This window comes from Cibotium barometz, chromosome 5 (assembly GCF_041138505.1).
Source record: "Cibotium barometz isolate CiBa-2024 chromosome 5, ASM4113850v1, whole genome shotgun sequence".
In the NCBI taxonomy this organism is placed as follows: Eukaryota; Viridiplantae; Streptophyta; class Polypodiopsida; order Cyatheales; family Cibotiaceae; genus Cibotium; species Cibotium barometz.
In genome coordinates, this window is record NC_141050.1 from 24213783 (window position 1) to 24285871 (window position 72089).

Here is a 72089-nt window from a genome sequence, read left to right on the forward strand (position 1 = left end):
CGGACTGAACTAGTGGTTTAGTGCCAGAGCAAAAAACTGTCAAACTTCTCTCCAATTCAATCCTCACTTCCCTTTTGCATTGGCAATGTCTTAGACCTTATTTGAAGGCATGAATCTCATCACTTTGTAACTTGGCATCCATATGTAACCTCAAGTGCCTTGCATAAGTGCTTTGTAAAAATTTTGGCAGCACCTCCTTTGTTTTTGCAATCAAATCTCAATATGAAATCAAATCGAAATCAATTGCAATCCTTTGTTTTTGCAATCAAATCGAAATCAATTGCAATCAAATCGAAATCAATTGCAATATTGAATTGCCTGCTTGCCAAAGCCTTGCCCAATAAAATGTATCCACAATAGGCACTAGAAAGTCGATGTAGAGCGTTGAAGCTTGCCAATCTCATGGCCAAGCTCTTCCCACCCTTGTACCTAGGTCAAAACTAGGCACAAGTTGGGGCCATTTCTTCACCATTGGTACCTAATCCTCCACCTTACCGCTTTTCCAAGGCACTCACGGGGTGGCAAGGCAGATACAAGACATGCTCCCCTGGCTTCTCCTCCAAATGCCGAGGTACCCTCACACATCACTTGATTACTAGGAATTGAGATGTGAGTACAAGTGTGTGTGAGTTGTGAAACATGAACTTGAAGGTGTATGTGAATCCACTTACAATCGGCACTTATAGTTGCATGCCATGATTATCCAACATACAAAGTTAATGTTATAGACGAGGTTATTTGGGAATACAATTGAGCTTCTTGATGTCTTCAATCCCCATGGCTTCATGTGGAAACAAATCAATGCCAATTGCACAAAGAAACCCCAAAAGAGAAGGGTAATTTGACTTTAATGATCCATTTGTGGGTATATGCATTTCCCTCGATGAAATAAAGGGAATCAATGCATAACATGATCAATGAGGTCTATGAGCATGCAATTCCCTTGATGAAATCAATGCATAACATAATCAATGAGGTCATGGGCATGTGTCCATGCATGCATATTGAAGAGAAAACCCAAACAAACCCTAATTCTAGGGCACTTTCTCTAAAACCCTGTTTCTCCAATAAACCCTAATCCCCAATTGATTTTGATGCAAAAGTGATATAGGAGGATATAGGGAGGCTTAATGAAGATAATGAATTGAAATCTCTCACTAATGCACAAAATGATCACACATATGTATATAGCCAAGTATGAGTAAGAGGATTATTGAGAAACTTTCTGAAAATTTTGGTGGCAAACCCTAATTTCTCCATAAACTCTCTTGTATGCAAAAGAGGGGAAGAAATTGAATCATTCATGTGATAGAAACTTTGTTGAATGCTTAATCCCTCTTATGGCATGCTAATCCCCGTGTAACCCTTAATTTCTTACCATTGCAAGGTTTGTATGAACCAATCAATTGGAGCCATTTCAAGTAGAATCATTCACTTGAAGCTTGATGTAAAACCCTAGGACTTGAATTGATTCCAAGCGCTGCTTCTTTAGGGCTTCAATCGTGCATAGACGGACTGGATAGAAGCACCATTTTCGTTGGAAATCGCCATGAATAGGGAGTTTAAAGTCATTCTTAAGCTTGCCTAAGCTTAGACAAGGCTTAATCTACCTTAGGCATGGCTTCCAAACTTCACAACACCAAGGCACACTGGCGAAAACGCACGAAACTCTTACAATTCATTGAGGAAGAATCCGGCAGCGATTTTGAGGCAAAGGCTCAATAGAGAGCTTACAACATTGCTTAGGCTATGGAAAGAGCAATGGTGAAGATTTCAACTCCAAAGAGAGGCTCCATAGCCAACAAGAATCAAGCAAAAGGAGGCAACAGAGAATGAACATTTTGATTAAGGAAAGTAATCAAGATTAACACTAATCTTTCCCCCAATTTTGGTCCCCTCTTTCGAATTTTGGAGTGGCCGCCTCAGAATTTGGTCCTCATCCAATCCATGACCCCAAAACCTTGGAAATTAGCTCAAGAGATCAATTTCACCCAATCTAGATTACCAGTGCCCACTTCTTGATCAAGGACATCTAGAAAATCAAGAAAGTCCAAGCAAATCAAGAAAGTTCAAGAAAATCAAGAAATTTCAAGAAAACCAAGAAAATGCAAGAAATTAAGAAAAATTCAAAAAATCAGATCAAAGACATGGCTCTGATACCAATGAAAGAAAGTGGCAATCTAGATTTAGCCTCATTAGCCTAGGATTAAGAAAATCACGAAAGATTAGCCTAGGATTAGAACATGAAGAGAAAGCAAAGGCTTGTGTAATCTTGATTATCAAAAGGTATCAAAAGTATGGTATCTGTGACCTATATACATGACCCCCATTTCACACTATCATAAGTGTTGTCCATGGGCATGGTCAATTGGCCTTGGTGGGCCCATTATTCATATGAGACCATTCCACTTTGTTACATATAACTCATGTTTAGCCTTTACAGGTGCAAGTGCTGACACTATGCTGGCTTCACCACCATGAGAGAAGAGCACTCCTCCAAATGAGGTTTTGAGAGACTGCTTTAATTTCATAAGGGATTCATCGAATTCCTCACGTGCTTGTTTAACCACATAATTCATGCAATCTGCCTCTATTGACTCTTCTATAGAGAGTATGTCTTCCTCTTGAAAGGGGAAGCGATACTCCTCTGGTTCTTGTATTTTGGTTGCTTTTTTAGGATTGGCATTATTAGGTCCAATCACAATCGGTGATCCTATATAACACTCAACAATGCTAAGCATGCTCTCTTAAGCTTGCTTTTTGTGTTTCGTATATGTCATCTGATCATGATTTTCAATTTGGGGTGGTTGAGCGGGTTCTAGCTTCATGATTGGTCTATTAAGTGCATTGAGTGACAAATCGGAACTTGTTTCATCCTCACCACTAAGTGACAAGCACATTCAAGGGTACCATGGATAATTGCTCGTTTTACATACTTAAGATGTTAAGAGTTGTATTTTGTGAGATAGGTTGCAATGAAGCAACTCGCCTTGGGCAATCTTGGAATAGGTAATCGATGCCACATTGTTCACACATGGGTTGCAAGGTGTCAGTGAGGATCGTGGGCATGGAAGTATTCTAAACTATGCAGTTTGCCACCTTGTGCGGTCCACGACAATAGAAACACTGAAGTGTTTGCTTAACTACTTCCAGCAGTTTCTACCCTTTGGACTATTTCTGCTTAGTGCACAGGAGATGAAGGTTTTGAGTTGGGACATAGGGTTTTGTCATCATGACCAAAGGTTTTGTGATATATGCAGTACATAAAAACAGGTGCCTTGTATGCACAATGGGGATTGGGATGGTCATAGTGATTGCACTGAACACAAGGTATTTCTCTCGTCACTTGTAAAGGCATTAAGGATGGTTGGTTTTGAAGGAGATCATCCTCTTTTAGAGATGTCGGTTCAAAGCTTTTAAGCAAGGCTTTGTAGAGTTCGGTGAATGACAACTCTGAGATCACTTTTTCATTAGCCACTACTTCACTCAGTTTAGATGAGGAACATCTCCTATCATGAGCATCTTTCATCATATTGTCATTTAACCATATTGCTTCTTTACAACATTGATCGAATGTTTCTAGGTTGGATACAATGATCAAGTTGTGTAAGCTGTTATTCTTTAAGCCCATCAAGAAACATCTTTTCAATTGAGAATCGTTTAATTTTTCCCATGATTCACATCATGAGTCTAAGAGTTTTATCCAAAGGATAAAGTCTCTAATGGATTGTTTAGTTTACTCTCAATTGAATATAGTTTGCTTGATACACTCCATTGATTACCTTGTCTTGAAAATCCATGGATAAAGGCTGACTTCAAGGTTTTGAAGTTTTTCTTGATTGTCGGCATCAATGTGATAAACCATCGACTAGCCTTTCCCACTAAGCATAGGTTCAATGCATGTACCTTGGTGGGGTAGTTTGGATTTCCAAAGGTTTCACATCTCTGTTCAAATATTTGAATGAATTGAACATGATCAGTTGTTCCGTTGTATTTGGCCATAATTTTGGAAATCTACGATTGTATTTTTGTATGAGTCACTGAGGCCGTATGTGAGTACTCTTATTGGTAGGGACTCACTTAGTCCTTGGGCAACGACCCTTCCTACACTAGTCAATATGTCCAAGGTGTGGGCATCTAGGGGTTGGAAAGGGTTGGTACCTATAGGATTTGTGGAAATGTTAGGCAAAGGACCAAAGCCCCCGGTGGAATTAAAGTGATAGGGGGTGTAAAACCCAATGACACGCTTGTTGTGGGCATGGAAAATGGTATTGGGAGGTGCATTTGTGGCATGGATCTCAATGGCTTGAAGATGTCAACCATTGGGTTCAGTGAGGGTGTCGTCCCACGTAGTCCCTCTATTGTTGCCATGTTTGACGCTTCTAATTGCTCCTTAATGAGCAAGCACACGTGTGTTTTTTTTTTTTGGCTATTTAGATTTGTTCACAGTCTGTTTACAGCCTTAAGAAGCCTGGCATACTCTCCGTTTGCCCTAATTAGCTTAGATGCTACACGCACGTGAACGACCTCTTACATATATTTTTTCAGAAAAGGTGTACGCTAGTAGCTTCCCAGATGGAAGAGGAGGTTCTAAAACCTATTTTCCATCATTGTCTTATGACGAATTTTTTTTTTGTTTCGCAATCCGTTTCTAAAGGTGTTCCAAAAGGAATTTAAAAAAACTATGTATGAGAGAGTTGTAGTACTTTTGGAGTACTACAACTTTCTCTCTGTGAATCTTCGTGATTTTGTCATTTAGACACTCAAAAAGTAGCCCGAATATGCAGTCATTTTCATATTATTTTGGACCATTTTTAGTGCTTCAAGGACCGTTTTTTGCCTCAACTTTCGGCTGAAATTTTAAGCCCGCTGGTCGAAGACCAAAACGATCAATTTTGACGTGAAACAACCAAGACCAATTTCAAAGAGCTTTATGTCGGCTTTTCGATGAGCACTAGAGCGCCTTCATCGGATTCACAGTTTAGGATATATGAGCCTCCAAACAGGGCTGTTTTTTAGTTTTTTTTTTTGCCAATGGACCCCTTTCATGACGTGAACTAGCAGGGTGCAATTTATGGCGTGAAACGGACTTCAAGGATTTTATCAAAAAAAATTACACGAGGATAGTTTCACGTCGTGAAACAGTAGGGATTCACGACGTGAAACACTTAGGATGTGAACTCTCTTTTTTTTTGCGCGGGGACTGTTTCATGATGTGAAACAGTAGGGGTTCACGACGTGAAACATTTAGGACGATGTGAACTAATTTTCAAAAAAAAAATACGGCCAGACTATTTCACGATGTGAAACAGTAAGGGTTCACGGCGTGAAACGCTTGACATGAACTGATTTTCAAACTTTTTTTTTCGCGAGGACTGTTTCACGATGTGAAATAGTAGGGATTCACGGTGTGAAACGGTTACGACGTGAACCGATTTATTCATTTATTTTTGGCCACGTGAGGGCTTAACTTGTGAGACCCTTAAGGCATGAAACACTTAAGGCGTGAGTTGATTATATATATATATATATATATATATATATATATATATATATATATATTGGAGTCTAGTGGGAAATTCGAATTTCCTTGTTTGGAGGGGAATATTTTTTGAATTTTAAATTGAGATATGGGCATTTTTCCAAAAAGGCAAGTGGGAATAAAAAATGTCAACCTTTATCCTATGGTTGTGGAAGTACCGTGCTATAGAGTTTTACTTGTTGGCCTTCATTGTTGAGATTACATAATCGTGCTTCAGAGAGTGAGATAGATAGACGAAGAGTGAGAGAGAGAGAGAGATAGATAAAGCACAATGGAGAGAGATTGCATAACATAATGATAAATGCATAACACAATGATAAATGAATTATGATAATGCTTCCACCATACCTCCACCATGTACAATGTTTTTATAGGCATCAAGCGTCATCTTATATTCTCTTAATAAGAGGTGCTCACACCTATAGTATTCACACCACTCAACACACTACTAGACTCTGAAAATATCCAATATCCAATAGACTCCCCTTCGGAGTGAAGGAGTGTCGTCTAAGAGAGTGACCTTAATAGTATGATTATTTAGGCTCTTAGACTGCATACAAAAGAACGTAGGCCTGATACAAGAGCTCAACCATATATAATGCCTACATCAGCCTATCCATAAATAACTCCCCTTAGCTCAAAGTAAGGAAAGTAAGATAAAAGGAGCCGAGATTTTTATAGAAACAAAGATTACAAAAAGACATCCAAAATATTCACATTTTAGGGGACATCTCTAGAAGAGAACCCTTGACTCATACAGAAAAGAACTAGAAAGCCAAATCAAATCATAATCTTCCTCGTTAAGAGAAATATTTACCATGATAGTGGGAGCTTTATCTTCACAGTTGTTATAAATGCTTCAGCTTTATTTTCATCTTCGTGATCTTGCACCAAGTTTGCATGATCCTTTGATTTCTCTTTGGCCATCGTCTTAAAACACCTAGGTGTTTTCTAAGTGGCACCGCTGCCGGGGAATAGCCCCACCACATAACAATAATGCATTTTGAAAGCTTGTGAATGGTTAAATTTACAAGAAAGGAGTAGATAAGAAATCTCAAAACAACTTTGATTTTGCTAGATATTCTTGTTTTCGTTGCATTCTTTTGTTATTTTAGAAGAAAGGAGTGGCACCGCTGCTGGGGGAATAGCCCCACCACATAACAACAAAAGATAAGTGGCACCGTTGTCCTTTGATTTCTACAGCTCAAGTTTTTTGGTCAATTTCTATATTTTTTGTTTTCTGTTGTTTTGTAATTTTACGAATAAAAAAATAGTAAAGTGGGCTTTAAATTTAATGAATCGGGTCAAATAAACCTTGAAATTGTTTTATAGACGTAGGGTTTATTTTGACTCCTTTCACATAGAAATTGGGTTAAGAACAGCGATTTGGGGCAGGATTTGCAAACCAGATTGATTTCTGTGTTTTGCAAGTTTTCTACGATTTTGCATTAGTTTTAATAACATAAATTAACCTAAATTAATCCACTTATAATTTGGGCCACTAGTTGTAAGTCTTTTGGTTGGTCGCATTTAAATGTGTGCAAGCTTTTAGGCCTTAAGTCAAAAAGGGAAGCTTTAAAAAATTCAAAAACCTTAACCGCCCCTTTTCGATAGTTTGTGGTGAAACCGAAAACCACAAATGGGAAATCGTAGAAACCATAAAAGGAAAAAAAGAAAAAAGTTAAAAAGCAAAAAGAAAGAAAGAAGAGAAAAGGTAAAAGGAAAAAGGGAAAAGGGAAAAGGTAGAAGGCTAGGTGGGCAAAAAAAATATAGAAATTTATGAAAAGTGCACGCACAAGCTTACCTATTATAGGTTTTAGGTCATTGTGGTCATTTTTGCACAACCTATACAAAACCTACAATTTTCCATAGTTAAGGGACCCACCTTAACTATCGGAAACTATCTCGAGTTGGCGAAAAAGAGTGTATTATTTCTTTTCGTAGTAGTGTGTCTCATAGTGCTTAAAACCCACTTTGGACACATACTTCCACCAAAAACAAAAAATAATTATTTTTTTTTAAAAAAGAAAAAGAAAATTGTTTGAAACATCCCGTAGCCCTAAAACAGCCTGAAATGATATGCAGTTGTGATCTAGGCACATTTTAGAGACAGGTTTAGAGGAGACCGCGTCAACCTAATTAGGCTCTTATCAACCCACCTTTGTCTTGTAGGACCCTCTCCGGAACGAGATTCAGTGTAGTACAGGGAATGAGACTCTAAACAAGTAGCAACACGTCCTTCGATCTAGAATCAATGGAAGGAATACTAGACTAAGAGGGAGAAAACCCCACTCAAACAATAAACACTAGACCCGCTACTAGCTTGATAGGCTGCAAGACCAACTATTTCAGGGGTTCAACTTTGACTACAACCACTACACTTAACCAAGAAGCATATCAATTGGGGATGAGGGAGTTGAGGTTAGCTCCAAGGCCAACCTAGTGTGAGATGGAGACACCATCAATAAGCTATATTGATCCCACATATGTGGTGACACCTGGCTACACGATGGACCAAGGCCTGGTTGCTACTATTGTTCCTCAAGGTTACGGAGGATTCCAAGAATCTACTAGTAACCTTGATAGGCTGCATGACCAACTATTTCAGGGGTTCAGCTTTGACTACAGCCACTACACTTAACCAAGAAGCATATCAATTGGGGATGAGGGAGTTGAGGTTAGCTCCAAGGCCAACCTAGTGTGAGATGGAGACACCATCAATAAGCTATATTGATCCCAGATATGTGGTGACACCTGGCTACACGATGGACCAAGGCCTGGTTGCTACTATCGTTCCTCAAGGTTACGGAGGATTCCAAGAATCTACTAGTACGGGATTCATATTCCGAGAATATAGAAAGGTACCCACTTAAGATGCGGTGGTATTGGGTACTACACCACTCATAAAACGGCACCACCTGTGTGGCCAACCATGCAGCATTGCCCATTAGTGTCATGCCTTGGGTGACAACTATGGCAACCATGGTTGTAGCAATCCCTACAACAATGGCTCCAAGCCTAGTTGACATATACATATCATCTGCTAGGGCCAGAGAAGAAGGAACTTCACCCAAAATCCTCAATTCCTTGTGTCTCTCCCTCTACTTTTCCATACAACCTAGAGCAAAGGGGACATCCCCACAAATGACTAGACCAGTGGTGCCCTTGGCTCATATGTTATTGGCTATGGGAATTTCTACATGACCTCCCACCTATTGGACTCATGTTACTCCCCCCTAGGATCCATGCCATTATGCCCACAGGTAGCACCTTTCGTACCACGTGCTACCCCTGCTATACTAATATTTCCATCCCTCCTAACCGATCCAGCAGCCTTTGCACAAGCATTGGGGATAGTAGTGGCTGAAAGTATAGGGCCAATCATGAGAGATAACGAACGGAGTAGCTATGGAAAGGTTGCACAAATTGCGAAGCTCATGCACAAGTTCAATGGAGAGAGAAGTCATAGCAGACATCTTAAGGTCTTTGATCAAGTTTACAAGGCCTTAGGTGAGAGGAATGAGCTCGCAAAATACTAATGCCTTTAGCTTTACACTAAATGGCAAGGCTGGTGATTGGTAATGTCTAAACTTTACTAGGCTTTGACAGTTATTCCTAACGCAGTTTGTGTGTGAGGGAGCTTTGTGGAGTGTGGCTTCGCGGTTACACAAAGTTGATAGAGAAGAAGACGAGTCAATGAAAGATTTTATTAATTGTCTCAAGCATTTGAACTCTTGTTATGCTCTACATGAGTGCTTCTCTAACAATCAATTACTTGTTCGATTTATCCACGAGCTTAGACATAAAGATATCCATAATGCTTTGGTCGTTAAAGGTATCACCACTTGGGAGGATATCACAACTAATGCCATCCAACTCAAGGATAACCTAATGATAAGGGGAGTAAGTCTATTGCATCAACAGTAGCCAACGTTCGTAGTACCACCACTACGAAACCTATTGCTAAATATAATACCTTAACAAAAATGACTTAGATTGGGGAGTCAAAGCTTCAAATTCCAAGTTTGTTGCATCAACAGTAGCCAATGGTCGTAGCACTACCACTGCGAAACCTATAGCTAAAGGTAAGACCTTAATAGAAATGACTTAGATTGACTTCTCAAAATCTATCCAAGAGGTGGTAGAGAGGAAGGGATTTCCATCACCAGATTTCTTTGGCTTCATGGTGGTTGATGAGGCAAGTGCTGATTGAGGCTAATTGGAGGGTAGTATGAACTATGTACAATAATGGTCGTGACAATAGGATGGAGGGTACGGAACGTTCATACCTCTTCCATTTTGAGTAGAGCCTACACATACACACAATGCATTATGTTGTCAAGGATTTTCAAGATCCACAAGATTTTATGTAGAAGATGGAATCATGCATCAACTGAATATGATGCACTCAGATAAAACATGTAGAGCATGGTGGGGTAATGGTAAGGTTGTCGATGGAAATATTACTACACCTAGATTATGGGTCGAGTTGGTGGAATGTGAGATTTTCTTGTTAGAGGCATCACCTAGTTGGGATAAGCAATTTTTATTTTTTAAACCATTTACCAACATTCAATGATCAATGCATTAAAGCATTTGTTTTTTTATTTTACCTGTAGGAGTTTGACAAGAAATCCTTGGATGTGTTGCCTCATGAACTAACCTAGTAGAATCAAAGCATGCTAGCTAGCTGGTAGGTGAAGGATTTAAGGACACATTAACCTTATATGATGGAGCAATGAGACAGATCTCATGCACTCCTACAAAGCATAAAGAAGCATACATTCCAAGAAGGAAAGCACTGCAACTTGGGTTCTCGTATTGCAAAGCTCATAGAGAGGAACATGATCACCACTACATCTTCGTGTCCCACAACCACAAGAAAATTGGTCAAAGAAATAGTTGTAAGAACACCAATGCATCATATTTCCAATATAGTACAATGAAAATGCCATGCTTGATAAACCATCACTTTAAAGAGAGATGTAATTTTGCCATTAGAGATACAAGATATGATCTCACTATTGTAAAGCACCCTAGTTGCACTTGCCAGGACTTTCAAAATCAACGTAGCTAGGGGACATGTATTTGTAGCATGCAAGCACCAGTACTTCGTGTACCTTAAATTTTTTGGCCTAGATACACATAACAATATGTTCATACACCAACCCCACCTTTAAAAAAAGACCTTGTGAGGATATTATCTCGTCATATATCAAAGAATGTTTACGTTTGATAGTGTCAAGGATATACCACCAGTAAATGTCCAATTTTAGAAGCTCGTTTACAATGGTAACTATAGCTTTTGTGGGTGCTATGGTCACGAAGCCTGAGATTGCCAAACACACCTATAGGCTATTGCTAACACAACGAGACCATAGCTAGCCTTGTCGGTACCGCCACATAAACACCATTCCTAGGTTCTGTAACAAATCTTTCCTGCTATTCTTTCTAGCATGTGTTCCGTGAATGGTAGGGGATAGTGGTCCCTAATGGTGGTGGCATTAACCACTGGAACAAGGATCTTCCCCTTCTTTGTGCTGACTTTCCTTTCCCCAAACTCAAACGATCTCTTCTTGCCCTAACCTATGGTGGCTGGTTCCTATGTCTTTCCGGACAACTTAGATATTTCAAATTCTGGAGGGGCATGGTCATTTGTGCCTTCCTCCTTTTCCCTCTCTGCTTCTGGTTGTACTTTGCCTTGAACAGGGAGTCAAGGTACAGCCCGATTTTGGATTTTGTGTTTAGCTTGGTGAGCTTTCTAATCTGCTCTTTGAGGTTGTAATAGAGGACCTCCGCCCATGCCACCCATGTGCCTGGCTTTGCAACTTTCACCATCCCATATGTTTTCCTAGACATACAGTAGGATTTATGTGTGAGGTTTATCATTTTGACCACAAACCTCATCTGCATCTGCATGTCCTGCATCCTTCCCAATTATTTTGTACTCCTTTGCCTTTCCTTCCAGCGGGCCAAACTCTGCAATGAGATTATCATCTTCTGCTAGCTTGATTTTGACTTCCCCCTTTGCTAGCAAGCTGAACACCTCTAATACGTACATGGGTGTGAGCTCCTTCTTCTCTCCTGAGGGCAACGTGGTGACATTGGGGCGCTGAAACTGCTCCAGCTGCTCTCCTAGCTTGAAATTATGTTGGAGCTCTTCCCAAGGTAGCTTTGTAAATTCTTTCAAGCCCATCTTCTCGAGCCACTTTGCATGCTTGTCTGCTTCTTTGTACAAGGTGGATGACAAGTACTCAAACTCAACCATCCTGCTAAATAACATGTAGCTAGAGGAGGGTGAAAGAGAGTAGATATCACAGTGAAGTTTAGTAAAGATAGGGCAAGGAACACAACGTAGCTTAGTGAAGAGAGCGCAAGGAACACAATTATTGCACAAGAGAGAGATGCAAGCCAAGGAGGGTGGGCGTTTGAGTGAGAAACTTCACTTCACCCTGACGGTTGTCGTGGCACACATCCCCCTTGGTACGACCATAATTACTTGATGTTTTTATGAATTTCCAAATTTCTTTTCAAATATTGTTTCTTAGTGCTTATTGCATAGGCCACAAGGTTGTTTATGACCGAGTCGTGGTGGGGAAAATTTGATGTGACACCTTTCCCCTTCCATCCATGCACTCTTTTACAGGGTGCCACCATCGATTTTCTCGCCATCTCCATGCAATTGACAGCTGGCTCTTCGCTTTCTATACATGTCGCAATTACATTTACATCGACAGTTTATAATTTTAGATCTTGTGCTTCTCCCTTTTTGCTCTTTCCAGAATCTAGTCTCAATCCCAATTCCTGATCTTGACTGGATTTAGATTCTTCTCCCTGGATCCTTTCCGGTTCTTGCTATGCTTGTCTTGGTTGTGTCCCTTCTCGTTGTGGCATCCTTCCGTGTGATAAGTCTTTAGCCTATATCCGTTCACCAACTTCTTTAACCTTTCTCCATCCAAGTTGGTCAATTCAAAAGTTCTTGTCCCCATTTTCTTGATGATTCTGTATGGGCCTGTCCATCTTATTTTTAGTTTTCCTGGGTGAGGTCCCATTCTTGAGGAAAAATTATAGCCCAAAACTAGATGAGCTTCTATTCACACCCCAAAACTACATGAGCTTCTAACAAAGCTACACTTCCGATGCCACCTCCAAAGCTACACTTCCGATACCACCTCCAAAGCTTAACTAGGAATGGAGAGTAGTGGCACCTCAATTTATGAGCTAACACCACCTAGGTGGACACCAATAATTAAGAGGTAACACCACGCCCATGTGTAGTGGCCACCATGAAAAGAGAGCCACCCACGGGTGCCAAACCCCCAAGAAAGTTATACACCAACTTTTGTGGCACTGCCAAGCAGCAACCCCAAGCAACCCTAAGGCTGTGCAAGGGATCACTAAGGTCCCATAACACCCATGCCTATGCCATGCTACAAAACCAACTCACAAGTGGGAAGGCCAAAGCTAATTCATTGCACTAAAGCCAACAATAGTTGCAAGCCTTTAACATAGATGGGCAAGCAATTTTTACCTTTGCTCACTAAGTTCACAAGGTAGCATAGCAACCCTAGTTAATTATATATAAACATTTATACTTAGGTAATAAACACACCCCTCCCCTATCCCCCATGCATCTATATGTCACATGCACACATGCGCGCGCACACACACACACACACACACAGCCTTTAAATACACTTGCACACACACACACACACACACACACACACACACACACGGTAGCTTTATGTTGAGTTGTAACCACACATATTTTGGCTGTATGGTTGGTGGCCTTCACAAGAATTCTATATTTGGGTCTGCTTGGTTGCCTTTGAAAACTACGACCTCTGCTATGAGGAATTTTTTCTCTCCTACACTGTCTTTTTATTTTGGGTCTAGTCGACCATGAGGTAGATGACCTCTGCTTCGGGGATTTACTACTGCGAACATGCATTTGCATGGAGGAAGGACCATATCTACTATGGCACATCTCTCCTGTATTCAGGTAACAGGACCTACCATCTCAATGCTTTCTAGTTTTATCAAAATGCTTTTATTGTGGTTCATTAAAGATACTTTATGATGAGACTTTTCATCGTGTACTTGCAAAACATGATTTATGTAACTCTACAGGTGTTTCATGGGTCATGTAAATATATTATTTGAATCAAGGTGGTAGTGTTTTTCGAGTAGATGTTTCTATTCGATTGTGGATTATTATATTATGTTTAATACACACACACACACACACACACACACACACACACACACACACACACACACACACACACAAATATACACTCATGGTTCCTAATTGAAAAGAGGCAGGGGGGAAGAGAGCTTGAGCTCTTGCAAGCACACACACACACACTCACAAAACCCTAATAGAGAACACACAAGGTGAGAGGCTGAAATCTTCTTCTTCTCTACTCAACACTCAACACACCATATACAAGATAAGAGTACACATAATATGAAAGGTACTCAACCAATACATACACGGGTTCTCTATAGTGTGAACCCGACTAAATGAGCTGGCGCTATAACTATGCCAGTCTCTAAAATGGCTGTCACACAGCCTGTCATCCCACTGGCTGCATATCACCCAAGATCTCACCAACCATGCCAGTGGTGTAAGTGTGGGGCCTATCCCCCAGGCGGGTCATCAGTGTCCATCGCCTCACTAGATGAGCTCGATATCTCAACACTCCCCCTCGAGCTCAACTCCATCTCATGTACACCAAGCGAAGCCCTGAATCTGCGGAGCTTCTCTGTACCCAATGCTTTGGTGAAAATGTCAGTTACCTGATCCTCTGTGCTGACATAAACAAGGTCAAGATCTCCTGCCAAGACCTTCTCTCTGACGAAGTGGTAGTGGACCTCTATGTGCTTTGTACGAGCATGAAAGACTGGGTTCCTGGCCAACTGTACACTGCTAATGTTGTCACAGAAAATGACAACTTGTCTATCCACTGATAGACCCAAATCTGCAAGTAGCTTTCTCAACCAAGCTACCTCACATGCTGCCATAGCAGCTCCTCTGTACTCGACCTCTGTACTCGATAGAGCAACCGTAGGCTGCTTCTTGCTGCTCCAAGTCACAGCAGCACTCCCCAAAGAAAACATGAATCCACTGGTAGATCTTCTATCTGAGATACTACCAGCCCAATCAGCATCTGTGTACCCATGTACACATATCTCTGTCCCAGTCTCATAGAATAGTCCACAATGCAAAGTAGACTTCACATACCTTAGTATGCGTCTCACTGCACCCAAATGCGGTTTCCGTGGAACTTGCATAAACTGACTCACCAACCCAACAGCATAGCTCAAATCTGGTCTGGTGATCGTCATGTAGATCAAACTTCCTACTATGCTCCTGTACATAGTAGGATCCTCCAAGATCTCTCCTGAATCTGCACTCAACTTGCCATTCTGATCCAATGGCACAGAAATAGGCTTACAACCTGTCATACCATACTTGGACAACATGTCCAAGCCATACTGTCTCTGCAGTAATCCAATACCATGTGGTGACCTAATCACCTCAATGCCCAAGAAATATCTGAGCTCCCCCAGATCCTTCATCTCAAACTTTTGTCTAAGCAAGATCTTTACATCAAAGATCTCTACATCATGGTCCCCCATAATGATCAAGTCATCTACATAGATGACAACAAGCACAACTCCTCTATCACCATGTCTCACATACAATGAGAAATCTGCATTGGCTACATGAAAGCCAATAGTGACAAGATATTCAAAAATCTTGTCAGACCATGCTCTTGGTGCTTGCTTTAAGCCATACAAGGCTTTCTTCAACCTGCAAACATGCTCGGGGTGACCCTCATCCTCATAACCAGGTGGCTGCAACATATACACCTCTTCTTGCAAATCCCCATGCAAGAATGCATTCTTTACATCCATCTGATGTAAAGACCATTGCTTTGACGCAGCCACTGCTATCACAACTCTCACCGTTGCCATCTTGGCAACTGGGCTAAAAGTTTCCTCATAATCAATGCCATATGTCTGCGCATATCCTTTGGCTACCAATCTAGCCTTGTACCTGTTTATGCTTCCATCACTGTTATGTTTAACTTTGTACACCCACTTGCATCCAATGGCTTTCTTGCCTTCAGGCAATTGCACTAAATCCCAAGTCTCATTTCCATATAGTGCATCCATCTCCTAGTCCATAGCTTTCTCCCGACACATATTTCCAACAGCCTCATCAATGCATGTGGGCTCAATAACCTGCACAACCTTTGCCATATATGCATAGTGATGTGCCACATAACCATCATAGGTAAATCTCTGCACAGGATTTCTCACTCTCCCAGATCTTCGCAGCTTTTCATTCATGGCTTCCATAGCCTTCTTTACACTAGGTGTTCTCATAGCTGGGATCCCAAGCTCCTCATCAAGGCTCATATCTGAGCCACTAGACTCTCCATCAACATGAGAATGCCCTGCAGAAATGTCAGGCATACCAAGGGGCTCAACCACTTTCTCTTTTCCTTTACGTGATGTAGTAATCACATTTGCAGGACTGGTATTATGACGCAGCCTGCCACTCCATGGTCTATCAACAGACCCACTAGATGAGGACTCTCCTGGTCCACTCAAAGACTGTGATTGCTGACCTGCATTCTGTGCAACCACACTTCCACTCACATCAGCCGCAACAGCTTCTTTTTCTGCAACATACCAGCTGCTCATCTCATCAAACACAACATCCCTGCTTACCCTCAGCTCACGTGTAGCAGGGTTATAACACCTGTATCCCTTTTGCTCAAGGGAATATCCAATAAACACACATTTTTCAGCTTTCGGGTCCAGCTTAGTTCTCAGCTCATCTGGCACATGCACATATGCAATGCATCCAAAGACTTTCAGATGAGACAAATTTGGTTTTCTGCCAGTAAACCTCTCCTCTGGAGTTACATCATGTATGGCTGCAGTTGGAGTCCTGTTCATGATGTATACTACTGTAGAAACAGCCTCAGCCCAATAGCAATGCGGCATATTCTTCTCTTCCATCAATGCTCGCGCAATCTCAGCAATGTGCCTGTTTTTTCGCTCAGCAACTCCATTTTGCTGCAGAGTGTATCTGCATCATGTGAACTGTCTCCGAATACCATTCTTCTTCAAAAATTCAGAGAACTCATTGGAGAAGTATTCTCCCCCTCCATCTGACCTTAGGCACTTGACATATTTCCCTGTTTGCTTTTCAGCCAAAACTCTGAAATTCTGAAAGTGAGTGAACACCTCACTCTTCTCTTTCATGAAATATACCCACACTTTCCTTGTGTGGTCATCAATGAAAGTCACATAATACCTGCAGCCTCCCATAGATATGGTCTTCGTAGGACCCCATACATCTGAATGCACAACATCTAGTGCATTTCTGCTCACATATCTGTTACGTGGAAACACATGCTTTGTTTGCTTCCCAAATTGGCATGCTTCACAGATTTTATGCATACCTTCCACTTTAAATTTTGGCACCCCTGTCACAATTCCTTTTGTCTGCATAGATTTCAATCTCTGCACATTCACATGTCCAATTCTTTTATGCCATATGTCTGTGTCTGCAACAATTCCTGAACCATTTGCAAACATCGCAGCACTCATTTCAGGCATGTCTACATTCAACGTAAACATTCTGCCCACTCTGTTGCCTTTTGCAACCAACCTGCACTTGTCTTTGAAATCTTCAACATAACACCCATCAGGGTTAAACCGAACCTGCAAACCTTGCTCAATCATCTGGCCAACTGAAACCAGATTCTTTGTTATGTTCGGTACATGAAGCACATCTGCAAGGTACTTCACTTTGCCATCCTGCACATCTCCAACATGGGCAATTGGATGAGCAGTGTCATCCCCTGTTTCCACAAAACGTGGTCTTTCCGGGTTTTTCATCTCCTTGAACCACTCCCCATGACTCGTCATGTGGTTCGAAGCGCCTGAATCCACATACCATACATTATCTTTTTGTGCTGCATCAACATTTTCAGACATGGCATTCACAACATGCTGCATAACAAACAACCTTTCATTATTCTCATTATTTCTGCTTGGGGATGCATAGTTGTTTTGCTGCACTTTTCCATTTTGCATGTCAGCTTGCTTCTTATAACATTCTGACTGCACATGTCCAGGCTTACCACAATAATAGCATTCACGTGCATCATTATATTGCCTTTGCCAATTTCCACGGCCTCTTTGACTCCCCCTGCCTCTGAATTTGCCTCTTCCACCTGCGTGTTGTTGTTGTTGTTGTTGATTCTGGGACTGTTGTTGCTGCTGCTGTTGCTGGCCATAATTCTGATTACCTGTTCGGCCACCTCCTTGACCGCGTCCACGGCCTCCTCTACCTTGTCCTCTTCCTGAACTCGTGTAGAAGGCCTGTTGCTCTGAACTGTTTTTGCTTTGTGAAGACTGTTGGTCTTCACCCAAGCTCTTCTCTTCGATAATCAGCATAGACACCAAATCTGTAAAGTTGGGAATGTTTTTCGGAGTCTGAATGGACGTCTTGAACGCCTTGTATTGTGGCCCGAGACCACGTAGACAGACTTCCACCTTATCATCATCATCTACTGATACACCAATAGATGCAAGGGATTCCACAATACCCTTTATCTTCAGCGCATAGTCATTCACAGACATGCTCTTTTTCTCCACAGTATGAAGTTCATTCTTCAACTGTATCTTACGTGCCTTGGTATTTGTTTCATAGAGCTTTACCAAGGTGTCCCACGCCTCCTTGGGGGACTTGGCATCCTGAATGTGCCCAATCATGGTGTCCTGTATACTAATGGAAAGCCAATACATAACCTTCCTGGCTCCTTGGTTCCAGTCTTTAAACTCTTTCACATCTGCAGCAGTCGGATTTATATCCGATATCTCCGGTGCCTCTTCATGCTCACCTTCTATGTAGTCCCAATAGCCTTTTCCCATCAGGAAATTCGTCAACCTGAACCTCCAAGCATGGAAGTTATTCTTATCCAGCTTCTCAGCCACAATCTATGTTATGCCATCATTAGACATCTTGCCAAACACACAATTTTACCAGAAACTGCACTCTGGTTTTTCTGCACAAACTGCTGTATTTTCTGCACAGCGGTACTGTAGTACTCTCAAATGTCACAACCAGTGACTTCAATGTGCATACATACACCCAATGGCAACTGTAGACCTCTTTGCAGCATCCACAGTGTCTGCACAGTCAATCTGTCTTCTTGCAGTTCTTAAAACAGAGTTCTGCAGAGAATCGATGACTTACCCGTAGTGCTCGAAATCGCCTGCTTTCTGAAAAACGGAGGTCCAGACGCGCCCAAAACACGTTTTCGGCGTGAAAATTTCAGTCCGATAGGACTATATAGTTGCCTTATAGCTTTACTCCCGCGAAGAAAGCTCCTCAATCAGAGACCGTTTGCCGGTGCCTCCCGTAGAGCTCCCGACAAGGGTGTAGTCACCAACACAATAGGGAAGAGTAGTTCAAGCTCTTACCCTCGTACCGCTTCCTGTGGTTCTCTTGCTTGCAGCTCAGCCCTTAGCACGAACCAGGCTCTAATACCATAAAAAGAGGCAGGGGAGAAGAGAGCTTGAGCTCTTGCAAGCACACACACACACTCACAAAACCCTAATAGAGAACACACAAGGTGAGAGGCTGAAATCTTCTTCTTCTCTACTCAACACTCAACACACCATATACAAGATAAGAGTACACATAATATGAAAGGTACTCAACCAATACATACACGGGTTCTCTATAGTGTGAACCCGACTAAATGAGCTGGCGCTATAACTATGCCAGTCTCTAAAATGGCTGTCACACAGCCTGTCATCCCACTGGCCGCATATCACCCAAGATCTCACCAACCATGCCAGTGGTGTAAGTATGGGGCCTATCCCCCAGGCGGGTCATCAGTGTCCATCGCCTCACTAGATGAGCTCGATATCTCAACACTAATTTCTCACTATTCCTAGGGCCTATTTTTGACACCCCACATAGACAGCTTTTCACATATCAATTCCTACCTATATGCACTCACTATAGAGCTTCTTTCACTATGGACACACTGTTTTGGGAAAACCTTTTTCTACCAAATATACATATTTTAAATTCACCTTTGAGCTAGTAGAAAATATGAGAAAAATTATCTTATATGTGAAATTATTTTTTAACACTATTTTATCTATTTGTGCTATTGGCTTAATTTTGGACCAACCATTTTTTTGTTTTTTGAACCGATTAAAGGTTAAGTTGAGGTAAACATTTGCCAAACACTATTTGGGCCCTTATTTTACTTCAGTTTTGGCCCATAGCCATTTTGGATTGTGGAAAGTTAAAGCTAATAGACGGCCATTTAATAGCATTTACCCCAATTTCCTTTTGTAGCGCTACTCATCACATCAATGCGGCGCAAGACGATCTCTGCACAAGCGATTTATGGATTGGAGGTGGTGTCTATTGCAGTAGCTAGTATCCACCTTGGGCTTGCATCATCGGCTATATAATCCTATTTGCAGGTGAGTTCTTAGACTCACTTGGTCTGTGTGTTATTTCTTGCTATCAATACCAGCGAGCCTGTTATTTCTTACTATCACGGTTTTGATGTCTACTCGCCGCAACAACTTTGAGGACATTGTGGCAGCCCCTCTAAGAGAATATCAGTGAGCATATCAACCAAACACCTTAACAACTGAGCTAAGAATAAACAAAGTCAAACTTGTGCCTCTCTTTTTCGAGCATGTAGCTTGGTGGTTGGATTTGCCCAACAAGGATTTGGGTTCAAAATCCAACTAGCCTATTTGAACCCGGCTAGCCTATACATGCATGTGTGACACCTATAGCTAAATAGATAATGTAATTTTATGCACATTCTTTTTTAAAATAAAAAAAGGGTGCAAAAGAATTTAAAGTAAATTCACAAAGCACATTTTAAAAAAATAAAAAAGGGTGCAAAAGAATTTAAAGTAAATTTACAAAGCAATTTCTAATCAAGTATATATATTAACAAATGGGCCGCAGGTAGCTTCTCTGTAGGTTTTTCAACTTGGCACCATTCGAACTGTGCGGCGACTGGTGCAGCAGCCGTATGGTAGGTTTCGTTAACTATTTTTCCTTTGTTTGTAAAACCCTAATTTCTCATCAAATCTCAAATTTTGGGTCTTTGGGACGGTAAGAACACAGTCTCCCGTTTGATGCGTTTCATACAGAGTATGTTTCCAAACACACCTTGATCAAGCTCTCAAACTGGGATTGTTCATATATCTGTGTGTTTTCCCTCTCCCAACACACAGAAGAGAAGACCTAGGCCGGGCTCACAACTACCCAAGGGAAGGTGGAGGGCGGGTCGACCCAGGGGCTTGGGGAAAGATCTCCACCCGTTGGTCCAGGCGTGACCAGGAGCAGTCCCGTGGTAGGGTTTAGTCAGAGGTTCCGGGTCCAAAATCCTACCAGCAAAGAAAATTTGCCAGTGTCTGCTCATGGTCTCGCCTGGTGGACCGGTGGTGCCATACAGGATTTTTCACTGTCCCTGGACCTTTGGTGGGCCGCTTCTGTGCCGTTTGTGTGAGTGCCTTGTGCTGCAGCAACCCCTCTAAGAGAATATCAGCGAGCCTGTTATTTTCATGTCTACATGCTTCGCACAAAAGTGTTGCCATTGGGATCATATATTTGACTTGACACACTTGCTCTTGTTTTCTCTCTCAGAATCAAGAAGAGTGACTGGAGTAAGATTTGGATCATGAGCACAAGCACCGAGCCCTTCCGCAGGTAGGTGGTCTACTACAAGTCCCAAAATTGGATAACAATCATTCTAAGAATTTACGATCAATAATATGATTTATGGAGCTTTTACAATTTAGTTCCACAAGGAATAGCTTAGCTGCATGCTTATGTATGATAAGAGGATGATAGTACTCAAAGGGATTGGCCTATAACAGTGTAGGGTAGGGAACAAAAGGAGAAATAAAGACAGCTTGAAAGGATGGAAGATCAGACCAGCCAGAAGATGGAGCAAAGACGCCAGATATTAGCAAAAACAGCCATACACATGGTGGCCAGCCAGCAGTGGCGGGGCACTATGGAGACTCCAAAGAAAAATATATATATATATATATATATATTTTGCCAGGTGGATTAACCAGCAGCTAAGAAGGGGCATTTGTGGTGAAATGAGAAGGAATGGGCTATTCTTAATTTTTCTGGGGAAAAAGTACTATTAGAAATCCATCACACAGGTAAGGGGCAGCCAGCACACTCAAGATGCACTTCATGATGCGCTTGTGGGGGAGATGGGTGATTCTTCCACACAGGATAGTCAGCCTACAGGGGGCAGAAAGAGGGCCCGTGTCATGCAGGAGGGTGATGAGGATGATGATGCACATGTGCTGAGACATAGTACTTTGCCTTCACGTGTGTCATCTCTTTCGTGGGTAAAAGAGAGACAAAAAGTGGATGAGATGGAGATTGCTTGCACTCTTGTGGAGTGCAACATCTCCTTCAATGTACTGAGGACTGATCAATGGAAGAGAATGGTGAGGGCCATAGCAGAGGTTGGCCACACAGAGTCGTGATCCGGGGTGGAGTATAACAAAATGCGTACCACGATGCTTGAAGAGGAGAAAGCCTTGATAGACAAGGCATTGGTACCTGTCAAGGCAGGATGGCAGTCTTTTGGGTGCACCATCATATCTGATGGCTGGAGTGATATGCGTAGACGACACATTATCAATATTTTGGTGTCTTCATGTCTTCGCACATACTTCTTGCGGGCTGTGGATGCAAGAAAGGCAGGAGAATCCATCAGTGCTGAGTTTATTTATCACCACATCAGACAGGCAATTTTGGATGTTGGGCCAGAGAATGTGGTCCAAGTGGTGACAGACAATGCTTCAAATTGCAAGCGTATGGGTGAATTGGTCGAGGCAGAGTTTCCTCGCATTGCTTGGACTCCTTGTGCTGCACATTGCTTGGACCTGTTGATGGAGGATATTGGAAAGTTGCCATGGGTGTAACCTGATGTTGCAGATGCCACGAAGATTACTACATTTTTTCGAAAAAAACATTAGGCTTTGGCCATCTTCAGGAGCCATAGTGCACTTGATATGGTGTGACCCTCGAAGACCAGGTTTTCTTATATGTTTCTGGTCTTGCAGAGGCTTTTTAGATTGCGGGACTCACTACTGCAGACTATGGTGGACCCGAAATGGAGGTTTATGCACCATGCGCAGACAGAGGCCACTAGATACATTCAGCGGAAAGTGCTTGACGAGGCCTTTTGGACAGAGGTACAGAGCTTGACGGTGGCATTGCAGCCTATCCATGTCCTCCTCCGACTCACAGATATGGAGGGCTCTACTCTTGGACTGGTCTATGATCTCTTCATGGAGATGAAGCGCCATATTGCCGCCTGAACGACATTGACGGAGTCTCGGTGAGTGTACACTTGGATATTGTTCTTGGCTGATTATATTAATATTAAATAGTATGCACATTGCAACAATATGTTTAAAGTTATATTATATAATGTTTGTTGGAATGTTGGCTTGTCAATTTGTAGCCGGGGTGACATCCTGGCTATTGTAGAGCGGCGATGGACATTTATGAGCCATCCCATTCATGGCTGCATTGCTTCATCCCTTCTACAAGAAGCCAGAGCTGTTTAGTGAGAGCACTTTGCTCACGCAGAAAGACCAGTAAATCAACATAATGTACGACGAGGATGAGCAACTTGAGGTTGATGCAGAGATGGTGAGTTTTATGAACAATCTAGGACCATGCTTTGCTAGAGCGGTCGTTTTGAGAGAGGAGGCGACGAAATTTCCTCTCACATGGTGGCAGAGCTATGGAAGACAAGGTCTTCCAAAGCTGACTCATCTTGCTCTCCGAATCCTCTCGCAGGTACTCTTGACTCTTTCACAATTGCATCCATCCTTAAAGTTTAATTCATTAAGGGTTTTGACTCCAAAATCTTATCGTGATTTGTGATCGTAGGATTGTTCTGCTGGTGCTTGTGAGCGCAATTGGAGCGCCTACTTCTTGGTTCACACGAAGATCCGTAATCGACTTAGTACCGCTCAGCTGGAGCGATTAGTGTATTGCCGAGCTAACATGAAGCTCGTGCGAGATTATCATGCTTTGGGGACACCCAAGCAGGTATATTTAATTGTCGTACGTCTTTTGACACAATTCAATATGATTAAGTCATTTCTTGTGGTTCTGACTTGTCGGATTTTGCTTTTTCCACAGGCAGATCCGACCCGTGTGAAGATGGTGCCAACCTCTACTGAGGACGACGTGGAGCAGCGTGTCAGGCAGATATTATACGACTCCTTCATAGAGAGTTGGAGAGCATCGATCGTCGTGTCACAAGGTCACGCGCACGGGCTTTGGCGATACCTTTGCGTGAGGAGACTGCAGATTTAGAGAGCACTAGACGGAGGAGCATTCGTCGGGAGAAGCTGCCTGTTCGTACGCAGCGGACTCGGGCGAATGAGGCTGTCACTCTCATTCATACTCAGAGTGAGCCAGGAGATGATGATGTAGCACATGGATCTCATGATACATCTTTCACATCATCACATGTGCTCGTGATGGCAGAGCCTGAGTATGAGGACGAGGGCAATGTCCTGACAGATGGGGACTTGCTCTCTTCTGGTGCATCGTCATCATCATCATCTGATGAGGAGTTTTGACTCTTAGATCACGTTTCATTGTGGAGTCTAGACTATGGACTAGCCCTTATGGGCCTTTTGAGGACATTTCTATGATGTAGTGTTGTAGCTTGCTATGTAGTATGTGCATTGTATTCAGTTTGTTTTGATGCATTTGCAGCCTTTTAACATGGATGAGAGTCGAGACTATTGTTGTGTAAACACTGATTCATCAGTTTATATAGAGCTAAGAGTGGTGATTGAAGATATATCTCTGATTGAAAACTGGTTTTGGTATCTGATGTTTGATTTCTGAAGTAACAAGTTTTACAACGTGCGGCAAGGGTTTTGTGATTACTAATCAAATGCGTATTAGCAAAGACCTTATTACATAGTTTATGTGTACGTACTGTACGTAATGTACGGTACGTATTTGTACGTTGTTTCGTACAGATAAAATTTTTGTGTACGTAAAAATACGTACCATTGTAAAAAATATCAATCTATATGGCATTTCATATCAAAATAAACATAAAAAGATCCAAATACATTTTAAATTGTGAGAGAGATCTACAAGACAATCTAATAAGGTCTTTGCTAATATGCATTTGATTAGTAATCACAAAACCCTTGCCGCACGTTGTAAAACTTGTTACTTCAAAAATCAAACATCAGATACCAAAACCAGTTTTCAATCAGAGATCAATCTTCAATCACCAATCACCAGTCTTAGCTCGATATAAACTGATGAATCAGTGTTTACACAACAAAAGTCTCGACTCTCATCCATGTTAAAAGGCTGCAAATGCATCAAAACAAACTGAATACAATGTACATACTACATAGCAAGCTGCAACACTACATCATAGAAATGTCCTCAAAAGGCCCATAAGGGCTAGTCCATAGTCTAGACTCCACAATGAAACGTGATCTAAGAGTCAAAACTCCTCATCAGATGATGATGATGACGATGCACCAGAAGAGAGCAAGTTCCCATCTGTCAGGACATTGCCCTCGTCGTCATACGCAGGCTCTGCGCCATCACGGGCACATGTGATGATGGGAAAGATGTATCATGAGATCCATGTGCTACATCATCATCTCCTGGCTTACTCTGAGTATGAATGAGAGTGACAGCCTCATTCGCTCGAGTCCGCTGCGTACGAACAGGCAGCTTTCCCCGACGAATGCTCCTCCGTCTAGCGCTCTCTGAATTTGCAGCCTCCTCACGCAAAGGTATCACCAAAGCCCGTGCGCGTGACCTTGTGACACGTCGATCGATGCTCTCCAACTCTCTATGAAGGAGTCGTATAATATCTGCCTGACACGCTGCTCCACGTCGTCCTCAGTAGAAGTTGGCACCATCTTCACATGGGTCGGATCTGCCTGTGGAAAAGCAAAATCCGACAAGTCAGAACCACAAGAAATGACTTAATTATATTGAAATGTGTCAAAAGACGTACGACAGTTAAATATACCTGCTTGGGTGTCCCCAAAGCATGATAATCTCGCACGAGCTTCATGTTAGCTCGGCAATACACTAATCGCTCCAGCTGAGCGGTACTAAGTCGATTGCGGATCTTCGTGTGAACCAAGGAGTAGACGCTCCAATTGCGCTCACAAGCACCAGCAGAACAATCCTACGATCACGAATCACGATACGATTTTGGAGTCAAAACCCTTAATGAATTAAACTTTAAAGATGGATGCAATTGTGAAAGAGTCAAGAGTACCTGCGAGAGGATTCGGAGAGCAAGATGAGTCAGCTTTGGAAGACCTTGTCTTCCATAGCTCTGCCACCATGTGAGAGGAAATTTCGTCGCCTCCTCTCTCAAAACGACCGCTCTAGCAAAGGATGGTCCTAGATTGTTCATAAAAACTCACCATCTCTGCATCAACCTCAAGTTGCTCATCCTCGTCGTACATTATGTTGATGTACTGGTCTTTCTGCGTGAGCAAAGTGCTCTCACTAAACAGCTTTGGCTTCTTGTAGAAGGGATGAAGCAATGCAGCCATGAATGGGATGGCTCATAAATGTCCATCGCCGCTCTACAATAGCCAGGATGTCACCCCGGCTACAAATTGACAAGCTAACATTCCAACAGTCATTATATAATATAACTTTAAACATATTGTTGCAATGTGCATATTATTTAATATTAATATAATCAGCCAAGAACAATATCCAAGTGTACACTCACCGAGACTCCGTCAATGTCGTACAGGCGGCAATATGGCGCTTCATCTCCATGAAGAGATGATAGACTAGTCCAAGAGTAGAGCCCTCCATATCTGTGAGTCGGAGGAGGACATGGATAGGCTGCAATGCCACCGTCAAGCTCTGTACCTCTGTCCAAAAGGCCTCGTCAAGCACTTTCCGCTGAATGTATCTAGTGGCCTCTGTCTGCGCATGGTGCATAAACCTCCATTTCGGGTCCACCATAGTCTGTAGTAGTGGGTCCCGCAATCTAAAAAGCCTCTGCAAGACCAAGAACATATAAGAAAACCTGGTCTTCGAGAGTCGCACCATATCAAGTGCACTATGGCTCCTGAAGATGGCCAAAGCCTGATGTTTTTTTCGGAAAAATGTAGTAATGTTCGTGGCATCTGCAACATCAGGTTGCACCCATGGCAACTTTCCAATATCCTCCATCAGCAGGACCAAGCAATGTGCAGCACAAGGAGTCCAAGCAATGCGAGGAAACTCTGCCTCGACCAATTCACCCATCCTCTTGCAATTTGAAGCATTGTCTGTCACCACTTGGACCACATTCTCTGGCCCAACATCCAAAATTGCCGGTCTGATGTGGTGATAAATAAACTCAGCACTGATGGATCCTCCTGCCTTTCGTGCATCCACAGCCCGCAAGAAGTATGTGCCAAGACACGAGGACACCAAAATATTGATAATGTGTCGTCTACGCATATCACTCCAGCCATCAGATATGATGGTGCACCCAAAAGACTGCCATCCTGCCTTGACAGGTACCAATGCCTTGTCTATCAAGGCTTTCTGCTCTTCAAGCATCGTGGTACGCATTTTGTTATACTCCACCCCGGACCACGAGTTTGTGTGGCCAATCTTTGCTATGGCCCTCACCATTCTCTTCCATTGATCAGTCCTCAGTACATTGAAGGAGATGTTGCACTCCACAAGAGTGCACGCAATCTCCATCTCAACCACTTTTTGTCTCTCTTTCGCCCACGAAAGAGATGACACACGTGAAGGCAAAGTACTATGTCTCAGCACATGTGCATCATCATCCTCATCACCCTCCTGCATGACACGGGCCCTCTCTCTGCCCCCTGTAGGCTGGCTATCCTGTGTGAAAGAATCACCCATCTCCCCCACAAGCGCATCATGAAGTGCATCTTGAGTGTGCTGGCTGCCCCTTACCTTCTTTGAACCCTTTGCTGTTGATGAATTCTCAGCAATGAGCTTGTCTCTGATATCCTGCGGCACCTGCTTGCACCCACCACAATTGCCGGTGGTGCCAATACTTGTCAAGTGTATCACGACACGAGAAATTGTGCTCGTGAGCTTGAAGTTGCAATACTTGCACTGCCATCTACGCGTGCCAGAACTAGCTTGGGTCGGCGTATTAATAACACGGATGACATTGGTGTGCTCCTGCCAGTAGGGGTTGCATGGCTTCGGCATATTGGATCCTGGAAGCTGTGTGACACATAGAAAGAGAGAGAGAGAGAGCTTAGAGCATATACTCCAAAGGAAGAAAGAGAGAGAGAGAGAGAGAGAGAGAGAGAGAGCTTAGAGCATACTCCGAAGGAGGAAAGAGGGAGAGAGAGAGAGAGAGGGAGAGGGACTCAGGAGGGAGCGAGAGAGAGACGAGATTAATCATGTAGTACATTGGCCGCTCGCGATTGAGAGAGAGAGAGAGAGAGAGTACAATACGAGACAGAGATGCATCATGAGGGACCAAGGCCATGAGCGAGAGCGTGAGAATTACCTGGTTGCAATGTGCACAGTGTGCAGAGATGGAGCGAAACAGAGCACTGCAGGCGAAATTCCGAAATAAGCCCAAATTCGTATGTTGAAGGTCAAAAAGGGGTTTTTTTTAAAAATAAACGTACGGATCGATCCGTACGCGTACGGATCCGTACAATACGATCCGTACGGTCCCTGCCTCCCACCCACCCCACAGTAGTTAACCAGAGCCTTGTATGTGATTTATCTCCACGTTATAGAGTACTTTGTACTTTTTTTTATTTTGTATCCTTTGATGTCCTTTGGTTGCTGCGTTTTTTTTCTCCAGTGGACTCTATCTCTTGTAAAGGGGGTTTTGTGTGGATTCTAGCTTTGGTGGTAGCTTGCTACCTATGGTGGACACTTCTTTCTTCTGAGTAGTGTGTTTTCTTTTGAGATTGAGTCCGAGTTCAGTGATGGCTGTCTCGACTGTGCATCATATGTTCTCTTAGTTTGCCAAGTTGGATGATTCCAACTATACTTTGTGAAAGGCGAAGGTGAAGTCGGCCTTGTGTTGAGTGGATCTCTGGGACTGGCTCGTTACAGCTGCCAATGTCACCCCTCCCATCCTTTCTACAGATGGTGTGACTTAGGCACAGGTTGATGTTTGGGCAACAAATGATCATCATGTTTTCTCCTTTCTCATGTTGAATTGTCAAGATTCTGTTCTCTCTCATGTGCGTACAGTACATGCGGCACATGAAGTTTGGAAGGCCCTTGTAGATCTTTACGAGATTAAGTCTCTGGGTAGGATTTTGGCTTTGAAAAATTCGGCTTCTCTCCTTTCAGAGAGATTTGATACTTTCTTTCAGTCTCTTGTTTTTTCTCCTCGTGTGGTTTCAATTACTTGGGACTCCATTATGCAAATTGAGTGTCGCTTTGAGGAGCATACCGGCATCTCTAGTGGTTTTGATGGAGCTTTGGCTACACGAGATAAAGGGAAGAATCGATAGAAGAAAGGGAAAGGGAGTTCTTGTCAAAGGGAGTTCTGACAAGAACTCCAAACTCCAAGGGCAATGACAAAGAAAAAGACAAAGACAGTTCAACACATTCTAGTTCTCATCTTGCTTCTGCTCTATGCACACTCTTTTAATCTGCTGTCGGCTAGGTCTCCTAGACAAATCCCGCTTCTTGCTGCAGCCGATAGAGATCCCTCCATAAAAGCTGGCCGACAGCTCCCTCATGTCTAGCTGTTGTAGCTCCAAAGTCTGGTTCCAAAACTAGTTCTTCATCCTTGCCCTTCAAGGATCAGCCTTGGGATCAGTATGTACTTGTGCATGCACATGACATCCCTTTCTGCTAAACTTGATGACGGGATTCTAACTTCTGTTTTTGGATGATTGAATAAATAAAAGAGAGAGAGTAGAGAAAGAAGACACCACACTAGGGGTCGAAATAGTCTTGGGCCGACCCCCCCTTCCCCCGTTCCGAGTTATATTAGATAAAACTCCTTGGAGGAGTCTTGAGTACAAGTTCTTTAGAGCTAGAGAGCTCTCGTCTTTTTTTTTTCAAAACTTTTTAATATATATATATATATATATATATATATATATATATATATATATATTTTGCACACGTTGCATTTTGCATATCAGCAACCTGTATTTTGATGCTTCGGTGACATAGGGCATGAAGGGATAAGAGACAAGATGGAACACATACATAGATCTTAACGCAGATTTGGAGTGGATTAGAGATCGGGCAAGGTTTTCAGTGAAAAGGGTGCCAAGAAGGGAAGACAGGTTTGGGACTCCAAGAAGAGACAAAGGGATGGTGAAATTGTTGTTTTCTTGAAAATAAGCTAAGTATCTATGCCACAGCTCTTAAGAAGGCCTGTTTCACCCTGTCTCTGAACACTTTCTCTAAGTCTTCTTTTCTTGGGTATTGAGTTTGGTACTCCCACTCCACCCCTTGGAGGATCATCCTCCCTTGGAACCGTTGCTTGAAAGCCTTTCCTAGTGTGCCCCAAGTGACACTCCACTCACAGGACTGCCATTCCCCTTGGGGTCTTGTGGAAGTTGAAGGAACACCACCAGCCAACCTCCTGGGAACTTCTTCCATGTCGTGCTCCTTTGCTTGGACGGTGCACCTTCATTTGGGACTGAATCAGTGTTTAGCCTTGCTGAGCCTGATGCTTTGATACTAATGTCACATGCGGAAGCTCTGGAAGTCTTCTTTCAGTTCTAAACACCATCCTAGAACAACCTGATGCAAAACGCAAGCAAAAGAGACGGAGAGAAGAGAGAGAGATAGCTGAGTATTCAGGATATTCTATAGTACAAAAAGTTGTACAACTCTTGGCCATCCATAGGCTGCCTTCAAAAGGTGGTAAATCACCTAATCTAAACCCTAGTCTATGACTCAACCCATGGGAGGCTGAATGCTCTACAAGAACTTAGCACAATGCTATTTATAGGCCTTGGAAAACAATTGTGGGCTGGCCTACTTGCTGTCGGCCAGGTCCCTTGGACAAATCCCCCTTCTTGCTGCAGTCGACAGAGATCCCTCCATAAAAGTTGGCCGACAGCTCCCTAGGGTTTCCCCACTGTTCTTGCCCGTGCCTAGCTGTTGTAGCTCCAAAGTCTGGTCCCAAAACTGGTTCTTTATCTTGTGTCCTGGGATTAGCATGTGCATGTGCTTGCACATGACACAGGTGGTCTATAGTGCCAAGTGGACTCACCACCATTGTTTGTGAGAAAGGGATTGTGACGCCAAAACCTTAGGGAGGCCTCGTGGTGCTTCTGCATATGGTTAGAGCCACCCTGTAGCCTTCCCCACCCTTCATGGAGGGTATGAATGATATCAAGCCAGATGCTCCGGATAGACTGCGTTGGTGAGGTGAGAATGCCCTCTGTGGCCAAGCTCTGCATCGAGCTCTCCAGATGTGCCACGCAACAATACTGTTGCAAATATCCCATCCTTGGCTAGAACTTGGAGTCCAATGATTAGTGGATGGAGCTGGGACCAGCATTGCAGAAATACAAAGGTGAGAGACGTGAAGGGCAAGTCCCCTACCCTCTCTTAATATGCCATGGCGGCCTCAGCCTCAATGGCCCAAGCAACTGTGCCCCATGTAATTGTGCAGGAGGGGGCCTGCCCATAGTGAGGATGTGGAGAATCCGTTGCCAAACTTGTTGAGCCTTCGGGCAATGCCAAAGACAATGACGTTGGGACTCTTGGAATTGACCACACTTTGAATGGATTGTTGGCCTACCTCCTATAACTATTTGGCCCTCCTAGCTCTATTTCACATAATGAAATCCATGCCCGGACACCAGACATGTGGAAGAAGACATGGGGACAGGGTCCATAAGGATTTAATAATTTATTAAGAAAAAGCACCATTCTTGGTCAAAAAGTAAGAAAAAGCAAAAAGTCAAATAGGGTTGACCACGAGCCAAGGGCACCATTGGAAAGAGGACTAAGTCAGACAAAAAAGTTAAAAGCTGCTTTCTCAAAAAGCAGCTCTAAGGCGAAAAAGCAAGGTCCTGAAGTTGTAAAAGCACAAATCAAGAACTTTGGCTATTATTAATAATATTTAATAAAGCAAAGCCTTCCCCAAGTATAAAAGAAGCATGAGCCTCTCTTGAGCATCAAGTTGAAGAAGAACCTCTTCATCGCGTTGCCATCTTTGTTCAAGCATGGAGATTATCTTCATCATCATCATCTATGAACCAAATCATGGAGTTTTTCATCGCTACCCGTTGATTTCAGAGCGCCTCCAGCAACTACAGTGCCATGTCACTATTTTCTGTGCGACTGTACGGATTCGTACAGCTGTACGGACTGTGCGGACAGAAAATTTCAAAAACCCTAAAAATTCCAAAAACCCTAAAACTACTCAAAAAACCCTAAAAACTACTTTTTGGATGTTTTTATCAGTTTTCTTGCTAGAAAGAGCTTTTCTAGGGTTTTCATTATCGATAAGGCTATAGGAGTTGTGGAGATTATTCATGGGATGAGCGAGTGGATTTAGAGCTTGGACATGGAACTTGGGCATAGAGCTTGGACATGGAACATGAAGCTTGGACATGGAAGATTGAACTTGAGCATAGACATGAAGAACTTAGACATAGAGCTTGGGCATGAAGCTTGGACATGAACATGGAACACAGAGCTTAAACATGGAGCTTGGATGTTGGACTGGGATTTGGATTCATTGGACTTGGGATCCATTGGATTTGGATATTGGATCTGGTACTAGCTCGGTGAGAGATACTTGTTGGTTTGCTCGACATCAGAGATCTTGTACGTCGACATCGACATCGACTTGGATATCCTACATCGGCATATTTGTTTGTTTTGTATTTATTGATTGTATTGATCTTGGCCAGTGTGCCTGTGGATTGTTCCTGAATAAATTCCTGAAAGAGGGCGGGGCCTGTTCCCCGCTCAATGTGGTGTACTGTGCAAGATCCCCATTCCCTTTTCTCTCCCCTCTCTCTCTCTTTATATTTTTATCTCTTGGACACGTGGTTGAGTCTGTCATTGCACGCCCTGCTAGGCTTACACCTCCTATGGCCAGCCAAGTGTCAACAACTAGGCTCCGATGTGCTAGCTGCCATAGAGAAAGAGTGATTTTTCGTGTCCGAAAATTGTCCCACAACCTCTTCCAAAAATTTGTGAGAAACTGAGGGAGGGAGGCCATGAGACTGCCATTGTCTTGTTGCTGTTGGAGTGCCCTCGACCTTTGGCATTTGAATCCTGTGGCCTAGCCGTGCGGTGCGTGCAAAGAAGGGGGTATCGGAAGTTTCCTCATTGTCATCTGGATCATGCCATGTCCACTCCCCCAGGTCCCACTGGAGTCGCATGAGAGGAAGACCCTCCCAAATCCACAAACGCTAGAATCGGAGTCACTTGAAGCTACTGCTTTTGTCAGATATACTTCAGTTTACCCATTTCTTTGCTATGTAAAATGTCCGAAAACATATGTGATGCCTTAATAGTCAGTTTTGCAGTGCTTTATCAACTTCTTATATATCAGTGTCAGATGCTGATTGGTACTTTGATTCGGATGCTACAAAGCACATTACTTCTTGTGAGAAGCTGTTTGCCACGTTGAGAGATGCTCCATTAGTAGGCAGGTGGTGCGGTTTTGTGTGTTGATAATGCATCCTATGTCATTACAGGCATTAAAAATATGGAACTGACATCATGTTGTGAGGCCTCAACACATACTCTTGTTAACACTTTGTGTGTTCCTGGAATCCAACGAGAATATAATTTCTGTCTCAGCACTAGTAAAAGGTAACCTCAAAATCTAGCTTTTTGATTACTACCGCTCCATTGCGACAGAACTAATTCCGATGCGCTTCTGCTTTGTGCTAGTACATTGTGCAATGACATTTGCAGACTTGACATGTGTGACAGGAGTAATGATCCTCATGCTTAAGCAATGATTGCTTCCACATCATAGGTTATATGTGCTCACCACTTTTGGTGAGATATGCTCATGATTTGGGTGCCACACATTGTCTTCTCTCTCTCCCTCCTCACTCCATTGTGTTGAGTCTTTTTTTTTTCAAAAATATTTGATTAAAGTCTAAATAAGGTTCCAAAAGGCCAATAGGATTAATCCAAGTGTTGGGATGACAAAAATACAATGAATAAAAGAAAATGGCCCTAAAATAAGTAAATGCTCACATAAGATGAAGAGTTGACTAAGTTTTGGGTTTATTAGTTAAAAATTGGGATATTTTAAGTAACATGATGATTTTTTGACATCTGAGTAAGGAGGGAGAGTCCCATCGGGTAGGCATCTTTTTTATCATCATTTCTTGACATTTTAATTCAAAAAAATCAAGATATTTTCTCTCTCCTGTCTCCTCTTGCAAACTGGATCAAAAAGAGAGCCAAACTGGTTCAAAACTTGTTCAAATTGGATCAAACTGAAACTGGAAGCCCATAGAACCCAGTTGGACTTGGTTAGTGGCCTTCCTCACCTATAAATAGACTCTCATTTCTTTGTATTTTTATCTTTGAGTAATTACATGATAGTATTATCTTCATTTTAGTGTAATTTTATTATTCCTCTATTTTGCCTTTACTTTTGGGAGCTTTGGAGCTTCTCTATTCTCCATCCTCTCTTGGAGATTACCCTCCCCAACTTGGTGGCCAACCCTTGCTTTATGGGCTTCACTTCTATCCAAAGAATCAAGCCAAAATCAAAGGTAAATCCTAATTTAATGGTTTTTTCTTTTCTTCTCAATGATTTTCTTCTTCTCAATCCCTCTAATGCTTGAGAAGCCTCAATTAAATGGTTTTCTCTTGAAATCAAGCTCTCCAATGATTCATAATGTTTAATTAGATTAATGCTAATTTTTATGCTTAATAATAGTATTTTTTTGTTAATAAATCTCTCTTTTGGAAGAGATCTAATGAGAGCTCACCCAAAGTGCTCTGAGCACTCCCGAATCCGTTGCGCGGAGGGGGCAGGGATCTTTCAACTGGTATCAGAGCAAATTGGCTATAGTGGACCAACTGAGAAGCCAAAAATGTCATAAAATTTATGAAGTAACAGTAAAAGGTTGGAATTGTGTGATGAAATTCATACAAATTGATATTTAGACTGAAATTCGTAAATTGGTAATTGGGTCTTCAGATGGAAGTACCGCAATTGTATGGAATCCCTGACTTGCTTGAGGCCTAGACATGATGGTATTTACCTTATAATTCCAAGGACCGTGACTACCCGTATATACCGAGGGTATAACTGCAGCTCTTTACTGGCAGTATATACGAGGAAATCTAATATGACATCAATAGGTCCTAACTCTAGCATAATGAGATTGGCTTGCATTGAGTAATCGGGTCCGAGGCTTATGATAGTGGTTGGGCAAAACATAGAATTAACCACATTCTTCCCATTTGCCACTTGAACTCCCATGGCATGTAAAAGCTATATGGGCTGATTTGTGGAAAAGTCTTAAATGTTGATTAAACATGAGAAGTTGAAGGAGAACAGGTTCTTCTTACAGTTGCTCTGCAAAGGATTGTGTAATTGATTTTCTTATACACCAAGGAAACCTTCAAATCAGTCAATGTGGACCTTCAACTTTCTTTATTGTTTTGAGGAACTACCACATCATGGCACTTGTGAGTGACAATAATCTTCATTGTCTTTTGGTCATATAATTGATAACCCTTTGACTCCATACTACTATACCCTAAGAAGCTACACTTTTTTCTCTTGGAATCTCACTTGGTTTTAGATAAGTCTGAAACATGCACAAAATAGCCACACTCAAATGTCTTGAAATATGTAATTAAGGGTTTATTACCTGAATAAGCTTCTTGAGGTGTCATGCCATTCACTACCTTTGTGTAACTCCTGAATTAAGGGTTTGTTACTTGAATAAGCTTCTTGAGGTGTCATGCCCTTCACTTCCTCTGTGTAACTCCTGTTTGGATTGTAGTGTTGACTTCCTTAGCCCAAAAAGAATTATGTAGTCCTTTTCCTTTGAGCATACTCTGCACCGTCTCCCACCACTACCACTGTGCATAATTCTTACATTCTATAGTCCTGTTTTGTTGAGGATTATGAGAAGTTATCAAATCTCTCTTAATCCCATGCTCCTTGTAGTAGGCATTGGACTTAAATGATGTGAATTCTCCTTCTTGATTTATTCAAAACTCCTCCATTCTCTTTCCTATCTCATTCTCTACCAAGTTATGCCATATTTTGAACTTTCTAAAAGATTCAGCCTTATCCTGAAGAAAATACAACCACATTTAAAGTCATTAATCAATAATAAGAAGTAGGAAGAACCACCAAATATAATGGTTGGCATTTTATCATATAGGGATTTTCATGTATAAGCTCTAGAGAAGCCTTGGCACAATTTCTTCTTTCCTGTGAAAATGCATGCCAATGCATTTCCATAAAGATCTGTATGTACAAGCTCTAGAGAAAACTTTGCATGATTTCTTTTTTCATATGGAAATGCATGCCAATGATGCTTGCCCATCATACATAATCTTCAAACACATTTAACATCTTTGGAAATGCTAGTGGATGTGCCACAATCTAGACCTTTTTATCCCTTTTAAGACTACAAAGCTTAGGTGCCCAAATTTCTCATGCCATAGCCGGCTTATCATAACATCGACTAAGGATATAAAAGCCAATAGCTCATACAAGTTATCGCATTGGATTCATTTCTCAAATGACATTGTTGGCTAGCATCCATGTTTGACTGCACTAGCCTTATCGAAGAAAATCTTCAAGTCACAATCAGTGATGGCCCACACAACATATAGCAAATTCCTCTTGATGTATGTTATATAAGTTATATCGGTACCACCATTGCTAGAAACAAAAGAAATGGTACCTGAAAACATGATTGGGAATTTGACATTGTTCTTGACCGCTACCATGATGGACTTCCCCATAGGCTTGAGGGAGGTATACCAATCCTTTTGAGTGGTCATATGTCAGAATGCTCCACTGTCAATATGGGGGATGCTAAGGAATATTATACTTTTACACATTTATTCTACTTCTACAAACAACTCCAATTCCTCTTTAGCACTACTCTCGGACTCCTTCTAAGGCTTCAAAGTGCTATTCTTCTCATATGATTCATAGTGTACATGTTTTGACCACGTGCTTGTCATAGTGTAAACACTTCACCTTAGATTTCTTCTCCTTTCAGATGCATTGGGGTTATCAAAGCCTTCCCCTTGCCTTTTTTTGAGTTGGACAGAAAGTTCTTGTTGAAGACCATTCTGCATGGCAGAGATATATATTTGAGAAAGCACACGTGCCTCTTGCAAGAGGCACGTGATCTGTCGAGGGTAGAAGTATTTGTGGCTCAGCAAGTGCAAGAAGCACGTGATTGAGTGGAAATACCTATGTCAAATCTTTTGTTTTTTTTTGTATTCATTACATGTACATTAAAGCAATCAGGGCAAACCCGTGGTGAATCCCCAGACACCTGTGATGTTATACTTAGAAGTAGACTCCTTAGGGATCGGGACGGAATAGGGAGTCAACCCATCTTAGTGTGGTGTACTATGCAAATTTGTCAATTATACAAGAAGAAGTACAATGGGTATCCGGAAGTTAAAAGAGATCAACAATTAGGAAGAAAGCCCAAGTTGATGAAATCGTTGTTGTTCCCCCAAGTGCTGGCTGTCTCCTACTGATTCCTGCCTTTAGTGGCATGCATAGGCTTTTATGAGTTGTTCGATTGCTAATAACAAATGTAGAAGGTTGAATAATTGATAATAAACAAGGGAGGGGAGGCATTCTTATTTACAGGGGGTCCTTGGTAGGAATCCACATGCTCGACCAGGTGTCCGACCAATGCCTGACCTGCATCTCTGCTGCCCGACCTGCCCATGTAGCTGTATGGCCTGACCAGCTGTCTCCCCGACTGCCTGTGGCATGTCTTCGGTGCCAATTCTGCCCACATGGTGGAGGTGGTCACATAGGAGTATTCTACATGAACCAAGTGTTGGTCCAAGTGAGCAGCATTGGGATGATAATAAGCTAAGCATAGGGGTGAATGTGCTACACATTGTGACCCCTAATCAGGAAAAAAACAAATACCTAAGTGACAGTGAGGTTTAGCCATGCACAATCGTACATTGGATGCACTTGTGTGATGGATTTCTAATAGTACTTCTCCCCCAGATAATTAAGAAGAGCCCATTCCTTCCACAAATGCCCCTACATAGCTGGCTAGATTATGCAGCCAATCGGCTAACCACCTGACCACAAAGAAAAAAAAAAGAAAAAAAAATTTAATTTTTTTTTTTAAAAAAAAATATTCTTTGAAGTCTCCTTAGTGCCCTGCCACTGCTGGCCACCGTGTGTATGGCTGTTTTACCCGCCAAACAGGCTAATATCTAGCGTCTTTGCTCCAGCTTCTGGCTGGTCTGATCTTCCATTCTTTCAAGCTGTCTTTATTTCTCCTTTTGTTCCCTACCCTACACTGTTATAGGCCAATCCATAGTCACAAGAGACATTTCGAGGTTTTGAAGGTTTCGTCCGTCACTAAAAAAACCCCTTGGGTTCGAAAATTTATGATTATAAAAATAAATTATAAATTTGCGTGTGTATATATATATATATATATATATATAGAGAGAGAGAGAGAGAGAGAGAGAGAGAGAGAGAGAGAGAGACACACACACACACACACATACATATTAAATCATACATACAAATTATAATTCACAAGAAGATAGATAGAATCTAGATTCTAGCTGCATAATTTCAGAGACATTCATGCAAGCTACAAGCACAAGAATGAGAAGTCACAAGATTCATTATTCAAGATATGATAGATTGAAACTTTAAAATATCAAAGACCGTAGATCAATCATCATAGATAACATCATCCAAAATGCATAATGTATATACCATGGACCATGATTCATGATACATCAATGTCAAATGATCATATGAATCATGATATATCATCATATCATTGTCAGGATATCAAAATCACCATAGAAACTAGAAACCAAAAAGATATAGTAATAGTAAATACTCAAAGTTGTCATCTCTGAAACTCGCGGCGGGTGCCCGGGGGACTAGGGCCTTTGACACACTTGTTGATACCATCAATGCATATTAAAACATTAAAACATGGCCACAGCCTTAACACATATCCATCATCACTTTGCATAAAAGCTGGACAAAACATCCACAAATGCTGAAAATGGAGCTTGCACACGTGACACCGCATAGAGGCCGGAATGGGCCGACCCCCCCCTTGGAGTATTTTATTACCCAAGGAGAATAATATCATGTACAAGCTTTGAGGGCCTTACTCTCCCCACGGGAGATGCCGGATTATCCATATACAAATGCCATAACACAGCCTAACACGAGGCAACCAAGCCGGAACATAGGCTGTAGAAATGCCGAGCCAACAATATAATCCATATACCTCCGTGTGGGTACTGATTCTTCCCCAAAAACCACGGGTCTTCATGCAATAGAGCTAGTACAGCAAGTACAACTCTCCATTCAGCCGGTACAGTAGGTACAATGGCTGGCACAACAAGTACAATGGCTGGTACAGCAGGTACAGTGGCTGGTACAGCCGGTACAGTGGCTGGTACAGCCGGTACGGTGGCTGGTACAGCAGGTACAGCAAGTACAGAAGTTGGTACAGCAAGTACAATGGTTGGTACAGCCGGTACGGTGGCTGGTACAGCAGGTACAGCAAGTACAAATGCTGGTACAACACATACAATGGCTAGAAATCATAATAAATGATTGAATACCCTTGCCTTCAGTCTTTCTTCGCGATGGAAGCCTCCAAAACAGTCCCATACAGCCGGTATTCTTCATGGGCAGCCTTCAAGTGAGAGAGAAAGAGAGTAGCCATCATTAGGGCAACCTGTAACGGTGGTAGAGGCTAGTGTGGAGCAAGAGAGCCTCCATTAATGAAGAGAGAGGGCTCCAATTTATAGATTTGGGCCTCCCATGAGCTAAAATGGCAAGAGAAGGCTACGATGACAAGTGGAGAGCCACACAATAGCTGGAGTGACAAGTGTGAGGCCACTTGTCTCACTTTGATCCACTTTCTTGCCACATGTCCCAATCTAAGAGATGGGTCCTTCCATAATCTTTACCTCTAAAAATATCCCAACTGGTAGACATTCTGTCATAGGCACTTTGCCAACTCTTGGTATCTGCTCAATTCCAGATGCAATGACGCGAACAGAATTTCCATCGGAGTCGGGCCAAAAATAGCAACTCTCCTAAATTTTAGGAGTGTGGTCCTTTGTATTCTAGGATAATCCCCCATTCCCAAAGCTTGTACTTTCCAAATATTTAAACATCCTGGAGTCCACCAGACCCCTTTCAGACTGGGAAATGTCCAGGCTGGTGACAATCTCAATGTCAATGTCAACACTGAACAGGCATACTAAGTAGTCAATGCTCAAAAAATCTAGGAGCTAGCTACTATCCTGATGCCTCTTCCTCTAAGCCTCCTCAGCTATCAGTGCTCGAGAGACTAGTAGAGATAGAGCTCTCTCTCTCTCTCTCTCTCTCTCTCTCTCTCTCTCTCTCCTTATTTGATGGCATCATCAGCTATTATAAAAATAAATTATAAATTTGTATGTACACACACACACACACACACACACAAACACACACACTCACACGTATTATATCATATATACATATTACATACAAATTATAATTCACAAGATAGATAGAATTTACATTCTAGTTGCAAAATTTCAGAGACTTTCATGCAAGCTACAAGCACAAGAATGACAAGTCACAAGATTCATTATTCAAGATATGATAGATTGAAACTTTAAAGTATCAAAGACCATAGATCAATCATCATAGATAACATTATCCAAAATGCATAATATATATATACCATGGACCATGATACATCAATGTCAAATGATCATATGAATCATAATATATCATCAGATCATCGTCAGGATATCAAAATCACCATAGAAACTAAAAACCAAAAAGATATAACAATGGTAAATACTCAAAGTCGTCATCTCAATGTCAATGTCAACACTGAACAGGCATACTAAGTAGTCAATGCTCAAACAATCTAGGAGCTAGCTACTATCCAGATGCCTCATCCTCTGATTCTCCTCAGCTATTAGTGCTCGAGAGACTAATAGAGATAGAGCTCTCTCTCTCCTCATTTGATGGCATCATTTGCTGCATGACAAAAGAGCATGCTCTGCCACGACCTCTGGGTCCTTTGCCACGATACCTGGTGGCCGGTGCCTCCAGTGTGTCTCGGCTCAGCGCTCGAAGAAGTACCTACCTCTGGGGGAGAATGCAAATCAGGATCATCACCCTCTGGCTCGACAGCACTAGATCGAGACTGAGCTTGTGTAACACGCCTAAAGCGTGCCTCATTCTCTCGAAGAAACTCATAGGCAAGATCCTCGTCATTGCGTCTCTGAATAAAAGCAAGGTCAATTTACTCTCCCGCTCCAATCCTCGTTCTAAGTTTGTGAGGATCGTGACATCAATCTCCTTCACCTTCCACTTGAGAACTCCTCCTTCCTCAATGCTCCCATTGGTTTCCTTGAGCTTCTAAGTAGGCGAAGATTTGCGTTCGCATACACCAACTTATCTAGTTGGGATGTGCTCAATCTCCAACATCAACATTCAAGCACGTAAATAAATTTATGTACATCAATCATGTCTTGACTCTTGAGTCTAAAGTTATTATGTTTACCTGTTTCTCTTTTTTGTATGGATGTCCGCGCATATACTTCAAATGCGCTCTGCGGCACCACTCGTGCACTCTTGGGAGAGAATGCGAAGAGCCAAGGTTTGCAAAGTGGGAGTCAATCGCCCATTGATTTCCCACCATGCGACAGCTTGACGTCTTTGCTCCTCTCTCATGGCGATCTCCCGTGCGAATTGGTCACAATCTTGAGAGAAGAGAAGTGACTCTTCCTCAATGCTATTCAAAGAGCACAAAGTTCAAACCAAACATATAAGTGAATAGTTATTAGTACTTGTTACTTTGCACACTCAAGACTCAAGAGACAAGTCTTGTAAGTAACAAGCTTAAGCCAATACTTATGTGGAATGCTCCTCTGTAGCATATACTCTATCCAAATAAGATGTCCACCGCAAACCAGCTTTCTATCATGCCAGTGATTTGCATCCTTGAAAAGAGGATGAAGCATGTAAGTAACCATGTGGATTGGTTTATGAAACCAAAGCCACCTCTTGATCCGAATCCGAGAGAGATCCGAAATCCTGCACGTAGTCATGCATTAGCATTGATGAGCAATTGCCCAATTTATGTTTTAACGCTCATCAAGACTCATGATAACATGATAGATCATACTACATAGTAGTAAGTACTAACTTCTAAGTAAAAAAAGTACATACCTCTCAAGTGACAAAGCTTTGCATGTGGTCATGCGTTGCCCCAGGCGTTGCATGTAGTGGTATACGAAGCTCATCGTTCACCCCTCGTGATCAAAAAGACGCAAGATGAAGTAGAGGGGTGAAACGGCTTGCTTTATGGCTTCCGCCTTGTCCCAAAAATCATTACTTAAAATATAAGTAGTGATATTTTGGGCCTCCGACTTTCGGCTTCCGGCCCACCTACTCCACTCTTCACTACATACCAATTGGTGAAGAGAGTCTTTACTTTGTACCATCCTAAAAGGCATTGTACATGAACATTAAATTTGTATGAGCATTGAGGCTATGTCCATTGTCATATGAGCAATGAGCATACGAATTTAGGATGCATCATGCTTGTAAGTACTATGTACAAATTAGAAACGTGACATGTCACATATCTCTAAAGCACTAGAAAAAGATACCCAAATCGTGTCTTTGCCGGCTTCACGAGGTCATAGCGACATATGCCTCTAAATAGTGACAAAGCTTGAGGCTTTGGAGTGATGAACGTGATGATGCGCAAAGCCTTTTCTAACACCGGGACAACGCACCCAAGCTTTGCAATATCCTCCATCATCAAGTCAAGGGAGTGGAATGCACATGGTGTCTATACAATGGCAAGAAAATCCCTTTCTACAAACTCTCTCATCTTTGCACAATTCGAACCATTGTCGGTGATGATTTGGACTACATGTTGTGGCCCAACCTCCTCTATAGCTTGCCGAATGTGCTGACAACAATATAATACAATTCTCAAATTATGATTTAGAATGTATCAAAAGATCAAAGCAAGGGACCATTTGAGAGTCATGACTTACTAGGTCACTTCATCCATCGGAGATGATAGAGCATCCATATCTTTGCCAACACGCTCTCAATCCCATCAACTCTTGTTTGATTTGGTTCACTTGAGCAGTGAAGTGTATTGTTCTCAAGGACTCCGAGTTGACGGGATGCATGCCGGTGGCTCCCACCGCAGTCGCCACAACTAAAGCATTGTAAAACTTATGGTATGCGGGCACACGAGCAATGTTAAAGGGAAGATTACATTGGTAAAAAAATTGTTGCTCTGCAATTTGTGTCTCTTGCTTGAGCTTTGGGGCGCGTATAGTGATGCAAGTGTAGTTTGAGTACCATGCACAAGTTCTCTAGCCCTCTTCTTTGTATAGACTTGTGTGGGTCGTGTGCTAGAAGGCATGGAAACATGTGTCTCTTGATTTTCATCTATTGGGAGGTTTGATAGAGACTCACCCATAAGAGGAGAATCCACCGTAGCCGCACGTGAGTATGTAGGTGTATCCCTCGATGTACTTGGTGGTTGGGAGCTCACAACACCAACATTTGCAGAGCTTGGTGGTTGTGAGCTTGGGACCGATGGTTGCCCGCCTCCTCTTGCACTTTGCTTTGAGGCTTCGAATTGCCTCGTTGGTTCTACACACTGCTCAATGTGCTCTCGGGGTAGTGAAGGGCGCAAGAGGGGGAGCACTTCTTGCTCCAAACCACCATGAGCAAGAAAAATAGCCTGACTCACACGATAGCATCCGTGTGATCCTTGCTTGTCCTCCCATGTGAAGTGAGCTCTTGCACGGGTGCTACTACCTCGCAAGACATCTCGACACATCATGCACAATACACATCTGGAGCCTGAGGTCCCGTACCTGTGGATGAATACAGTGTCATCCCACACATTCTGGGTATTGTCATTTTTGTTGCGGCGGCGAGGCATTATAGAATTTAAGAATAGGTTTAAGAAGAGGAATTTTGGGATTAGGGAAAAAAGGAGATGGGAGAATTGAGGAAGGAGAAGAAAAGGGAAAGGAAGGAGAGAAGATGAGGAGAAGGGAGGAAGGAGAAGAAGCTAGGAAGAAGAAGAAGAGGGGAAGGAAGGAGAAGATGGTAGGAGGAAGAAGAGGGGAAAGGAAGGAGAAGAAGAGGCGGAAAAGTAGAGGTGAAGGAAGAGAGAATAGGAAGAGAAGGAGCGGTGAAGAGAAGGAGAGGTGAAGGAAGAGGAAGAGAAGGCTGAAGCCGGCGACTGTTGGGCTGTAGGCGACTGGCGGGCGATTGTTGGGTAGGCTGCAAGTGAGTCGGCAACTGTCGACGTGAAGGGCACGTGCCACGGAGAAGCGAGCACGCAGAGCGGAAGAAACCATGCGAAAATGCACAACGGGTGAAAAAACGGGCAAGATTCTGGATTTGGGCGAAACGTCTCCAGTCAGGCATTTCGCATGTTTCGTAGAAACGTTTCGTCACAAGACGTTTCTGAGGTTTCGTTGGTGCAAAATGCGTTTTTTTGTGACTGTGGTTGGATGTGTGAGTGGTATCTTGTTGATCCTTTCTCCTTGCCTGTAGCCTCAATAAAGCCTCTCTGTGATGATGCAGCTCCAGTAAATAGAGGCCCAAACATCTCTGCTCTTGGTAATGTATCACCTGTGTTTCGAGGGGGCTAAAACCCTTCCTGAAGATACCTTGAAACCTTTGCCGAATCTTATAGTACGCCGGTAGTCTCTTTTGGAAGGTGGTGAGAGGACACCATCAGCTGACCAATGACAACAGTAAAGGCATGGGACATGTGGCTAGTATAGACAGCCAGGTTTTCAACGAAACTATCCTCTGTGATTCTCAAGAAGCCCTTTTTGTCAAACTGAAGCTTTGTGTAAACATATGTAACAGGCATGTCTGGTCCGTGTGAAAACAAGCCAGATCTAGAGAGGGGTGTGCGTGCGTGCGTATGTGTGTGAACAGCTTATCCAAATATAAAGATTCATGCTTAAAGGTTTTCTCAGGTTGGTGAAGCTAGTGGCAAGAGCATTTTATGATGACGATGTGAATGCCAAGGGGACAAATAAACCGAAGCCTGAAAAGTTTGACAATCGAGGCATTGCGGTTGTGGTGCTTGATGCTTTGACTAGGTTTGCTCTTTTCCTTCTTGTGTTAGGTGCAGGCCAATGCTGTTTGTAGCAATTTTGTTGGACTGAGCATTAAGAGGTGGAAGCCCTGCTTTGTACAGAAGTTCTCTCAACTGTGTGTATCTAAGATTGTTAGTTCCATTTGACTTGCATTTGATATGGACACAATGACATGAGTGTGGGTTGAACTAGTAAAAGATAACTGCTTGCATGTGAGGTGCCATGATAAGGACTCTAGAAACGTTGATCAGGCTAAAGGAACATTAAGATGCAGTCCTGTTTAGGTAATTGTGCATGACAACAGACCATTGTTACATGTGGTACGGTGAAGCTGCCTCTGACAAGGCAGTTCACTTGCCACTTCCCACTGCTGTTCACTCCAGAAAGAGGAGCATGAAGGTGTGGTCCTGTTGAGGTGGTTGTGCATGATAACAGACCATTGTTACATGTGCATGTGGTACGTGGAAGCTGCCTACTTGCCACTGTTCATTGAAATCCCGATAGTAGACACCAATCAGCACACTTTACTATTCCATGCATGAGTTTCTTCGCATCCTTTTGTTCGAACTGTAGCTGATTATCTGATGGGACAAGGGTCTGTATTGAAAGTTTGTGAGAATGTGACCAACATATCTGACATCTTGTGTCCTGACAGGCGCCAGTGGGTTAAAGAGGATGACCTGGCAAAAGACCTAAGGCTGCACCCAAAGCAATTGCGGCGAACTCTGCGCATCCTGGAGGAGGAAGCATTAATTGTCAGGGAGCATCGACGCGAGGTAACCTGTTGGGCATCGGCATATCGTGTTTTGGGAGTGTGGTGGTGGGGGCTTAACAATGGCAATGATCTGGTGTATCTCATATTACTTTTCGTTAGTTCTGAAGGTTGAAAGTTAAGGTTTGCGAGCATGTGTATGTCACTGCTATCTCTTATTGGTGACAAATCTTGGACTTCTGTGGCATGTAAGAAGTTTGGAATGCAGTATACATAGCACAAGACTTGCAAAGATGGGAGCTTTCCAGGACACAGTGCAGCCCTCAGCTAGCTCTGCACGATGCTGGTGGTAATACTGGAGCCACAGACTAGGCAAGTCTGGTTGGGCTGCCAGTTGACCTGGCCAACCACTCAGACCACCATGGTTCGCAATTGGAGCTGATCATCGTCAATGCTGTTAAAATATTGCATCTCTCTCTTAATGCTGTCGTGGAGTCCTGTCGGCCTGTTTTCTACAGCCGACTGCTTCATGCACAAGTATATAAGAGTTGCTCTCTTTTATTCATTCATCATCATTCATTGCCCTATTTGTTGGCTCTTGTACTCTATAACCTTAAGCTAATAAAGCCCTAGTTCTTGCTTGCAATCTTTCTCTCTCTCATGTTTATTTACTTCCGCTTGTGCACATTCTTTCATGGTATCATACGCCTCGGCTTTGGCTGCTGCACAATCTGCTTCTCTCCGTTTTCTGCTTCCCTAGATTCTCCAAGCTGTAGATCCTTCAAACAGTGGCTACGTTTCTTCTTTCTTAGCTGCGTTTTTTGCTCTACAAGCTCTCCAACTGCTGTCGGCCAGCCCCCAGGCTGTGTTTTCTTCTACAGAGGCAAGTGGAGGAATTCTAGCTGTAGATTCAGTAAGTGCATCAGACAAGTGGCACATCAGCTCTTCTCCCTCCAAGATCCCCTCCCTCTTCCGGTAGGAGGTTCCGGGTGGGGTGTTTTTTGGGTTTCTTTTGCTGCTGTCCAGCTTGCATCTTCAGAGGGGGACTATTAGTCTCTAGTTGGATCCTGTGGAAAGGTGCTTGAGAGAGCACGTGGATTGCTTAGCTACAGAGGTTGTTTGAGACATAGCTTCTTTGAGGTAGACATGGGTCCCCCTTGCACGAACAAGGAGGACAAGCTTAGTGGTTCAAACTATGATCACTGGAAGCTACAGATGAAGGTCTGGTTCACACACAAGGGACTCTGGGAGATTGTTCAGGGCCATGAACAAAAGCCCGAACGCCCTACCAGCTCTAGGAAGTGGACTCAGGACCAGGAGGATGCCTTTCTCGCAGAACTTTCAGCTTGGAGAATCAAGACTCAAAAGCCATCTCTGTCACCATTTGGCCACCCAATTGGTCCACCCGTGCTTTCTTATCATGTACTGGTGTCCATGGCAGTTGTTTATGCCGGGGATTGATGCCACTCATGTGATACTGTAGACTTGGCTTTCCGTTGGGACTTGTGCCTCCGTGTACATGCCCGGAAATGCTTGGTGGATTGGTGTTCCATTGGGTCTGGTAGCTCGTGTACTTGCGTGGAGCACGTCTATTTTGGTATAGTCTCATGAACGGGGATTGTCCATACCAATGCTGCATTGCATAGCATCTTTATGTGCTTGCTTGCAATTGAAATTGCATGCTGTTTTCATGCTTGCTTGACCAATGTGTAGTTCCAGGTAAGGGGACGTCCGCCCGTGAACCGTGCGTGTGAAATTGTCTGCTGACATGGTTGTGTGGCATGTGAACAGGTGGTAAGTATTACCCAATCTAGGCTCAAATAGCCCTTAGGACTTGGCCAATATTTATAAGTGAGTGCGTTCCCACTTCATTAAAGTTTGGGCGCCCAAAAGTCACTTATAAATTATGACCGACTCACTGAAGTCCCGAGGCGGACAAGACTCAATGTCCAGGACCTGATCCTCCTCTTTTACTCATAAATGGGCATCTCCCCATGTCCCTTCACCTGATTGGACCCCAATTCACTTATTAAGAGAAAATTCGTATTTTCTCTTCATGAAGATTTTTGGAGACTGAAAACTCTGTTTTTTTCACCATTTCTCTCCATTTCCAAGCTCTCCATAGCCATACCCAACTTGCTAGGGTGTTTTCCAAGCTTCCAAGAGTGTTTCCAAGTGCTAATCACTCTCCTACTCACTCCCAATGATTGAAGTTCAGCAAAACAGCTCTCATTTTTGCTGTAATTTTTGGTCTTTTTGCTGAAAACCCTAATTTCAGTCTTCCTTTTTCAAGTTGAACCATAGGGGAAGCTTTCCCAAGGTTCCCTTCATTCTCTTGAAGACTTTTGTCGTGAGGAAAGGCGACAAATCAAAGATCTCAACACTCCAAGGACTTCCATCGCGAAGACTTCCGCTGTCATCGACTCTACTGAGAGCAGATGGTAGGGAACATGGGCACTTGAGAGGGTAGTGTGGGTTGCAAGTCTACATCGACAACCACTTGTTTGCAATACTATATTCATATGCATTGGTATGGAAATCTGGTTAGAAATGCCCATGACACTATGTACTTAATTCTCCCAAGATCAGTATACTTTATTTGAGGGAGGGGTCGGCCGTTCCGGCTCATTGTGTGTCTCTTGTCAATTCAACAATTTACTTCTTGTATTTGAACAAGTGTCCATCAAATCTTAGTGTATTTAAGTGTATTGATTAGCATTGTGTTCAACCAAGTTACAATCTCACCAGAGATCTCCCCCGCCGTGCAAACATTGGATTGTGCTGCCTCTGTTTGGAGAAAGCTCACAGATCTATATGCACGGGACTCTACAATGCGGTCTGTCAACCTGTTGGGTCAGCTCTTTTCCCTGGAGTTTTCAGCACAGGGACTTCCATGCAGTCATTTGTGATGAAGGTTAAGGTAATTCATGACCAATTAGTGGCAATGGGTACTACCCTGACCTCTTCTCAGTTAGCTGCTCTCCTCCTCATCAGGCTTCCTGTAGATTATGACATGGTTTCCTGAGCTTTGCGGGTTCAGATCACAACACGTTCCCTCGAGTTTGATGATCTGTGTACTCTTCTCTTGGAAGAGAAATCCATCCTAGTTTTGCAGGGGAAGTTGAAAGTTTCATCGTCTATTGGACTTGACCAGGCACTCTCGTCGGTGCAGAAGAAAGTTCGGAGTCGGTGTTACAAATGTGGGAAGAACGGCGACCTGTCAAAGGATTGTCAGTCAAAAGACAAAGGCAAAGCCAAGGACAAGGGCAAGTCTTCAAAGAAGGGCAAAGACAAGTCACATGACACTGACACAGACTCGTCTAGTGACAACCCCAGCTCTCCCAAGGCCTTACAATCTGGAGAGAACATGACTGGTGTCCTGCTCTGATCCTAAGGGCATCCCCCCGCGTGCTGTCTTCCAGAAACGGCTTGTGGGCGGGAGAGGGGGCTTTCAAAAGCTCGCTTATATTAAATCTGGAGCATGGGACCCGTGTGTCGGAGTTCCAAGTATGAAGACAGGCAAGTTCACTTGATGGTCCGGATGAGTTCCAGGATCAACCAAGTTTCCTTCATGGTTCGGATGAGTTCTAGAACTATTGGTCAGCAGAGACTATGGACAGGATGTGTTCCATGTTCATTTGTTCGAGGTTATTGGATGTGATGTGTTCACAGTTCTACTTTAAGTTTGGAGCCAAGCAGATTTTCCTTTGCTCTTTATAGTGGCATTATGTTTTCTGAAGACAAGAAGCTGACATGTGCATTTTCCGAGGTGTACTCAGTACTGGCCATGCTGAGGTGTCCATGGTCGCACCTTCGTCATTAGTTTTCTTCTGACTTTTTTTTTGCACACTTCAAGATGCAGAGGGGGTGTTAAAATATTGCATCTCTCTCTCTTAATGCTGTCGTGGAGTCCTGTCGGCCTGTTTTCTATAGCCGACTGCTTCATGCACAAGTATATAAGAGTTGCTCTCTTTTATTCATTCATCATTATTCATTGCCCTATTTGCTGGCTCTTGTATTCTGTAACCTCAAGCTAATAAAGCTCTAGTTCTTGCTTGCAATCTTTCTCTCTCTCAAGTTTATTTGCTTCCGCTTGTGCACATTCTTTCAAATGTGGCAGGCCCAAATGTGGGGCCTGGGGTTGCCTGCTGCCTGCCTGCATAAACGCGCACACGAGTGTGTGTGGTGTGCGTGCGCATCCATGTCATGCCCACCTTATCCTACTCAGCATTGTGCTTCTAAAGTGGTCTTGTGTGAAATCAAATCCTTGCCTGTGAGATCTAGGGTTCCCAGCTTTTTTAACTGGTGACTTGCAATAAAATGGGCCTTACAATCAGAGCAAGCTGGAAACTTGGGCAAATGTGGCCAATGGTGAAGTGTTGACCTGGTTCGGTGTCCGCATGAAGGTGAACTACTTTGCAGCCTAGATGCTGAACTGATGTGGGTGCTGCTCCATTGTGCAAGTATCAGCTCAATGGTTCCATGACACCTTGCTCTAGGTAGGTTTGAAGAATTGGTCAAATGTTGGGAATAAATTAACCACTGCCAACCATGTTCTTAGACCAGAGTTCATCAGTTCTTTGAACATAAACACATGTTCTCCTACCCACCTAGTAAGCCCTAGTATGTTCTGTATGGACTACGTTCTCCGGCTATTTTCTGCTTCATAGGATCCTCATTCGAAAGCTGAGGCAAAGTGGTTTATGATACTTGCAGACAGTTAAAGGAGTAAAAGCATATAATGCAGCAATTGCTGCAACTAATGATGGATCAACAAACCAGCGGGAGGGGGAGGAGAAACAAAAGCTTCACACACACTCGTATTGCTGTCTGGATTATGCCCAAGTAAGAGTTATGTTATGATGAATGCCAGTCCGGGTTAAGTGGTTCTGCTGTTCTAGTACACCTATTCTTCTTGTTATGGGTTATACAGGTATACGATATTGTGAGGTACCGAATACATAGAGCAAAGAAGAAGATCAAGGATGAGTTGGAAGACAGGAACACTGTTCAGCACTATCTTTGCCCAAACAGCAGTTGTGGGAGGAGGTGAGTTACTGTGTTTATATGTGATGTCAATTACTTTGTTGATTGTGGGAGGAGGTGAGTTAATGTGTTCATTTATTACTTCTACTGGCATAGTTTTTTTCATTCTGTAAATGGTTGAAACATGTGGGAAGGTACTCAGCCCTCGATGCAGTGCAGCTTGTCAGCCCTTTGGATGAAAACTTCCACTGCGAAAACTGCAATGCTGAGTTGGTTGCAGAGAGTGATAAGCTGGCAGCAGAGGAACTTGGCGATGGAGAAGATAATGCCAGACGACGGAGGCGTGAGAAGCTTAAAGACCTTTATGAAAGGCTAGAGGTGAGTAGAGGATGTGTCGCTGCCTGTCGCTGCCTCCCCTCTACCCACCCAATCAAGAGAAGTTTTCAGCTCTCAACGTACCAACCACAACCACACAGGCAGAAAGGTTGACTTAGAGAGATCTTCGCTTGTCTTTTTGGTTGCAGAGGCAGCTGAAGCCTCTGATGGATCAGCTAGTGAAAGTAAAAGACTTGTTGCCACCTGATTATGGTACTCTTCTTGCTTGGGAGACCCGGGCTATAGCCGCAGGAAGGGTCACAGCTAATGGTGAATCCATTGCCAATTTACCCAAGGCATCCCATTCACAAGGAAATACAGGAACTCCCATGCCATTTGTGGGTGAGACAAAGGTTAGTTATTTGGTGATAACCTCTTCCACAGCTTATAGCTTAGGCTGGTTGTTTTCCGAGCTTTTCCAGAAAAGCGTAGAGAGAGAGTAAGCCCTGTTATTTGTCTTGATTTTGAGACATTCTTTGGCTGTGTTTTGATTGTGCAGGTTGAGGTTTCTCTTGCAGGTGTGGAAAGCAAGGATGAAGACTCCAAAGATAGTATAGTTGGAGGACCCATGAAGGTACTTCCCCCGTGGATGATTCGAGAAGGAATGAATTTGACTGCTGAACAGCGTGGCGAGCTGAAGCAAGATGTCAAGTCTGAAGAGAAGACGCTCCTGGATGGCACAGCAGCTGCTGACATGAAGATGGATTCAAAAGAAGAACTGGAGGATGACAAGGAAGCAATGCAACGGAAGTTACAGGTAAAACAGTTTTGGCTCATGCTATCATCAAAACACAGTTTCCCTTGTTGGAAGCAGGTTTTGGACAGTATGGCATATTGATGGCTGTTTTGCAGGAAGAGTATGCCAAAGCATATTATGCTGCTCTAATGCAGAGGCAGCAAGAAGCCATGTCCGTCTCTGCTAATAGTCAGGTGGGGGTGGAACATAATGAGGGCAATGCAGCTCCAGTTCGGTTGGTTGGCGTGAAGGCAAAGAGAGAGGAGGACGACGACGACGTGGAGTGGGAGGATTCATCTGGTACGGATATATAACATGTGTTCTGATTAAGGCTCTTTACAGACAGATCCCTAATGACTTTACCGGCGGAAGATCCCCATGGGGGTGAGATCTCCGCTTTTAACGAATGGGTGGTCTGTAAAGGCCCTTTGTTAATATACGTTAAGTATGATTGTTCAAATGCAATCGTTTTAACCCACTATGTGTTTAATGTATGCCAGATGCTTTCGATGAAGGGGCTTCAATACCAGATGGTTTAAACGGAGCTATCAACAGAGACACATATAGTCAAGCTGGTACTAATCAACAACAGGAAGGTGAGGAGGATGAGGAAGATATTGATTGGGAGGAGGGTTAATCAGTAGGTTATGGACATTAGGTCACAGGTGCAATTACAATTCAATGATGGAGGGAAGGTTGTCGGGAACTAACTGGTTGAAGTCTCATTATATGTAGAATCATTTTTGTACTTTAAATCAGCAATTACCTGGATTGATGATGGATGCTATCAGTATGGCGCAACTCTCCCTTGTTGAAATTCATAAACCCCAAAAACCTTGTTATGGTAAGGCTTCAACAGTAGTTTGGTAAAAGAAGTCGTCACGGACTGAAGTTTGCTAAAGTTTCCTTCATTTATATCTATTCTTGATATGCACACTTCAATAAAATGATGGTGTGGTCTGTCTGTAAAAAAAGGTGTTGATTAGATGTGCTGGGAGCGTGCTGCTAGTCTTTGCCGAGTAATTGCAATGAGGAATGTATTTGAGGTACAAGTTATTGTTAGCAGTCATCTCCTGTCTGTACACTATACCAGCGCCTCTGTTATGGGTGTGCCTGCCCGTTTTAGTGTTTTCCCATTTTTCTTCTCTCTTTATGTATTTTCCCATTTTTTCCTAAGGTGTGGAGGGCTGTCGGCTGTCCTCAGAAGCTGGCCGACTGCTGCTCTGGTACCCGACCTTGTCAGGTGTCCTGGCCGACTTGCTTATTTGCTGGTCGGGGGCTGCCCATTGGCTGGTCGTGAGCATGGGCTGCTGTCGGCCTGTTTTAGGCTGGCCGACCAGCAGCCTGGGGCCATGTAAAAAATGCCCCCCTTGCTCCCACACTTGTCATGTGCACAGAGCGTATCTACCGTGTGCTACACGCACACAAGACTAGCTTCGAGGCTTTAGGAAGCTTGGAGCTAGGCAGGCTGATTGGCGAGCTGGGCTAGGGATAGACTAATGGGCGGGCGACCAGGTGTGGACGCCCGGTTACCGGCCAAGAGCCTATAAAAGAGTGGCCAAGATTAGTCAGTTGGTTCATGGAGTGTCGCGAGTCTTTGTTAGAGCTCTATGGTCAGGAGCTTGGATCTACCTGCTTCATGCAGCCGAAGTCGGCAGTAGTCTCAAGGCCCGCGAGGCTCTGTGGCGGTATGGGACGTCAGGAGGTGGAGACTGGTCGGTGTGTCTAGTTAGTTAGCTTAGCTTGTGGCTCGGTGCGGACAGCCAAGACTTGTAGGTTTTGCCTATTGTTGTCAAGGTTGGCACCCCCCTCACGATATTTGGTTTTGTTTTGCAGATTTTGAGTCATTTTTTAGGAGCGTTCAACGAGGAGATCCTTGGGGTTTTGACAACACTTGTCATTCTGGGATTTTCTTTGGTGTATATAGCAAAGTTACCTCTCTCTCTCTCTCTCTCTCTCTGTCTCTCTCTTTCATTTGCGTTTTGCTCTCTACAGCAATTGTCTTTAGAGCCCCAAGTGGCTTAAAGCTTGGAGACAGTGGAACGTCGAGGGTTTGCTGATTGGAGATTGTTTGGGTAGTACGGGACTTGGAGATCGGGTAAAAGGCGGCCATCATCGTTGGAGAGCCACCTTGCATATTATTTGCAGCCTCTTCTTCTTTTTTTCCCATCCACCCTCCCTTCACAACACCTTGTGAATCCTTGAGATGGCAGGCTTGCTTGAGATGGTTGAGAAGCACGTGAAGATCCCAACACTCCCCACGTTCTCGGTGGGCCAACAGTTGGATGGGAACAACTACGGCATATGGGAGATAATGATGGAGTCCGTTTTGGAGTCTTATGACTTAGCTGATTTCATTGTTGCTAGGGTTTCATGGCCAGAGTTGGAAGATGGGGCGTTACCCTCTATACGAAGGAATGGGAGGCTCAGACATAGTTATGGGATCGTGACAATGTCCGCATCCGTTCTTCAATCTTCCTAAATTGCATACCACAGGTGATCAATCACATAAAGTGTATGACGCTGGCCAGAGGGATTTGGCAGCATTGGGCTTCTCTGTACAACAGGGTATCACCCAGAAGAGGATTTCCTTGGAAGTTGAGATGTGGGTGATGAATCCTGCAAAGTCGTCGACAATGCGGGAGCACATTTACAAGTTGTAGGCTCTTCAGCAGGAGGTTCTCTAGGCAGGGAAAGAGAGATCGTCAGAGGATATGGCCATCACGTTGTTGTCCCATTTGCTCTCTCAGGGAGGAGCTTGTGTCAATGGTCTTGCACCAGGAAGAGCGATTTACGAACCCTCCAGAGGGCGGAGGTTTTGAGGCCTTGATTGGCCAACGGTTGAAAAACCATAACAACAACAACAAGGGCAAAGGGGAGTCTTCATCGGAGTAGTCTTCTGAGAAGCCCGATTCAAACCGTGAGAAACTGAAGGCCAAGCGGACCTGTAACGATTGTGGCGAGAAAGGCTACTATTGGAGGAAGTGCTCCAAGCGGAATAACGGGAAGAGTGCTTATTCTCAAGCTTCAGCTGCAAAGACTCCAGCCTTTGTGCGCTTGGTGATTTTGGACACAAATGGTTCATCTTCTTGTAGTGAGGAGGCAGTTGGCTTCACCGCTAGGGATACTTGGGAATGGATGCTTCCAGGCACATGATGACTCCTGATTTCTTACAAGATCCTAAACGAGAGTCAAGTTGCATTTTCATTGGCGACAATTCCACCATATCGATTCACAGTGAGGGCAGGATGGAGATCATTCCCGATGGCAGAGGGGGGAAGCATTTCTCTCGTGTTCTTTACGTTCTCGCACGTGGTTTTCATCTGTTGTCAATGTATGAGGTTTGCAAGATTGGCTTTCGGGCGGAGTTTGAGGAGCATTATGTTGCTCTACGGGACAGAGAGACAGGCCAGGTTGTTTGGGAAGGCGGAATGGAGAACGGTATATACAAACTCTCAGCACTCTCCTCTCTTACAGGCTCTTAGATTGGTGACTTGTGGCACTTTTGGTTTGGCCACTTGAATGTGGATGCACTGCGGTGAGCTTTCCAATACCAGATGGTGGTTGGCTTGCTAGATGTTGGTAGTAGGCAGGGATGTTGTAGTTCTTGCATTTGTGGTAAGTATCATAGGGAAGCTTTGTGGCACTTTTGGTTTGGCCACTTGAATGTGGATGCACTGCGGTGAGCTTTCCAATACCAGATGGTGGTTGGCTTGCTAGATGTTGGTAGTAGGCAGGGATGTTGTAGTTCTTGCATTTGTGGTAAGTATCATAGGGAAGCTTTCGAAGCAGGCTTCCAGGAGGGCTTCGAAACCTTTGGAGTTGGTGCACATTGACTTGTGTGGACCTATGTAGACGCCATCCTTGGGAGGTTCTTTGTAATTATGCTACTTGTTGATGATTGTAGCAGATTCACTTTGGTTTATTTCCTTTTCCATAAGGACCAAGCTTTTGTTCGGTTCAAGGAGTGGCATGTGATGGTGGAGAAAGAGTCTGGCTTGCAGATAAAGACTCTTAGGACTAACAAAGAAGAAGAGTTTTCTTCCAATGCATTTGTGCGGAACATGGCATCATGCGGGAGCTGGCCAATACAGGTTCGCCTTCAGAGAATGGAGTAGTTGAGCGTAAGAACATGACTGTGGTGGAGATGGCGAGGACGATGTTGGAGCATTGTGATTTTCCTCGTCCACTTTGGGGAGAGGCTGGCTCTACGGCTGTCCATATCCTCAACCGTTCTTCGACGACATCAATACCGAACATGATTTCCTTTGAGGCGTGTTTGGGCAGGAAACCGGATGGCTCCCATTTCCGTGTGTTTGGGGGTGATGCATATGTTCACATTCCAAAGAAGCAGAGAGGGAAGCTTGACTCAAAGTGCTCAAAGCTTGTTTTTGTGGGATATAACTCTCTTTGCAAAGGATACATGTTGTATGATCAACAGAGGAACGAGGTTGTCGGCAGCAAAGATGTGATTTTTGATGAGCATGTTCCAGCCTCCACTGTTGATGAGCCGCCACTTCTTGGAGACCTAGATGATTCTGATGATGATTTCCAGTTGATTGTTCCAGCTGGACAGCCTCAGTCAGTTGAGGAGGTTGAGCCCGCGGCTGGAGATGAGCCCTCGCAACAGCATGAGGCTCTGCGTTCTGTTCGAGTATCCAGGTGGTTGTTAGACACCCTTCGGGAGTCCGGTGTACGGAGCTTCCCTCCGAATGGACTACAGAGGACGGACCTCGAAGATCGCATAGAGTTTATGACACAAGTCATTCAGCATAGCTCTTACAGGTAGACTATGCTTTGATGTCTCGTATCATGCGGGACAAAGAGCCCACTTCTGTGAAGGAAGCCCTTGCACAGGATACTTGGAGGAAAGCCATGGAGGTGGAATTGCATGCCATAGAGAATAATAAAACTTGGGAGTTGGTTTCGAGGTCGTCGAAATGGTCTGTCATTGGTGTCAAGTGGCTCTTTAAGACCAAGTAAACGTCAGATGGATTGGTAGATAAACATAAAGCCAGACTTGTGGCTAAGGGTTATGCTCAGCGGCCTGGCATCGACTATGAGGATACCTTTGCACCGACAGGAGGATGACCACGATTCAGACCGTTCTTGCCCTTGCTTCTTCTTAGCGGTGGCCCATATATCAGATGGATTTGAAATCCGCGTTCCTTAATGGTGACCTGTAGGAGGAGGTGTATGTTGAGCAGCCTCTAGGCTTTGAGGTTCCAGGATCAAAGTGGATGGTTTATAGGTTGTGGAAGGCCTTGTATGGTCTTAAGTAGGCTCCCAGGGCTTGGAATCAGAAGATTGATTCCTTCTTCTATGGATTGGATTTTAAAGATAAATCGCTGCTGAAGTGGAGTAAGCCTAAATCGGTCATCTCAAACTCCTTTGACAATCCAGCCTTCGTCACTGCAATGTGCTCCACATGACCGTCAATGAGAATGAGGTCATTCACATAAAGGATGATCAACGTGACCATGCCACGTTCCCGAAAGAGATACAAGTTAGGATCTGCTATGATAATATATAGGAAAGTATCTATGCCAATCTTTCTCAAATACATTCGAACTTACAAATGATGCAAGGAGTTACATGCGTTGTGTAATTGATTTTCCATCTACTAACATAGACCTTTTTTGAAGTGAATAATCATCTGCCAAAATGTTGAATGATTCTAACAAACTTTTTATATAAAAAAATCATGATACCAAGAGGTGAAAGGAAGGGCAGGTCTAGATTGGACCAATGAAGGAAATGTAGCTTAATTTAGAAAGTGAAGCTTGGAAGGGCATTGACACTAACAAATAGAGATGTGTAGTGCTGTGAAGGTGGTATGAAAGAAAACATGAAACTTTGAAAAAAGTACTTTTATAAAGGGCTATGCATGATGATGAACAAAACAAAGGCAATTCCCTTGTTGGCTAGAAAATGATTGGATAGGAGGCATCGATGGTGTTAATGTGTAACGAATTTGATTGATCTTAAAACAATGCATCCATAGAATGCCATCTATTGTTTTGCTATTAAATTATTTAACAAGTGCAGAACCAACCACAATGATATATTTCGGAAGGGAAAGAAATGTAAGAATATGAAAAACCCCACCCTCCTCTAGAACTGAACAATAGAGAGGGTAGAGCTTACAAAGTTTGCAGCTAACCATTATTAATATGGACAAGAAAATAGCAAAGAAATGGGGAGAAAGGTCCAATGGGTATTTAGTAAGCCATTCATGGCACATTAAAAAAAAGGGTGTATTGACATTAAAGAAGGCAACTTTCCTATAATTTGAGAAGGAAAAAGATCTTATAGGTAAAATGTAAAAGCCTGTCATAGTATGCTAAAAAGTAAACGGATTAACAAAAAAAAGGGGCTTAAATTTTGGAATATGCTTGTTGACCATATGACTTTAAATCTAACTATAATGATAGAAAGCCTTGATCTTTCTTAATGTTACAAGCTTGATCTTTAATGTAAACAATCATGAATATCCACCTTGAAAAAGATTGATATGTTGTGGCGAGTGGGGACTCATTCACTTTTCAAGTACGAAGACATAAGCTAATAAAACTTTTGAGGTAAATCAGTGTTCAAAAAGCCAAGTTTTAGTGTATTTTTAAGGTTGAAATAAAAAAAAATCATGGAATGGTTGCCTTTATTTACAAGGGACAATTAAAATACATTCTAGTTAAAATCCTAGCATATCTTTGGCTTTTAGACCTAAATCTGAGCATTACCTTTATTTTGATTGGTTGGAAAAAAACCATTTTTTAGAGCATTGGGTGTCATCGCTGTGCATTGAAAACAATAGCTAATACCAACTACAAGAATCTAAACTAACGTATACAAGGCATAAGGCCATCCAGGTGAGACTAATGAAATGTATATCATACAATCAATCTACCTCCAAAAATGTAACAAATTTTTAAATTCCTTAATGTGCAATCCAAGTGGAAGCATAAGATCAAAGTAAAAGTAATATAATCTAATAATGGTAAGATCTTGTTACATTGATAAGGATGGTAGTGGGAAGCCCTATCATGCAAGCATGGACACCTGGGTGCATTCATGTTGCTTTGGATTTGAATGATGGAATCTTAAAAAATACCAATAATGAGACTTTTGCACGTTAGAGCTTGACATCAAGGATAAATAATAAGGTGACAAAGTTAAGCAAGTTGCATTTCATTAATTAAGTGAGATGAGATGGTTTTACTTTTTAAAAGCTAAGCATGTGTTCGCATTGATAATGGGTGGTGGTGGAAAAGTTCAATCACGTTGTAATTGGATGATTAAGCCCCACAACTTGGCTTAATTGTGGGAAGGGCAATGGGTTCGCATGATGTAATTGTGTGATAAAAAAGTCCTATAAATGAGTGATTATTACCAAAATTTGGTTTTTTTTAGTGGAGAGGGAGAAGGGCAGTGAGATAATGAGATGCACCAATAATACCTTGTGTAGGATTATGTATGACCGTTGGTTTTTTCTTATCGTTTTGTGGAGTTGTGGGATCCCTTTGCATTTGCCGTGTTGAAAGGAAAAGTAGAAAAGCACACAAGGCGTGAACTGTTTGAGACCTCTTTTGAGAGTCTTCTCTCAAATAGAGTCACATTGTCAACTTTTTCACATGGCACCAGTCGCACCATGTTTCTCTTACGTCCCTACTTTTTTTTTTTTGGGACCACAAAGAGTCAGTCATATCATATAAGGCATGGAATATGGCGTTTTGACATTTACTTCCATCCTCTTATTTGATAACTATAAAGGTACACCTATTCATTTATTTATTTCTACACTTCCCTTCTGTTATCCCATAACTATGAAGGAACATCTATTCATTTATTTATTTATACACCCCCCCACCATATTCCTCCTCCTAGTAGCATTACAATCCATGGGGAGGAACACATGGAAAATATAAAGCAAACAAAGGAAAACACCCCACCACACACAGACACAACAACAACAACAACAACAAACACACCCTCCCCAACACACACACACACACACACACACACACACACACACACACACACACACATTCCTCCTCCTAGTAGCATTACCCCGCCCCCCCCACCCTCCCTCCATAGCACACACACAAACACACACACACAACCATATTCCTCCTGGTAGCATTACAATCCATGGGGAGAAACACATGGAAATATAAAAAGCAACAATAAGGGCATTTTATGGGGAGGCTTGTGGTCGTGGTAAAGGGGAGGGGTTCTTAAAAGTGTATTTTTACATATTATGAGGGATATAGAAGCCAAATCACCACAACCACCTTAAGAAGAATGTTTCACAATTTTAATACCAACTACTCAATGGAGTGTTTCACAATTTTAATACCAACTACTCAATGGAGTGTTTCACAAATTGTTGCACCACTAGTGGATTGAAAATGTGAAAGAGCATTTAATAAATTGGTTAAGGCAAGTTTTAGGAAAACAATTCAAGACATTGTCCACCAATTTGAGCACTTTCTTCCATCTTTTTGCATCACCCCATCATATGTATGTGCTTGGTCTTGGAAATTCTTAATTTGATCCAATTTCAACTATTTATACTTAGAATTTACTTTATTAAGTAAGAAATCGGTAATTGTAGAAGAAAAAGACAACTAAGAATGCAAGCTTAATTGAGGGTGATTAAACATTAGAGCATCACCCTTGGCCTCTGAAAAACTCCCATCCTTTGTTCTGTAGCCCACTCCAATTTGCATCTTGTTCTTCAAGATATAGAAGTGCATTTAATCAGCTCTCTTTTAAACCAAGCATCTTACACAATTTTAAAGAAGGCATGACACCCCACCATGAGATACTCACTTAGAAAGCCTTTATTATTACAAATATGCAATGCTAATTAATTATAGAGCAAGAAAGGGCTAAAAAATAAAAAAAACACAATTGACATCGAGGATAAGATTTTTACATTGAAATAACTCATGGCATTTATAATAGAATTTAAAGCTCGTGCCTCAAGATTCACCCACATGGACTTTGCATGAAGCACACTTGATATACAAGTTCTTTAGTTATAAAATTATATGTCACTAGTATTATTATTAGTGAACTTTGGTCGAGGATGCAACTTTGAAGTCAATATCCATGGATAATATACATAAAGATACTCTTTCATTACAAACATTTTTATTACCTAAGGTTTTGTAGTGTTATTAAATCTCTATTAAATATGCTAGCCTTTCACAATACTTTTAATAGTAATATTGATATGCAATGTATTGTGAGAATTGAATTGACCATTTGGTATTCAAATTTCTAAGGTGGTCCGATTGATTAATTCACATTAATATGGTTATGAAAAGCTACGAGTGAGAAGCGAGGGTTCGACATGCTACAAAAAATTCAAGTGAAAATTATTAAGTCAAACCTGGGTTGAGCTAAAGCTTTTTAAAAACTTAAATTAAGATGACCTAAAGCATTACAAAACAAGACAACTGCAAGTAAATCTGCAATATCCTAGTCTAACCTTTGACGGTTTCAATGGAAAAGAAACCCACTTTAGAAATCACCCCAAGTAAATTTTATTTAGGTACAGTTTCAAAAGATTAATACTATAAAGTGTACTCAAATTTTTAAGATATTAAGTAATAGTTTTTTCTCTTAAAAGTAAATTCTCAATGATTAATACTATAAAGTGTACTCAGTTTTTTCAGATATTAAGCACCGAGTCTAGACGCAAACATCTTTTGACTTAAAAGCATTAAAAGAATAAATATCCTTTTCTTTTAAACTTAATTTCTTCCCTAGTATGATAACCTTTAATTCCCATTGTGTTATAGCTAATCGATAGACCATTACTACTTGTGCTAAAGCTTGTTTGGTTCAAATGATCACACTTTGGCACATTGAAGGTAGGTAATAAGTACAACCACTTGCACTTTTGCATTTCGCACTTAAAAACACTTACCCAACAATCAACCTCTTCAACTTAAAAAATAAAAATGAAGGGCAAGTGCACTTTGAAACATGCACACACACCAGCATATATATTTCATTTACAAGGTATCATGTCACAAGCGGCCATTGGTGTTTGAACCTCCAACATCATGCTCGGTTATTGAAAACTTGCTGGTACACCCTTCACCTTTTGCTTGCCTTATGTTATATTTTGGGTTGTTAGCCTACATGGCACATGCCAGTCCTCTCCATGCATGATTTAATAGTTTTTGCAGATTTATTGTGTTGGCTAGTAGAAATTAACACTCCTCTCTTATCATTTACTCTCTATGTATGCCTTCTTTATCCATGCCACTCCTAAACTTATCAAAATGCTCACAAAATATCCCTTTACCTACCTTTGGTAACAAAACATTTTGTAAGAGAGAGGTTGGCTTGTCCATTGTGAAGAGAAAGAAGCTACGAGGGAGAAAAAGTGGGGTGGGGCCAACATTGGCTGCTGACTTATGATATAAGAGCCAGTGTTTCGGATTATCTTAACACAAAGGGATCTATGAGAGCATATTTGTAAGACAAGGATGTACAAATCATCCACTTGAACCAAGAGATAGGGGATCCATCATCCAAAGCCTCATTGGCCAAGGGTGCTGAACTAGCACCAACTAGAGCCCCAATCAAGGACATGAGCATAGGTGAGTTGGCGCAGAGAATATGCTAAACTATTTAGGCCAATGGTTTTTATAGGGCCAGTCCTAATGGCAACCTTAAGGCTAGCCCGAGCCAGTACCTCAAAAAGGACATCCATGCTTATTCCCATAAAGGGACATGGGTTTGGTGTGCAAATTGTTGCCAAAATCATACATATACAGAGTGCCCAATGTTGAGGCCTAGATAACAATAATTTTTTGCCCATTGCTAGCACTATGGGAACCATGACACAGCTCATTGTCGGTACCAAGGAAACCCAGCAGAATGGACTCCGGCACCACAACAAATGCTTCTTGTGCAAGGTAACCATTGGCCTTGCTAGCGCTACTAGAAAAGACACAAGATCCATTGCATACCTATCAAAACCCTTATTGCAAGGTATGTATAGACTACCCCAATTGCCATATCCATATGAAGCACTACCACCTTAACTAGTTCCTCCAATAACCACACTAGTACAATAGTACTTGGTGACACTGCTTGCACAAGAGATAGAAAACCATGAATAATAGATATGAGTCTTATGACCAAGAACACCTATATGAACAACAATAATATGACCCCTATGGATATCTTGAATGAAAAGATTAGGGGAGGAGAGAGAGCTTGAGCTCTTGCAACACACACCCACATAACAATGGGGATAAAACACACACATAGATGAAGGCTGAAAATCTTCTTCTACTCATTGCTCTTAAAAGAGGTCTACAAAAGATAAGTTAAAATCAACATACTAGAGTACTATGTCCATAATGTGAATACGCTAAGTAGGTGAGCTGGCAGGATAAGTATGGTAGGTGTAGTCCAGCTATAGAATCACTCGCGAAGATCTGCCGCGTTAGCTATCAAATATGCTAGTGGTATAAAGGTTGCCATAACTCGGTTAGATTAGGTTTGTGTAGTCCATAACTCGGTTGGATTAGGTAGGTGTAGTGTAGTTGTAGAATCACTCGCAAAGATCTGCCATATCAATACCAATATGCCAGTGGTGTAAAGGTGGAGTGCTCAACCAAGCATGCCATAAATATATACTTATCTTGATCTTGACATCTCAACACTTCCCCTGAAGCTTAACTCCATCTCTAAGACTCCAAGCATAGTGTGAAATTCGCGAAGATTCTCTACTCGTAAGGCCTTGGTGAAATTGTCAGCTACCTATTCCTCTGTGCTGATATACACGACATTAACATCTCTTGCCAAGACCTTCTCTTTGATGAAGTGATATTTGATCTCTATGTGTTTGGTTCACCCATGAAACACTGGGTTCCTGGCTAACTGTAGCTTGTCGCAATAGATAACAACCTGACTGTCCACATGTAACCCCAAATCTCCAAGTAGCTTACATAACCAAGCTACCTCACATGCTGCCATCATAGCACCCCTATACTCTGCCTCTGTACTTGATAAGGTAATTGTTGCTGGACTGCTTCTCTACTACTCCATGTAACAACACCACTGCCAAAGGAAAACATAAACCCACTAGTAGATCTTCTATCCAGCCCAATCTGCATATCAGTGTATCCATACATTTGCAACTATATTCCAGCCTCATAGAAGAGAGCATAATCCACTGTGGACCTCACATAACATAGGTGCTTGGTCTAAATATACTTCTTCTTGTAACTCACCATGCAAGAACACATTCTTTACATCCATCTAATGCAAAACCCAACCTTTTAACACAGTCCACTGTAGTAACAACTCTCATGGTTTCATCTTGGCAACCTGACTGAATGCCTCATAATTAATGCCATAGACCTGAGCATAACCTTTGGGAAGAGCCAATGTTTGTAGACCCACTTACCTAATAACCTTTTTACCCTCAAGCAAAGGCACCAATTTCCATGTCTTATTTCTGTCCAATGCAAACATTTCTTCATCCATGGATTACATCCAATGTACATACCCAACAACAACATCCTCAAAACATGTGGGTTCCACCTCTTGCACAATGTGTGCCATGAATGCATAGTGGTGAGCTACATAACCATTATACGTCAATCTTTGAAAATAGGATTTTTGACCCTACTCAACTTGTGTGGTCATGGATTTGTCCTTGGTGTCCTTGTTGCTGTCTTAGCCTTCCTTGTTGCAGCAGTAGGCGTTTTTGATAGGTTGAGTCCCAAACTCCTCATTAAGGATTTTATCTGAGCCACTAGGCTCTCCACCATCAACATATGAATGCTGTGTGTTAAAAAGTCAAACATACCAAGAGACTAATCAACCTTCTCTTTACCTTTGTTTGATGCACTTGCTAAACCTGCATGACTGATTTTTTAATGCAACTTGCCACTCCATGCTCTATATTTAGACCCATTTCTAGAGACTCTCTTGGTCCACTCAATGACTATGATTGCTGTGACATGTATTATGTACCATCACCTGCTCCTGTGTATCAGTCCCAATAATTGAGTCTTTTATAGTAGCATACCATGTTCTATCTGTAAACCCACTGCTAGTGGACTCCCTCACTCCACTCAATGACTATGATTGCTATGACCTGTATTTTGTACAATCACCTACTCTTGTGTATCGATCCCAATTGAGTCTTTTACAGTAGCATACCATGGTCTATCTTTAGACCCGCTGCTAGAGGGCTCTCTTGGTCCACTCAATGACTATGATTACTGTGATCTGTATTCTGTACAATCACATGATCCTGTGTATCAGTCTCAATCGAGTCTTTTACAATAGCATACCAACTGCTTATCTCATCAAGACAACATCCCTACTCACCCTCATCTCACATGTGACAAGGTTATAACATCTATACCCCTTTTGCTCAAGGGAGTAACCAATGAGCACACATTTTTTTTAGCCTTTAGATTTAACTTACTGTGTTGCTCATTAGAAATGTGTACATATGCAATGCATCCAAACACTTTCAAGTGTGACAAATTTGGTTTTCCACCAATATACTTCTCCTCTTGAGTCACACCATACACTACTGTGGGGGTCCTATTCATAATGTAAAATGCAGTTGCATACCTGATTTAACCCAATAATGGTGAGGCATGATATTCTTAGCCCCATTAATGCATGAGTGATATCTATAATGTGCCTATTCTTCCTCTCAGCAATATCATTTTGCTATGAAGTGTACCTGAATTGCCTCTGAACTCCATGCTTTCCTAAGTTCAATAACTCATTGGAGAAGTACTCTCCCCCTCCATCTGACCTTAGGCACTTAACTTGCAAACCTATTTACTTTTCACCCATCATTCTCAAATTTTAAAAGTAATTTTACACTTCACTTTTCTCTTTCATGAAATGGACCCACACCTTTCTTATGTGTGGTGATCATTGATGAAAGAAACATAGTAATGACATCCTCCCATTTATGCCGTCTTTGTTAGCCACCATACATCTGAGTGCACCACATCAAGTTCTCTCTTACTTACATTGATGTCATGTGGAAATACATCCTTTGTTTGTTGTCAAAAGTGGCATGCTTCACATACTTTATGCATTCCATCCATCTTAATCTTTGGTAAATCTGTAACAATTTAAGAATTCTGCATAGACTTCAATTGCTACTCGTTTACTTGACCAATTCGTTTGTGCCAAATATCTATATCGGCCACAATACCTGCACCTTGTGCAAACATAGCAACATTCACCTCAGGCATGCTTACGTCCAAAGTAAACATTCTGCCCACTCTTTTACCCTTTGTAACCAAATGACACTTTTTGTTGAAGTCCTCAACATAGCATCCCTTAGGGTTAAAGCGTACCTACAAACCCTGCTCAACAATAAAAACCAGTTTGTTATGTTAGGCACATGAAGTACATTAGCCAAGTACGTCATCTTGCTATTCTGCATAGCCAACGGTACATTCCCAATGTCATTAATAGGATGAGCTCTGTCATTCCTTATCTCTATATAACCTGGGTTTTCTAGATTTTTATCATCTCTAAATCACTCACCATGATAGGTCATGTGGTTAGAGGCTCTCGAATCCACATACCATACATTATCACCATTTGTGGATACATTTCACTGAATTCAACATGTCTTGCATAACAAACAAATGCTTACATCTATCTTTAACTTGATTGCTTGAAGATGCATAATTATTTTACTATAACCTACCATTTTTTATGTCACTCTGTTTTTTGGCGACATTCTGCTACAAAGTGACCTAGTTTGCCACAATAACAAAAATTCTTTGAACTTTATCTTGATTGTTGTCTTTGACAATTGCCTCTACTACTCCCCTGCCTTGAGACTGGTCTCTTCCCCCACCACCTGTGTGTGTTTGCTGCTCTTCCACCTATGTGTCCATAATTTTGATTTCTAAAACAGCCACCATCTTGGCCTTGACCGTAACATCTACCTCTACCTCTACCTAAATTTGTGCAGAACTCTTATTCTAAAGTGTTCTTTGGGAGGAAGAGTCTTCACCCAAAGACTTCTCTTCTATGATTAACATAGATAGCAAATCCCAAAATTTGGGAATGGTCTCTCTTATAAAATAATATAGGTCTTGAATGGCATGCATTCTTTTCTAGGACCATTTAAACAGATACTCACAAGTTATCATCTTCCATTGAGACATTGATAAATCCAAGGGATTCAACAATACCCTTGATCTTCAACATATACTTATTGATGAACATGTTCTTCTTTTCCACTGTACTCATCGATGGACATGTTCTTCTTCTCCACTATATGTAGCTTCTATTTTAGTTACAACTTTACAACTTCCTTGCCTTTGTGTTTGTCTAGAACATTTTAACCAAGTTTTGCCATGCAACTATTGGAGTGTTGGCATCCTCTGTGTATGCCCGACCATAGTGTTGGCATCCTCTGTATATGCCCGACCATAGTGTTTGTCACACTGATTAAAAGCCAATACATGACTTTTCTTGCACCTTGGTTTTAGTCTTTGAACACCTTTATCTATGCTAGAGTATTATTCTTTGCAGGAAATTTCAAAGGCTCCTCATTGTCTGTCACATTGATTGAAAGCCAATACATGACTTTCCTTGCATCTTGGTTTCAGACTTTGAACACCTTAATCTCTATTGGAGTAGCCTTCTCTTCAAGCGATTCCAAGGCTCCTCATTGTATATCACACAACACTGATTGAAAGCTAATATATAACTTTCCTTGCACCCTGGTTCCAGTCTTTGAATGCCTTTATTTCTGCTGGGGTAGTATTCTCTTTAGGCAATTCTGGAGGCTCGTCATTGTCTCTTCCTGCAACATAGTCATAAAATCTCTTTCCCATTAGGAAATTGGTTATTTTGAACTTTCATGCATGGAAGTTGTTCTTGTCAAGCTTCTCACTAACAATTTGGTTGATATTGTCAGACATCTTTACTTGCAACAACTAGAAATCTATAAATAGGTAATTTTTGTATGCAATCTACAACACAACAATAAGGCTATGTAACTCATGTAGTGGTACTTTTGCACAGTGTGTATGTCACAACACATGACTAGTGTACACGTACATACACCCACAATCATCAATACATGTGCAATCCACTGTCTGCACACCCAAAAGGCATTGCTCCACTATGATAACTAGAGTTAGGACATAAACAATTCCAAATTAGAACTTCCCAAAAGTGGTTGAAAACACCTTGTAGTGGCCAAACGGAGGCCAAAACATGCCCAAAACGCTCAACACAGGTACCTTCACACCTCTGCAAAGATAACTCCTTAATCGGATACGTAGCTACCTAGGGGGTGTTGTACCAAAATAAAAAAGGGGAAGAGATGCTGATGCTCTTACCTGTGCACTGCTTCCTTTGCCTTTGTAGCTTCCTTTGTGTGAGACCTGCGCCCCCTCCGCACGGCCTCCTCTGGGCGCTGGCAGCAGCGGAGCATTAGCCTCTCGTGCAGGGCAAGGGATTCCCACTTGGAGCCTCACCCCACGAATATCCGGACAAGAGACTAGCCCGGCGGTTCCTTCGAAACCAAACTCGGAAAAACTTCCCTCGCCTAGAAGTCACGGGTGATTCCGCTAAGAAAATCATATAACGAGAGATTTATCTAACGGGTCAAGGCCTTAACTAACCAATCTGATCCGACCGAACCCGTAGGTCACATGGCCAGATCAAGGAAGAGATTTGCACTTGGTTCATAGAATCACCACCTTTTTCCCCATTAGGTGGGGCACAACCGCTCATTCTTTCCCACAAAACAAGAATCTTCTATGGACTTATTCTAACTAGAATAACTTGACGTATCTGAATGTATCGCAGGAATCCACTGATCTAGCCTAACCCAACCGGCCCATGGGTTGGTAGCCAACCGCCCAACTGCCCAATCACTGTATTGGTGGGATCCCTTTATATAAAAATTTGGTTATGTTTTGTCTTGGGTGTACCAAGGAAAAGAGTTCCCAAGCCCCCTAGCCGGCACTTCAAGCAAAATTCAAAGTAGTCACACCACTTATACACCCAATATGAAATTACCTTTTTCACAGATTCGGCTGTCTTTAAAGCAATCTTTTAATGAAACCATAGTATTACTGATCATAATCCTTCAAAATATCCGGTCCATTGTTTCACAAAAATATCATTCGGACTCTCGACCAGCTAGTCAACCAATGAGATCTAATCTTGAATTCCAGTTCACATAGATAATTCCTTTCCAGTCCATCCATATCTTCCTGGACATATGCATGGGTGTCCTAGAAACCGCGTGAGCCCATGCATCACTTGGTCAGAACCCTCTAGGATCCCACTTAGGTGTCCTAGCACTTCACTCAGAGACCGCTTCGTCGGTCCTTGCCCATCGTACTGGAAGTGCACCATTTTAACCATATCGAGCCTGGTCAAGACCTCGGTAGGCTTTGCCCTGTGATGAGCGACGTCCTTTGACGACTCTCGCCAGCTGTTGTTGTTGCAACGAATCTCTCGTTAGTTAAACATAAGCCATAAACATAAGCCAAATACTTCCTCCAGCATTCGGCGTAAAACAATCCTTTTTAAAAACAGAGTTTCTATGCAAGTAAGAATTTTCCCATTTTGAGCTTGATCCCACAAAAGAACCCTTTTTCTTGGAAACTATGCAAGTAAGAATTTTCCCATTTTGAGCTTGATCCCACAAAAGAACCCTTTTTCTTGGAAACTCGACTTTCTTAATAAAAATCATGAATCTCTTATCAGGGTAATCCACCCATCAATTTCAATGAATTTCCAGCTCATTTCTTGATGATATCGGTCTAGGAAAACTTTCCTAAATCAATCGGTCATCTATTCTTCGTATTGAAGATTTGAAATTGGTCACGAGATTTTGCTTGATTCGGATTCGAGAGATGGGTGAGTAATTTACTGGCCCGCCATTCTCATGGTCGTGGTTTAACCAAAAATTATTCGGTTTACTTCTAGCTTTGATTCCTAAGGATTTTGTTTAGATAAATTAATGGTGACTTCCAACCATAAGGGAAAATCCAATTTTATTTTGACCACGATAGATTTAAAAATAGTTTTATTTGAGAATAATGCGATTTTATAAAAATTACTCTTTTTTCAAATAATCCAAATATGAATATGCATCATTTTATTGATTAATCGGCATAGAAATATCTTAAAATATTCTTTCTATCAATTGGTTCTTTATCATTAGGATACCATAATTTCCTACGTGAAATTATGGTGAAAACTTGTACCAATATGACATGATGAATGTTTGTGTTGCTATCATGTACTTAACATTCACTGTCTCTGATGCGATATGGCAATGGATCTCTTCATGCACTTTCCTGTCCCAGCTCTTGTCAAGTAAAGTTGCCAAGAATGTAGAATCTAGATTTTTGCAAATGAGCATAGTCTTTGTATGAATCCCAAGTATTCTACATGGTCAGCAGAGAACTTGCTCTTCTTTGCAAAGAGTTGGTGCTTCCTTAGGATTTCCAAAACCTTGCGCACATGATCTTCATGATCAACTGCATTCTTAGAGTATACCACGATGTCATCAAAGAAAACAAGAACAAAATCATCCAAGTATTCTCTGAGAATATCTTGCATGAGACGGTTAAACGTCTCTGGGGCATTAGTCAATCCAAATGGCATGACTATGAACTTATAATGCCCATAGTGAGTATTGAAAGCTGTCTTCGAGATGTCTTGTTCCTTGATTCTGATCTGGTAGTACCCGGATTTGAGATCTATCTTCGTGAACATTTGGGTTCCACTTAACCGATCCTCACCACCTGCTCGCTCAAGGGCTTGTTCAATAGTTCCTAGCTCATAGTACCAGGAAATATAATCATATAAAAAAAATCCAGATGGACTCTCCGTTGAAGATCAGCAAGATCAACTAACAGATCCATATAAAAAAGCCATGGACTCATCCGTTGAGGACTAGCAAGGCCAATCAACCAGATCCATGCCCGAGTTCAGAAAACAATTCTAACTCCTTGTTCCATTTTCTTCCCCGACGTATGTGGGTATCTTTGGCGGCCCTGAGCCCGAGCACCGTATGGTCAGCACCCTCTAGGCCCTTCGCAGGTCACCTAGCGCTTCACTCATAGGCCACTTCCTTGGTCCCTCATCCACCATACCGGAAGCTCACCATTTAAATCGAACCGAGGCTGGGCCGACCTTGCTACACAAGACGTCCTCCATTGACTCTCCGTCTCAGCTCTTGTAACTTTAACTCTTAGGTGTCCACAGACGACCTCATTCACAAGATAGTCAAAATGCTTCCCCAGCATTCTTGACATAAAACAGTCATGTAAAAATAGGTTTCATAAATACAGTTTCTAACAAACTCTCATCTTTCCACATTGTTCCACATCATTTCTCGTTATTCCAGATTCTTCTACATCAATTCACATTGCTTATTCCACATCCAATCATATGTATTCCCATCGTCCTTCATCCATTCTCATCCAATCACATCATATTACATCTCATCACACATCTATCCATATCTATCCTCATCACATCACGTCACATCCATCCACATCACATCTCATCCATTCACATCTATCCAGGTCCATTCACATCTATCCAGGTCCACATCACATTCCATCACATCTATCCACATCACAACATATCCACATGACATCTCATCCATTCATATCACATCACATCCATCTACATTCATTCAAATCCACTTCACATCCACATATCATCACATCACGTTCACATCTACATTCATTCAGATCCACTTCACATCCACATCACATCACGTTTACATCTATTTACATCACTTCACATCCATTCACATCTACCTAGATCCACATCACATCACATCTCATCTATCCACATCATATCTCATCCATTCATATCTAACCAGATCCACATCACATCATATCTCATCCATTCATATCCACATCTCATCTATCCACATCATATCTCATCCATTCATAACCAGATCCACATCACATCATATCTCATCTATTCATATCCACATCATATCTCATCCATTCATATCCACATCATATCTCATCTATCCACATCATATCTCATCCATTCATATCTAACCAGATCCACATCACATCTCATCCATTCACATCTCATCACATCACATTCACATCTCACCACACCCATTCACATCTCATCACATCCACTCACATCTCATCACATCCATCTACATCCATCCACATATCATTACATCCATTCACATCACACCACATTCATTTACATTCATTCAGATCCACATCTCATCACATCACATCCATTCACATCACACCAC

At 42.3% G+C, this 72089-nt stretch overlaps 2 protein-coding genes and 2 pseudogenes across 4 annotated transcripts; 2 read left to right on the top strand and 2 right to left on the bottom strand.

The window, feature by feature from the left end:
- Nucleotides 1-20489: 20489 nt before the first annotated feature.
- Nucleotides 20490-52637, top strand: LOC147638247 (Transcription factor TFIIE, alpha subunit). Of its 2 annotated transcripts, none has more exons than XM_086798167.1 (11): nucleotides 20490-20655; nucleotides 21270-21332; nucleotides 44862-44987; nucleotides 45640-45760; nucleotides 50413-50541; nucleotides 50630-50745; nucleotides 50877-51060; nucleotides 51207-51410; nucleotides 51557-51814; nucleotides 51910-52093; nucleotides 52294-52637. In XM_086798167.1, exons 2-11 carry the CDS (start codon nucleotides 21304-21306, stop codon nucleotides 52428-52430), a joined length of 1488 nt encoding a protein of 495 aa, XP_086654293.1. In that variant the 5' UTR covers nucleotides 20490-20655; nucleotides 21270-21303; the 3' UTR covers nucleotides 52431-52637. The 2 variants fall into 2 exon arrangements, with proteins under 2 accessions (XP_086654293.1, XP_086654295.1); XM_086798169.1 differs by lacking the exon at nucleotides 20490-20655 and adding an exon at nucleotides 20980-21128.
- LOC147638248 (uncharacterized) lies at nucleotides 21814-24456 on the top strand (annotated as a pseudogene). The gene is made up of 4 exons (XR_015265415.1): nucleotides 21814-22995; nucleotides 23122-23462; nucleotides 23556-23717; nucleotides 23811-24456. The product of XR_015265415.1 is annotated as an uncharacterized LOC147638248 (transcript).
- On the bottom strand, nucleotides 25040-26140 carry LOC147638249 (uncharacterized; annotated as a pseudogene).
- Nucleotides 26184-27875, bottom strand: LOC147638250 (uncharacterized). The gene is made up of 2 exons (XM_086796525.1): nucleotides 26416-27875; nucleotides 26184-26289 (listed from the first exon to the last, which is right to left on the bottom strand). The coding sequence occupies exons 1-2, from the start codon at nucleotides 27873-27875 to the stop codon at nucleotides 26184-26186; spliced, it is 1566 nt and encodes a 521-aa protein (XP_086652651.1).
- Nucleotides 52638-72089: the final 19452 nt, after the last annotated feature.

What these genes read in the sequence shown, in the direction of transcription:
- LOC147638247 (XM_086798167.1), top strand. Translation starts at nt 21,304, where the DNA reads ATGAGCACAAGCACCGAGCCCTTCCGCAG. An exon ending in GTGCTTGATGCTTTGACTAG is followed by an intron (nt 44,988 to 45,639) that starts GTTTGCTCTTTT and finishes GTGTCCTGACAG; the next exon opens with GCGCCAGTGGGTTAAAGAGG. An exon ending in CAATGCAACGGAAGTTACAG is followed by an intron (nt 51,815 to 51,909) that starts GTAAAACAGTTT and finishes GCTGTTTTGCAG; the next exon opens with GAAGAGTATGCCAAAGCATA.
- LOC147638250 (XM_086796525.1), bottom strand. Translation starts at nt 27,875, where the DNA reads ATGCCGAAGCCATGCAACCCCTACTGGCAGGAGCACACCAATGTCATC. An exon ending in ACGACATTGACGGAGTCTCG is followed by an intron (nt 26,290 to 26,415) that starts GTGAGTGTACAC and finishes GTCAATTTGTAG; the next exon opens with CCGGGGTGACATCCTGGCTA.